The 71,789-nt window shown below is 49.1% G+C and overlaps 5 long non-coding RNA genes across 8 annotated transcripts; 2 read left to right on the top strand and 3 right to left on the bottom strand.

The window, feature by feature from the left end:
* Nucleotides 1–14,499: 14,499 nt before the first annotated feature.
* LOC148219518 (uncharacterized) lies at nt 14,500–17,184 on the top strand. Of its 4 annotated transcripts, none has more exons than XR_015799752.1 (3): nt 14,500–14,619; nt 15,721–15,888; nt 16,215–17,184. It is a non-coding gene; the product is annotated as an uncharacterized LOC148219518 (long non-coding RNA). The 4 variants fall into 4 exon arrangements; XR_015799754.1 differs by having other exon boundaries at nt 14,514–14,771; XR_015799751.1 differs by having other exon boundaries at nt 14,533–15,094.
* Nucleotides 15,880–18,721, bottom strand: LOC148219517 (uncharacterized). The gene is made up of 3 exons (XR_015799750.1): nt 18,288–18,721; nt 17,527–17,625; nt 15,880–16,008 (listed from the first exon to the last, which is right to left on the bottom strand). It is a non-coding gene; the product is annotated as an uncharacterized LOC148219517 (long non-coding RNA).
* Nucleotides 18,722–35,583: 16,862 nt separating this feature from the next.
* Nucleotides 35,584–38,106, bottom strand: LOC148219516 (uncharacterized). The gene is made up of 3 exons (XR_015799755.1): nt 37,975–38,106; nt 37,214–37,312; nt 35,584–35,694 (listed from the first exon to the last, which is right to left on the bottom strand). It is a non-coding gene; the product is annotated as an uncharacterized LOC148219516 (long non-coding RNA).
* A 16,323-nt stretch (nt 38,107–54,429) lies between these two features.
* LOC148219515 (uncharacterized) lies at nt 54,430–56,654 on the top strand. The gene is made up of 2 exons (XR_015799749.1): nt 54,430–54,566; nt 55,189–56,654. It is a non-coding gene; the product is annotated as an uncharacterized LOC148219515 (long non-coding RNA).
* Nucleotides 55,259–58,045, bottom strand: LOC148219514 (uncharacterized). The gene is made up of 3 exons (XR_015799748.1): nt 57,757–58,045; nt 56,996–57,094; nt 55,259–55,477 (listed from the first exon to the last, which is right to left on the bottom strand). It is a non-coding gene; the product is annotated as an uncharacterized LOC148219514 (long non-coding RNA).
* Nucleotides 58,046–71,789: the final 13,744 nt, after the last annotated feature.

Raw genomic sequence — 71,789 nt, 5'->3', positions numbered from 1 at the left:
CCGATCTAATCGATCGGCAGGCTGCGATCAATCGATCGCCGATCTAATCGATCGGCAGGCATTAGCAATCGAACGCCGATATAATCGATCGGCAGGCGCCATCAATCGATCGCCGATATAATCGATCGGCAGGCATTAGCAATCGATCGCCGATCTAATCGATCGGCAGGCGCGATCAATCGATCGCCGATCTAATCGATCGGCAGGCATTAGCAATCGAACGGCGATATAATCGATCGGTAGTCGTGATCAATCGATCGCCGATTCTAAATCCATAGGCACGCATTAGCTATCGATCGCCGATCTGATTTTTCCCGCCATTTTTCATGGATTTTTCCCCCCATTTCTTACTGATTTTTCCCCAATTTTTCATGCATTTTTTCCCGCAATTTTCGTGGATTTTTTCCCATATTTTCCCCATTTCTCACTGATTTTTTTCCCCCATTTCTCAATGATTTGTTTCCCCAATTTATCAAAGATTTTTTTTTCCCATTTCACCATGATGTTTCCCCCATTTCTCACTGATTTTTTTTCCCCCATTTTTCCATGGATATTTCCCGATTTTCCCCCCCATTGCTCACTGATTTTTGCCCCCATTTCTCTCTGAATTTCCCCCCATTTTTCCATGCATTTTTCCCACCCATTAATCACTGATTTTTTTCCCCATTTATCACTGATATTTGCCCCCATTTCTCTCTGAATTTTCCCCCCATTTTTCATGCATTTTTCCGCCCATTAATCACTGATTTTCTCCCCATTTATCACTGATTATTGCCCCCATTTTTCACTTATTTTTTCCCCACAGCGTCGGCCACCACAGCACGAGCGACAACAGCTCGCTCTGTTCCCGCCATTGCCCATGGATTGTTTCCCTGTTTTCCACGGATTTTTTCCCCATTTCTCACTGATTCCCCCCCCCCCCATTTCTCACTGAATATTCCCCCATTTTTCATCGACTTTTCCCCCATTTCTCACTGATTTTTTCCCCATTTCTCAATTATTTTTTCCCCCACTTTTCCCCGTTTCTCACTGATTTATTCCCCCATTTTTCCCCCATTTCTCACGGATTTTTTTCCCCATTTTTCAAAGATTCCCCCCCGTTTTTCACTGATTTTTCTCCATTTCTCACTGATTTTCCCACCATTTTTCATGTGGTTTTTTTCCATTTCTCACTGATGTTTTACCCCATTCTTATTACCATTCTCATAGCTCTATTTTATATTTATACATATTCTTATATTTGCATTATTTCTGTTATACACTAGATTTTTCATAGATATTTGCTACTTAGATTTCATTCTATTTACATGTATACCAATCTATTTCTATTCTTTATATTTTATTTTTATATTAGCTATAAAAACCGTGCCTCTACCCAAATAAAAAGCATTTAAACATTCCTTTTAGACCTAGATTTAGGTATTTTTTATGGTTCTGTTTTTCATGCATTCTACACCCACCCCTCCCTCTCAATGTTCTGGCACCCACCATGACCCCCCCCCCCCCCCCCCCCCCCCCCATGCGCGACTCACCTGCTCCTCCAGCGCAGCCCGGCTCCCTTTCCCAGGGACCTTGGGGTGCCCCAAACCACGTCGGAGCCCCCAGTCTCCACACCCTCCCCCTCCGTAGGGAACGGGAATGGGATGGGGAGCACACAGGACAAGAAAGGAACACAAAAGACACACTGGACAGAGAGAAGAAAAGGGCTGGAAGCTGGATATGAGGATGAAAGTGGAGCAGCAACAAACCTCAGGACTCTTGACTAGAGAGTGTGGCTGCTGAACGTCTCAAAAAAAAACCCCAGCTCCAACACAACATGCTGTGCTCACGGCTCGGCCTGGGACTCATCAGTGAACATCTCTCTCTTGCCAGGGCCATAAAGCCCCCGAGAAAACACGAGGTGAGGTTGATGTGCTCCGGCTTTGCTCCTGCTCAGCCCTAACCCCAGCCCCTGCTGCCAGTGAGCACCCCTGATCTCTGAACCTCTTCTCAGCTTGTTTGTACGCTTCCAAATTCCTTCCTCTTTCTTCAAGCTTCATCTGTTTCCTGGCATTGGGAGAATGACAAGTGTTTAGCACAGCGCAATGAATACAACAGTCTCATTTTCAGAAGACACAACTGAACGAGAACCGACAGCAGCACTGCTTCGAGACAATCTGGCACACGTTTCCCTTCCAGCAATCTGAGTGTTCTTTTGTGTCACGCCTGAAATCCTGAAAATGGTTTTTTGAGAAAAATTATCCATAACTAGAAAACAATCAAACCAAATAAATAGAACCCCTAGGATATAATAACAGCCCATATACTACAACACTCCAATTCTAATATTAATAAGAAAACAGAAATTAGCTACACAGCATTACCTCAAACAAACACTACATACTGGCAAGAATCAAAGCCACCACAAAATAATTCAAAAACTACCCTATGCCTTATGCTACAGGCTAGAACGCCATCGGCAAACCTTATCAAGGTATCCTTTAAAAACAACGCCCCACCAAAAACAAAAACAACACAAAACGCCATTCAAGAACTCCCTTATCAACACCTGAATGAAAAAACATGGCATTAGATAAATAGACCATAGCCCTTATCATACGCCATCTACAAACAAAATAAAGCTATACCATACATCCTCGAAAACCACCTTCAAAGCACGACATTAGAAAAAAAAACTTTCCAGAATTAAAAGCTGTATCTAACAAAAGCCGTCTGATAAAATTAACAACCAAGCCCCCACCATCAGAGCTGCCCCTACTAAACTCCCCATCGTACATATGAAAAATCAGTTTTAAAAACCTACTTCAATTCATTCTGCCTCAAATACAAAGCCATCCAGAAAGTTACCTTCACTCAAAAACAAAAGCGCACGTAGTAAATAACATTAAAAAATAAATCAGCACACTACACAGCACAAGCATAAAATATTGAATTAAAACCAAAAATACCCCTATTCATTAAAGAGCCCAGCCGCAAGCTATATTTAACTATAACTTCGTGCAAACGTACACATATCATTAAAATAGATTTCTTTCAGAATACAACTGATGATCTAAAATAGTAAAATGTCCGAGAACGATATTATAATAGGATATCCTCGATCATCCTCCCGCAAATTCTCTCCACTGTATTGTCCGACACACACCGAAAAAAAAATCCAGTTTTTACTTTTTCAGCTAACTTCTCATTTATTAGCTGAGAGGAATGTTGAATTTGTCTTTACAAATGAGCTGTGGATCAGCCTGTAGATAAGGCTAGCACTGAGAGATAAAAGAAACAATGGGATGGATTCCACTGATTGATGAATGGAAAGAGATATTTGCCTTTACAAACAAACTGCAGGGCTGCTGATAAATGAAATTGGATATCGAAAGATGAAAGAAGCAACGGGGGGAAACTATGAATTCTAGAAGAATTAAAAATTAAAAGGGAGGGGTTATACATTAGAGGGGAATTTCAGGTATCAGGCGTTCCGGGAAGTCTGTGCCTCTCAAGTACCTCAGCCAATGGGAAGAAGAGAGAGGGAAATGCGGCCGGGAAAATAGGATAAAAAGGAGGCTGCGTCCTCCAAAAATTTGAGAGATCCCAGGGGAATGTCCCATGGCCTCTCCCTTTATTCGAATAAAGCAAAAAGGACTCCTCTGTTTCCTTTTTGGACATAAACCGCTGGTGTTTGTGGATTAATTTTCCTGACATTTAGCAACATATTGTTTAAAAAAAAAAAAAAAAAAAAAAGTGATCCAGAAGAGGGCACATTGACAGCCATTCCAAGACAGGATGAACAAATGCTTTCACATTGACAGAGGATGCTGCGATGTTCTGAGAACAGAAGATAGAATAAAATAAAGGAAGGTGATGTTACAAGACAGAAAAGGGGTAAAATAAAAGGAGTACCTGAGACTGGGGGCGGGGGGGAAGAAAATGGGGAAATATTAATTGCTACACACTAGGTACAAATGCTTTTGACAAGTAATTGATGAGAAGCAAGCTAAAAGCGTCTTACTGCTGCTAGTGATATCATGCTCCAAGCTCTGCTAATAATTCCCGTATTTCTAGCAATAGTTCAATTGAACTCACTACATTCCAACTATTTTTCTGCTTGTTTAGATGGCAGATCCGTTTGGAACACACCTTCGTATAGCAAATTCTATGCCCAGCTAGGGACCTCTCAGTTCTTCCATAAAACATTTTCTTCTGCATTATGGCAAGCCTTTGTTTTAGCTTGACAGCTTTCTTGAAACTTCAATTTACGCATGTATCCAAAGACATTTGCAATTCCAGAAATTGGTAGGCACATCATATGGAAAGTAAATAACATTCTCGAGAGGGAGTTGCTTTGTTACCGAGGGGATGTAAAAGCAAGGCTAGAGCTAGTAGAACTACCCAAGAAATTGGACTTAACGCAGCTTTTACAAGGCTCAAAGTAGCCATACCGAGATGTTTGAGCTAAAAGCCCCAGTTACCAGACTTACAGGCCTAATAGTTATCACCACACCACATTCCCTGGTTGCAGTCTTTTTAACAGCAGTGCAGAACGCTACTGAAAATTATTTTTAGGTTGAATTGTTCTCTCCCCTCACTGCCTGTGTAGCTGTTAGAGGCTTCCAGGAGGCTGGGGAAGCAGACTGCTGGTTTCACTTCCAGACACGTCACTTCCATGGTCTGCTGGAGGGCACTTTGAAGCCCGTGCCTTTTCTTGCTCTATTGTATCTGACAACTTTCCTCCCCCACGTCTGTTTTTTTAGCGGGCAGCATTTTTGGAGGGCCAGTCAAAGACCTCAGGCTCCGAGAGAATTCGTCTGCTTTGCTCTGTTTATGTGTGCAACAGATGGGAGCAGCAACTAAGTCAGTAGTAACTTCTGAGCTGCCCAGTTATCAGTAAACCAAAATATTCTTTTGTGACTCTCGCCAGACGAACATATCATCTATCCGAGTCACACACTGCCCCTCTGGCATTTTCCAGTCAGACAAAGAATTCCTGGCCCCTTCCTTGCATGAACCTCAGCTCTCCACCTTGTTCCAGAAAGAGTTCTAGATCCAAGGCCCAGTGAGCCAGCTACCCTTTGCTGCCCTGAGCAGTATGGAAACAGCCAAGCCCCAGCCCTGCAGCCCTGCCTAACTCGCCTTTGCCTCCCAAACCTGAACCTTTTCCTTGGCTGTGGCATCCTCACTCATGCAATCCTGAAGACAAAAATCTGATTTGGCAGGTGAGGCCGTTTCTAACGCAAAAGCTTCACCAAGGTTTCTCTTCCAACTTCAGCCTTAAACAGTCCTGTCCTCCTCAGACAGCCCCCACCTCCAGCCTTTAGCTGTAAATACTTACTGGTTTATAGCTAATGCTTGCCACCCCTCAAAATTAAGCCTTTTGATATGCATTTACATCCCTCCCTAACCATGTCCTCATCACCCTTCCCAAACTCAGCCTCATCTCCAGGCCTAGAACCTCTCCCTAGGTGAGGGACTGTCCTCGGGTAGGAGTGCTGACAGACCTGGTGCATGAGCCCAGCTGCATAGCCCGTGCTAATCCCAGCCCAGCTCTAGCCTTTAAACCCACTGGGGCTTTGGTACTGGAGGCCAGTTACAGTAACCCCTGTGGCCGTTCCCGCTTCCAGGCCATCTGGGAGTTGTGATCCCCCACCCTACACCACTTTGGTGAGAAATGCATTCCTTTCTTACAAGAAAGTTTTCATTTTATGTCTAAATTCAAGCATTCCGAGAAAACGTGTAGCAATTCTATCAAGACAGACATGACAGGCACCAACATTAGTCTTTCATTACACACTTTTCATGCCTTCTCTCCACAGATTTCTTTGAGGCAACTCTGACTCCTTTTCTCACAGGCAGCTCCACACAGCACCGACTCCTCCTCTCCTCTGTACGACTGGCTAACCCCAGCCTGTCCCTTCCCCAGCCACCTGAGCCTGTCTGTCCCACACACAGCATCTCCTCACCTTGTCCATCCCTTGCACGGGCCACGTGTCCCTTCCTCCTCGCAGCACAGCCAGCAGGCTCCAGCCCACACTGCAGCAGGCTCTTGCACCTCCAGCTGGAGCTGTGCTTAGTGAAACTGCAGCCAGCTGACCCACGCTTTTATAACAACCAGCCTCACTGGGCAGGCAAGGCTGTTTCCACTCCTTGCTAATCAGTACAGCTGTAACTCGTTGGCAACTAGTGCCTTCTGCACTATCCTTACAAACTATTCTCCTACAGAAATGGACCGGAATTCCGCGGGGATTTTCCGGGGATTCCGGGGGGATTTTCTCGGGAATTCGGGGGGATTTTGTCGGGGATTCCGGGGGGATTTTCTGGGGGATTCCGGGGGGATTTTCCAGGGGATTCCTGGGGGATATTCCCGGGGATTCCGGGGGGATTTTATCGGGGATTCTGGGCAGATTTTCTCGCGGATTCCGGGGGAATTTTCTCAGGATTCCGGGGAGATTTTATCGGGGATTCCGGGGGCTTTTTCCCGGGAAATCCGGGGGGATTTTCCCCGCGATTCCAGGGGGATTTTCCAGGGGATTCCGGGCATATTTTCTCGGGGATTCCTGGGGGATTTTCCAAGGGATTCCAGGGGGATTTTCCAGGGATTCCTGGGGGATTTTATCGGGGATACCTGGGGGATTTTCCCGGGGATTCCTGGGGGATTTTCCCGGGGATTCCGGGGGGATTTACACGGGGATTCCGGGGCGATTTTCTCAGGGAATTCCGGGGGATTTTCTCGGGAATTCCGGGAGATTTTCCCGAGTATTCCGGGGGGATTTTTCCCGGGTATTCCGGGGGATTTTTTTCGGGGAGTCCGGGGGGATTTTCCCGGGGATTCCGAGGGGATATTTCCCGGGGAATTCGGGGGGATTTTCTCCGGGATTCCGGGGGGATTTTCCAGGGGTTTCAGCGAGGAATTTCCCGGGGAATTCCCGGTGGATTTTCCAGGGGATTCCGGGTGGATTTTCTCGGGGATTCCGGGGGGATTTTCCCGAGTATTCCGGGGGGGAATTTTTCGGGGAGTCCGGAGGGATTTTCCCGGGTATCCGGGGTGATTTTACGAGGAATTCCGGGGGGATTTTCCGAGTGTTCCGGGGGGGATTTCCTCGGGGATTACGGGATGATTTTCTCGGGCAATTCCGGGGGATGTTCTCGGGTATTCCGGGGCCATTATCTCGGTGATTCCGGGGAGATTTTCTCGGGATTCCGAGATTATTTTCCCGGGGAATTCCTGGGGATTTTCCCGGGGATTCCGGGGGGATATTCGCGGGGATTCCGGGGGATTTTCCCGGGGAATCGGGGGGATTTTCACGTGGATTCCGGGGGGATTTTCTCGAGGATTTCGGGAGGATTTTCCCGGAGATACCGGGTGGATTTCCTCGGGGATTCCGGGAGGATTTTCCCGAGTATTCCGGGGGGATATTCTCGGGGATTCCGGGGGGATTTCCCCGGGGATTCCGGGGGGATTTCCTCGGGGATTCCGGGGGGATTTTCCCGAGTATTTCGGGGGGGTTTTCTCGGGGATTCCGTGGGGATTTCCCCGGGGATTCCGGGGGATTTTCCCGAGTATTCCGGGAGGATTTTGTCGGGGATTTCCGGGTGGATTTCTCGTGGATTCGGGACGATTTTCCCGAGGAATTCCGGGGAGATTTTCTCGGGGATTCGGGGGATTTTCTCGGGGATTCCCGGGGGATTTTCCCGCGTATTCCGGGAGGATTTTGTCGGGGATTTCCGGGGGATTTTCTTGTGGATTCCGGGACGATTTTCCCGAGGAATTCCGGGGAGATTTTCTCGGGGATTCCGGGGGGATTTTCTCGGGGGATTCCCGGGGGATTTTCCAGGGGGATTCCGGGGTGATTATCACGGGGATTTTCCTGGGGGATTTTCCCGGGGATTCCGGGGGATTTTCTCGGGGATTCCGGGTTGATTTTCCCGGGGAATTCCGAGGGATTTTCTCGGGGATTCCGGGGAGATTATCCCGGGGATTTCGGGAGGAGATTTTCTGGGGGATTCCTGGGGGATTTTCTCGGGGATAGCGGACGGATTATCACGGGGATTCCGGGATGATTTTCTCGGGGGAATTCAGGGGGATTTCCCCGGGGAATTCCGGGGGATTTTCTCGGGGGATTCCTGGGGGAATTTTCCCGGGGATTCCCGGGCATTTTCTCTCGGATTTTTTTCCCCAATTTTTCAAGCATTTTTTCCCGCAATTTTCGTGGATTTTTCCCAAATTTTCCCCATTTCTCACTGATTTTTTCCCCATTTCTCAATGATTTTTACCCCCAATTTATCAAAGATTTTTTCCCCCATTTCTCACTGATGTTTTTCCCCATTTCACCATTATGTTTTCCCATTTCTCACTGATTTTTCCGTTGATTTTTCATGGATTTTTCCACCCATTTTTCGTGGATTTTTTCCCCATTTTTCCCCCATTTCTCACTGATTTTTTCCCCCATTTATCACTCCTTTTTTCCCCATTTTTCCCCATTTCTCACTGATTTTTTCCGCCATTTTTCATGGATGTTTCCCAATTTTCATGGATATTTCCTGATTTTCCCCCCCCATTTCTCACTGATATTTGCCCCCATTTCTCTCTGAATTATTCCCCCCCATTTTTCATGCATTTTCCCGCCATTAATCACTGATTTTTTCCCCATTTCTCACCGACTTTTCCCCCCATTTCTCACTGATTTTTATCCCCCACTTCTGACTGATTTTTCCCAATTTTTCGTTGATCTTTTTCCCCATTCCTCACGATTTTTCCCCCATTTCTCTCTGATTTTTCCATCATTTTCATGGTTTTTCCCCCCCCATTTCTCACTGATTTTACCCCATTTCTCACTGATTTTATTAATGTTTGTATTTCTATTTCTAATTATGTTTATATTTATATTTATATTTATTATTATTGTTTTGTATGTTATGTTTATGTTTATGTTTATGTTATGTTTATGTTTATGTTTATGTTTATGTTTATGTTTATGTTCATATCTATGCAGGTTAACGTTTGTGCATGTTTATGTCTATGTTTATATTTATGCATATTTATTTTTATGCCGGCGAACGCGGGCAGGCGTTTTATGTAAACGCCTATCCGCCGGGGTCCTAGAGAGGCCGCCATCTTGAGCGGTGTCGGGACTCTCAAAATGGCGCCTCGGCGGCACCCCGGCTGACCTGCCAAAAATGGCGGCAGAAAGGGCGGGAAAAAATCAGGACCCCGGTGTGTAGGCATAAGATGCCTGATTACATCGCCGACGCCCATCCCGCTCGCCGACAATTTTCCCGGACGTTTCAGAGCGTGCCGACAACGGGCCGCGCGGTCCGCGGTGCCGCGGGCGTGAGGGCGCCGGCGGGCGCGGGCAGGCGTTTTATGTAAACGCCTATCCGCCGGGGTCCTAGAGAGGCCGCCATCTTGAGTGTGTCCGCACTCTCAAAATGCGGCTCGGGCGGCACCCCGCCTGACCTTCCCAAAATGGCGGCAGAAAGGGCGGGAAAAAATCAGGACCCCGGTGTGTAGGCATAAGATGCCTGATTACATCGCCGACGCCCATTCCGCTCGCCGCCAATTTTCCCCGGACGTTTCAGAGCGTGCCGACAACGGCCGCGCGGTCCGCGGTGCCGCGGGCGTGACGGCGCGGCGGTGCGCGGGCAGGCGTTTTATGTAAACGCCTATCCGCCGGGGTCCTAGAGAGGCCGCCATCTTGAGTGTGTCGGGACTCTCAAAATGGCGGCTCGGGAGGCACCCGGCCTGACCTTCCCAAAATGGCGGCAGAAAGGGCGGGAAAAAATCAGGACCCCGGGTGTGTAGGCATAAGATGCCTGATTACATCGCAGACGCCGATCCGCTCGCCGACAATTTTCCCGGACGTTTCAGAGCGTGCCGACAACGGCCGCGCGGTCCGCGGTGCCGCGGGCGGTGAGGGCGCCGGCGGGCGCGGGCAGGCGTTTTATGTAAACGCCTATCCGCCGGGGTCTTATGGCGGCCGCCATCTTGAGTGTGTCCGCACTCTCAAAATGGCGGCTCGGGCGGCACCCCGGCCGACCTTCCCAAAATGGCGGCAGAAAGGGCGGGAAAAAATCAGGACCCCGGTGTGTAGGCATAAGATGCCTGATTACATCGCCGACGCCCATCCGCTCGCCGACAATTTTCCCGGACGTTTCAGAGCGTGCCGACAACGGCCGCGTGGTCCGCGGTGCCGCGGGCGTGAGGGCGCCGGCGGGCGCGGGCAGGCGTTTTATGTAAACGCCTATCCGCCGGGGTCCTAGAGAGGCCGCCATCTTGAGTGTGTCCGCACTCTCAAAATGGCGGCTCGGGCGGCACCCCGCCTGACCTTCCCAAAATGGCGGCAGAAAGGGCGGGAAAAAATCAGGACCCCGGTGTGTAGGCATAAGATGCCTGATTACATCGCCGACGCCCATCCGCTCGCCGCCAATTTTCCCGGACGTTTCAGAGCGTGCCGACAACGGCCGCGCGGTCCGCGGTGCCGCGGGCGTGACGGCGCGGCGGGCGCGGGCAGGCGTTTTATGTAAACGCCTATCCGCCGGGGTCCTAGAGAGGCCGCCATCTTGAGTGTGTCGGGACTCTCAAAATGGCGGCTCGGGAGGCACCCGGCCTGACCTTCCCAAAATGGCGGCAGAAAGGGCGGGAAAAAATCAGGACCCCGGTGTGTAAGCATAAGATGCCTGATTACATCGCAGACGCCGATCCGCTCGCCGACAATTTTCCCGGACGTTTCAGAGCGTGCCGACAACGGCCGCGCGGTCCGCGGTGCCGCGGGCGTGAGGGCGCCGGCGGGCGCGGGCAGGCGTTTTATGTAAACGCCTATCCGCCGGGGTCTTATGGCGGCCGCCATCTTGAGTGTGTCCGCACTCTCAAAATGGCGGCTCGGGCGGCACCCCGGCCGACCTTCCCAAAATGGCGGCAGAAAGGGCGGGAAAAAATCAGGACCCCGGTGTGTAGGCATAAGATGCCTGATTACATCGCCGACGCCCATCCGCTCGCCGACAATTTTCCCGGACGTTTCAGAGCGTGCCGACAACGGCCGCGCGGTCCGCGGTGCCGCGGGCGTGACGGCGCGGCGGGCGCAGGCAGGCGTTTTATGTAGACGCCTATCCGCCGGGGTCCTAGAGAGGCCGCCATCTTGAGTGTGTCCGCACTCTCAAAATGGCGGCTCGGGAGGCACCCCGCCTGACCTGCCAAAAATGGCGGCAGAAAAGGGCGGGAAAAAATCAGGACCCCGGTGTGTAGGCATAAGATGCCTGATTACATCGCCGACGCCGATCCGCTCGCCGACAATTTTCCCGGACGTTTCAGAGCGTGCCGACAACGGCCGCGCGGTCCGCGGTGCCGCGGGCGTGAGGGCGCCGGCGGGCGCGGGCAGGCGTTTTATGTAAACGCCTATCCGCCGGGGTCCCAATGCGGCCGCCATCTTGAGTGTGTCCGCACTCTCAAAATGGCGGCTCGGGAGGCACCCCGCCTGACCTGCCAAAAATGGCGGCAGAAAAGGGCGGGAAAAAATCAGGACCCCGGTGTGTAGGCATAAGATGCCTGATTACATCGCCGACGCCGATCCGCTCGCCGACAATTTTCCCGGACGTGTCAGAGTGTGCCGACAACGGCCGCGTGGTCCGCGGTGCCGCGGGCGTGAGGGCGCCGGCGGGCGCGGACAGGCGTTTTATGTAAACGCCTATCCGCCGGGGTCCTAGAGAGGCCGCCATCTTGAGCGCTGCCGCAGGGCTGGGTCCCGGCCCGCGGGCCCTTCCGCCATCCTGAGAGGGGCACGGTGCAGTACCCTCCCTTGTCCACACGGCGGCAGCACTGCCGCCCAACTCAGCCCGGCACTGCCGCCCTGTCAGGGACAGCCAGAGAAGGGAGAGAGTTCCAAGCACCAGAGTCCCCATCCGTCATAAAATCCTCTCAATGAATGCCCCTAAAAAACCCTGACCCAAACTAAAAATGCCCTGCCTCTGACCAAATGAAAAAAAAAACCTTTTATATATAAAAATCATCTATTTTTTAATATTTAATTTATAGTCATAATCTATACCTATTTCATATATTCAATTTAATTGCTATTCTATTTATCATATATACAATATTATTTTATTATTCATTATATACATAGATTTATATTACTAATGTTATTTCTATTTTATCTATATCCATCTATATTTGTAGGTTCATAGTTTTTAATATTATTTCTTTAAAAGCTCTGCCTCTAACCAAATAGAAACAAAAAACTCGATTATTTTAAATTCTATTTGAATATATTTTTCTATTTAGTTTTCATATTTATATCTGTAGATTTATATGTCTATATTGTGTATTCTATATTTATATACTATTTAATGTAGTTTTTACTAGTATATTAATATACTAGATGCTATTTACATTCTATTATAACATACTATTTAATATAACATATTAAAATCGATAAATTATTTCTATTACATACTACATACATGTATTTTATATTTATATTTATTTCTATAGATTTATACTTACATATATATATGCATATATAGTTATAATAATTTTATGTCAGTATCTATTTTTGCATATTTGTATATTTTTGCCTATATTATTTTCAAAAAACCCTCCTCTAACCAAATAAAAACCAATAAAACATTCCTTTTAAAGTCTGAATATTTATATATTTCTATTTTCATAACATAATATAATGTAATGTAATATATTTATATATTGGTTTCTTATATTTGCTTCTATATTTTTATTCTTTATCTTTTCTATTTACAGTATCTATTAAAAAACCCTACCTCTAGCCAAACACAAACCAATAAAACATTCCTTTTAGACTATATTTAGCTATTTTTTAAGGTTCTGTTTTCCATGCATTCTACACCCACCCCTCCCTCTCAATGTTCTGGCACCCACCATGACCCCCCCCCATGCCCGACTCACCTGCTCCTCCAGCGCAGCCCGGCTCCCTCTCCCAGGGACCTTGGGGTGCCCCAAACCACGTCGGAGCCCCCCTCAGCCTTTTTTCCTCACCCCAAAGAAGGCACAGAACGACTCCTTTAATGAAGTTGTTTTAACAATTGTAAGGCTAGAGCTTTTGGTATCCACTGCTTGCCATCCCTTGTAAACCAATTTTTTTCTTCTTTCTTCTGCAGCTTAATAAACCTCTTTTTTTCCCCATAGTTTTCCAAATGCATGTATTACCGCATATGCATATTTAGAATCAGTAAATATATTTAATGTCTTGTCCTGCTATAATTCACAGGCTCTCACAAGCGTGTGCAGCTCTGCTGTCTGAGCTGACCAGGTGGCTGGTAACCTCCCCCCTTCCTTTAATTGCTTTCCATTCACGATAGAGTATCCTGTAAATCATGAAGAATGGGGGGGAAAAATCAGTGAGAAATGGGGAAAAAAATCCATGAAAAATGGGGGAACAAATCAGTGAGCAACGGGGAAAAGTGGGGAAAAGTTAATTGAGAAATGGGGAAAAAATCAGTGAGAAATGGGGAAAAAAATCCCTGAAGAATGGGGGAAAAAATCCGTGAGAAATGGGGGAAAGTGGGGAAAAAATCCGTGAGAAATGGGGGAAAAATCAGTGAGAAATGGGTGGGGAAATTCCATGGAAAATGGCGAAAGAAATCAGTGAGAAATGGGGAAAAATGGGTAAAAAATCAGTGCGAAATGGGGGGGGGGGGGGCGGAAATCAATGAGAAATCGGGGAAAAACATAAGTAAGAAACGGGGGGGGGGGAAAATCCATGAAAAATGGGGAAAAATCAGTGGGAAATGGGGATAAATCTGGAAAAAATCCATGAAAAATGGGGGAAAATATCAGTGAGAAATGGGGGAAAATGGGGAAAAAGTCAGTGAGAAATGGGGAAAAATCAGTGAAAAACGGGGGGAAAACTCCATGAAGAATGGGAAAAAAAAATCAGTGAGAAATGGGGGAAAAAATCCCTGAAAAATGGGGGGAAATATCAGTGAGAAATGGGAAAAAAATGGGGAAAAAAATCATTGATAAATCGGGGGAAAAATCAGTGTGAAAGGGGGGGGAAAATCGGGATCGGGGACGTGGACCGGGACTGGGATCGGGGACCGGGACGGGGAAATGGGACCGGGACCGGGATCGCGGACGGGGACCTGGGACAGGGACCGGAACCGGGATCGGGGACGGGGACTGGAGACAGGGACCGGGACCGGGATCGGGGACGGGGACTGGAGACAGGGACCAGGACCGGGATTGGGGACTGGGACCAGGACCGTGATCGGGTTCCGGGACGGGGAACTGGGACTGGGACCAGGATCGGGGACCGGAACCGGGGACTGGGACCGGGACCAGGACTGGGGACGGGGACTGGGGACAGTGACCGGGACTGCAATCGGCACCGCCCCCCGAACCGCTCCCGGAACCGCTCCCCGGGCTACCCCGGCACGGCGACCGGGAACGCCCCCGGCACCGCCCCGGCACCGCCCCGGGTAGCGCCCCCGGCACCGCCCCCGGGGCGGGCCGCCGAACGCACGCGATGACGCGCGGGGGGCGGGACGGCGCGGGGCGGTGACGCGCTTCATGCCAGGAGCAGGGCCGGGTGCGACGAAGACGGGAGCGGGACGACCCGATACCGCGCGGGGCCGCGGGCCCGGCGGAGCCCGGCCCGCTGGGTAGGGGCCGCCAATGGCACCGGGGCTTCTGCTTCGGCTTCTGTCCGTGTCGGCGGGGAGGCCCCAGCCAGCGGTGCCCCTCTCCCTCGGCGGCACGGGCGTGGAACTCGGCATCGGGCGCTGCATCGCCGCGGACAGCAGGGGGCGCACGGGTACCGATACTGCCATGGGGCCCGGCGCTGCTCTCCTGCTCCGCCGCCAGGCGGCGCTGCGCTGCCGTCCTGCCGCGCCTCCGGGCACGCTCGGTTTCCTCGGGGCCCCGGGCCCCGCCTGTCCCGCCGCTGCGGAGGCGGGGGATGCTTTATGGGACTGCCCGAGCTGGCGGTGCCGGGTCTGGGGCGTTGGGGCGCGCCTTGGGGGGCTGCGGGTGCGCTCGTTTCCTCTTCTGCATGGCCTTCTGTGTGAGCATCTCTCGTTGCGACTGCTCTTGGAGAGTCAAACCCCTCCTCCTAAGTGGTCTCAGGAGCCTGGCAGGGTGAGTTTTGTTTCACAGGGGAAAGGGCCACTGGTCGTGTCCAGAGACCTGTGCACCCAGCCAGGTTTCTGCCTGATAAAATTCCAAATGGATGAGGATTTCTCCCAGCCCCAAGCTGCCCCCACCTGTAACCCTGGCTGCCTTTGGGGTGCCCAAAGCCTCCTCTGTGCAGATCTCAGGAACCTGGGAGGGGTGAACAATGTTGCACAGGGAAAAACCCCACAGATTTTATCTCCGGGCCTGGGGCCAGGAGCAGGCATTTGCGTGCTAGAATTCCAGAAGGAGCACGGTGTCTCCCAGACCCAAGCCGCATCCAGCTGTGACCCAGCTGCTCTTGGAGTGCCAAAAGCCTCCTCGTAGCTGATCTCAGGAACCCTGGAAGGGTGAGTTTGGTTTCACAGGGAAAAGGCCTCAGTTTGTGTCCAGAGATCAAATAAGGGACTCTGCTTTTCCTCTAGTTCTCCTTCCTGTTTTCACCTGGGCTAGAAGGATGGGCATGGCCTGTATTTCTCATATCAAAGTGATGTTACTAAATTTGTCCAGAAGTTCTGATTGTTATTTTTATTAGTAGTAGTAATTTTCTGATAGAAAACACTCTCATTTTGCCTTTCCCACGTTGTTTCCAGGTGCTGCCCAGGATGGACATCTGTGGTCTCAGACAGTGATTCCCGAGGAGCAAGGAAAGCCTTTTCCTCACCTGCACAGTTCAGGTGGATGGGACAGAATTGGTGTGGCCTGACAAGGCAGGAAAAGCTGTCTGTGTTCTGGAGTGCCTTGAAAGCTTTCTCCGTCAGGTTTGGAAGGGGTTTCTCTTTGGGATTTCTTGTGATGCAGCACCACGGGTATCCCTTTGTGCCAAGTCCAGTGCTAAAGGATTGAAGAACTGACAAGTGGGGTCTGGGATGAAAATGCCGCTAATAAAATTAAGCAAAGAATACAATAAGAGAAATGAGCATCCTTTTAATATCTGAAATAGTTAGGAATAAAAATGCTGGAAAAGGGCACTCTGAATTGGTGTCACTTGTCATGGATAAAACCCCAGAGTGAGGAATCAGAGCAGAAGTTGAGAGCTGGAATCCTTCTGCAGTCGACTTAATTTTCTTTTCCTCCTCTCTTTCAGGACAGGAAGAATCACGACTCTCCTGGCATCTTTGCCAAGAGCTGTGGTGTTTGATCAGCCAAAGCCCAGAGGCTTCAGCACCAGAGGTCTGAGCCTGGAGGGCTCCTGGTGCTGCCCGTGCTGTGGGCTATGTCAGAGGATGCAGGGTTCCTCTTTGCCTCCCTGCTGGGATTAACTGCCATGGGAATGTGGGATCTGGGTGAAACTCCAGCTCTCCTGGTGTTCAGGGGAGCAAGGTCTGAGGGACTCCTCTCTGGGGATGTGCGGTGAAGGACTGAATAGTGTGGAAGGAGAGGATTTATAAACTGTATCACTGTTTCTCCCAAAATTGGGGTGGAGCACTGATGGGGGCGGTTGGGTTTGGTCTGGGCCGGCTATTCTTTGTGCAATTTTTAAATTCTCTTGTATGATTTACTGTCCGGTATCTTTCTAACAAAAGCTGACATAAATTTAGATTAAGGATTAGAACTTGGCTCCATTCATTGCAAACATTTGACAAGGCTGGAGGACTGGGGTGGTGACTGCTCTCAGGAAAGGTTACTTATTAATACTGTGTCAGATTTCCCGCAGTGACTGTCAGGCCTGCATGGCTGTGAGTTCGTGCTCTTCTCACTGGGGAAATAAGTTCAGCAAAATTAGAAATGTTAGAAAAATCCAGCCAAAAATTCCACCTCTGTACCCCCTAAGTTTTCCCAGTTTTTCCCAGCTAGGAGCTGCACAGAAGTCAGGCAGGGGAAGTGACAACAGGGAACAGCTGAAAAATTCAAAGGCACAAAGAGGAAAGGGGAAAGGTTTCAGAAAACAATTCTATGGTCTAAGAATAATTTCTGATTCCCTACTGAGAAGAACACGAACTCACAGCCATTCAGGCCTGACAGTCCCCTGCAGTGAGAGCTCAGCACACATCCACAGAGGCAAGTCCAGCATCTTAAATGAAAAAATAAAAATAAAAACCAGAAGAAAAAGGTGATTTCTTTTGCTTCAGAGTTATTTCAAGTTCTTAAAGCCCAAGCAACATTTGCTCTCGATTTTGGTTGGGTGAATCATGAGCAGTGGGCACGGGTCATGCCATTCATTGAGCAGAAAACCCGGGGTCATTTAGAGGGGACACAAGAACTGTTTGTGTAGCGACCTCGGGCTGCAGAGGGGCAGGAGAAAGGCCAAGGGAGCTCCCTGGGGCCACCAGGGCCTGTGGGGAACAGAATGGACGCTTGGATGACCAGTGGAGGTGAGGAGTGGATCTGAGTTCATCTACAGGGAAATAAGGAGGGGATACTCTGGAGTGAAAAGCTGAGGTGATGAGTTCACCCACCTGGGCACGAGTTGTGTTTGCACAAAGTGGGAACAGAGGTGAAGGTCAATCCAAAGTCGATCCTGCTTGACCTCTGAATTCCAGGATAAGTTTTACAAGCTGCCAAATGAGGGAGTAAAAATACACAAAAATGAAACCGAGAGCATTCATGAGGTTCCTGGGAGTCCATTACACTGTTGTCATAGAATTCTTAATGAGTTTTGAGCTTTTAATGACAACAATTCAGTACTTTCTTTGGATTATTCACTGTGTAGGATTTGGGGTTTATCTGGATTTTAAAGGCGTCGTGGTGGCCCTGACACTGCTCAGGAGCTGGTAGGAAAAGCAGGGTCAGAGCTCCTGGCAGGCACAGGGTGTTTTTCCCAGAGTGGACTGTGGAGGAATTGTTTGGGCCTTGGATTGTCCCTCTGGGTGATGCCAGTTGCTGTGATTTGTGTAATTCCATACATTTAACTCCCAATACTTCCCAGCCCAGGAGCTTGAGCTGACAGGGCAGCACACAGATTGTTCTCTGTGCTGTGCCCCGATTTGGGGTTGGCTGTCAGCTTTGCGAGCTCCCGTGAATTATGCCCATAGCCCCGAATTCCCTGCTCAATTCCCACTGCCATAACCTCACAGCGCCTCATGGAGTGGGGATATACTGTGGCAGGAAGCTCAGCAGCATCGGCACAGGGACAGGTGTATATTCCAAAGAATTTGCTGTTTCAAACCCTCATCCCCCAGCCCCGCCGATGTCCCTGGGGGGCACTTGACAGAGTTACCTGGATTTCAGCTGATTTCACCCCCCCGAGCTCGGGCTCCAGGTGATCTTTTCAAGCAGGAGAAGGCAGGGGCCGGAGGCGCTCCTGGCCCGTGCCGAGGCAGTCCCTGGGGCCACGAGAGGACATCTCTCCCTGCAGAATTTCAGTTCTTTCCAGAGCCTCAGCAGTAACAGAGGACAAAGAGGAAGATGAGGAGGAGGAAGAAGGGGGAGAGGGTTTGAGAGGAGGGGAAGCCCAAATCCGTGCTGTGTGCGGAGCTCCGACAGCACGCTGCAGCCCGCAGCTCAGTGTGAGCACGGGGCAGAGGAGGCGATTTCTGGGCATTCAATCACCCTGAGGCGGGCCCGGCACCGCCCCTGCAGCACCGTCCCCAGCACAGCTCGGTACCGCTCCGGGATCACCCGGCCCCGCCCCCGGTGCCGCCCGGGACCACTGGGGACCGCCCCTAAAGCACCGCCCCGGCCCCGCCCGGTCCCGTCCCCGGGACCTCCGTGCCCCGCCTCGCCAAGCCCCGGCTCCGCCCCGAGCCTGCCCGGGCTGCGCCGGGACCATCGCTGGCGGCCCCGCCCCTCTTCCCCGGGCCGAAGCGGGCTGAAGGAGATGTCCGCACGATTGGAAACGCCGCCGAAAATCGCACCCGTGGGACCGGTGTCGGCGTCGTGCGCAGGCATCCCACTAGAGCGAGCGGGCTCCTTGCTGTGCCACCCTCCTTTTGCAGCCAGAGTTAGAAGGTCGGGGAGCGACACCCGAGCCGCCATCTTGGGAGAGGCAGGCGCGCAGTACCGCGCTCTGCCCACAGGGTGGCGCTTGGGAGACAGGCAAGGGATGGAATCAAGGAGTGTCCCAATCCTTGAGGAAATCCCCCGGAATGAACGCCCCAAAAAACCCCGACCAGAACTGAGAAACCTCCTGCCTCTGTATGAGTGCAAAGGGTGTGCAAGGAGTGTGCAAATAGTGTGCATTAGCAATCGATCGGCAGGCATTGGCAATCGACCGCCGATCTAATCGATCGGCAGGCATTAGCAATCGCTCGCCGATATAATCGATCGGCAGGCATTGTCAGTCGATCGCCGATATAATCGATCGGCAGGCATTGGCAATCGATCGCCGATATAATCGATCGGCAGGCATTAGCACTCGATCGCCGATCTAATCGATCGGCAGGCACGATCAATCGATCGCCGATATAATCGATCGGCAGGCATTGGCAATCGATCGCCGATATAATCGATCGGCAGGCACGATCAATCGATCGCCGATATAATCGATCGGCAGGCGCGATCAATCGATCGCCGATCTAATCGATCGGCAAGCGCGATCAATCGATCGCCGATGTAATCGATTGGCAGGCACGATCAATCGATCGCCGATCTAATCGATCGGCAGGCATTGGCAATCGATCGCCGATCGAATCGATCGGCAGGCGCGATCAATCGAACGCCGATATAATCGATCGGCAGGCGCGATCAATCGATCGCCGAGCTAATCGCTCGGCAGGCATTGGCAATCGATCGCCGATCTAATCGATCGGCAGGCATTAGCAATCGATCGCCGAGATAATCGATCGGCAGGCATTAGCAATCGACCGCCGATATAATCGATCGGCAGGCATTGGAAATCGAACGCCGATCGAATCGATCGGCAGGCGCGATCAATCGATCGCCGAGCTAATCGATCGGCAGGCGCGATCAATCGATCGCCGATATAATCGATCGGCAGGCATTAGCAATCGAACGCCGATATAATCGATCGGCAGGCGCGATCAATCGATCGCCGATCTAATCGATCGGCAGGCATTAGCAATCGATCGCCGATATAATCGATCGGCAGGCGCGATCAATCGATCGCCGATCTAATCGATCGGCAGGCATTAGCAATCGAACGCCGATCTAATCGATCGGCAGGCGCGATCAATCGATCGCCGATATAATCGATCGGCAGGCGCGATCAATCGATCGCCGATCTAATCGATCGGCAGGCATTAGCAATCGAACGCCGATATAATCGATCGGCAGGCATTAGCAATCGATCGCCGATCTAATCGATCGGCAGGCATTAGCAATCGAACGCCGATATAATCGATCGGTAGCCGTGATCAATCGATCGCCGATCTAATCCATAGGCACGCATTAGCTATCGATCGCCGATCTGATTTTTCCCGCCATTTTTCATGGATTTTTTCCCCCATTTCTTACTGATTTTTCCCCAGTTTTTCATGCATTTTTTCCCGCAATTTTCGTGGATTTTTTTCCCATATTTTCCCCATTTCTCACTGATTTTTTCCCCCCATTTCTCAATGATTTGTTTCCCCAATTTATCAAAGATTTTTTTTCCCCATTTCACCATGATGTTTCCCCCATTTCTCACTGATTTTTTCCCCCATTTCTCACTGATGTTTTCCCCCCATTTTTCCATGGATATTTCCCGATTTTCCCCCCCATTGCTCACTGATTTTTGCCCCCATTTCCCTCTGAATTTTCCCCCCATTTTCCATGCATTTTTCCCCCCATTAATCACTGATTTTTTTCCCCATTTATCACTGATATTTGCCCCCATTTCTCTCTGAATTTTTCCTTCCATTTTTCATGCATTTTTCCGCCCATTAATCACTGATTTTCTCCCCATTTATCACTGAATATTCCCCCATTTTTCATCGACTTTTCCCCCATTTCTCACTGATTTATTCCCCCATTTTTCATGGATTTTTTTTCCCCCATTTCTCACTGATTTTTTTTTCCCGTTTTTCAAAGATTCCCCCCCCCGTTTTTCACTGATTTTTCCCCATTTTTCAAAGATTCCCCCCCCCGTTTTTCACTGATTTTTTTCCATTTCTCACTGATGTTTTACCCCATTCTTATTACCATTCTCATAGCTCTATTTTATATTTATACATATTCTTATATTTGCATTATTTCTGTTATACACTAGATTTTTCATAGATATTTGCTACTTAGATTTCATTATATTTTACATGTATACCAATCTATTTCTATTCTTTATATTTTATTTTTATATTAGCTATAAAAACCGTGCCTCTACCCAAATAAAAAGCATTTAAACATTCCTTTTAGACTAGATTTAGGTATTTTTTATGGTTCTGTTTTTCATGCATTCTACACCCACCCCTCCCTGTCAATGTTCCGGCACCCAGCATGACCCCCCCCATGCCCGACTCACCTGCTCCTCCAGCGCAGCCCGGCTCCCTTTCCCAGGGACCTTGGGGTGCCCCAAACCACGTCGGAGCCCCCAGTCTCCACACCCTCCCCCTCCGTAGGGAACGGGAATGGGATGGGGAGCACACAGGACAAGAAAGGAACACAAAAGACACACTGGACAGAGAGAAGAAAAGGGCTGGAAGCTGGATATGAGGATGAAAGTGGAGCAGCAACAAACCTCAGGACTCTTGACTAGAGAGTGTGGCTGCTGAACGTCTCAAAAAAAAACCCCAGCTCCAACACAACATGCTGTGCTCACGGCTCGGCCTGGGACTCATCAGTGAACATCTCTCTCTTGCCAGGGCCATAAAGCCCCCGAGAAAACACGAGGTGAGGTTGATGTGCTCCGGCTTTGCTCCTGCTCAGCCCTAACCCCAGCCCCTGCTGCCAGTGAGCACCCTGATCTCTGAACCTCTTCTCAGCTTGTTTGTACGCTTCCAAATTCCTTCCTCTTTCTTCAAGCTTCATCTGTTTCCTGGCATTGGGAGAATGACAAGTGTTTAGCACAGCGCAATGAATACAACAGTCTCATTTTCAGAAGACACAACTGAACGAGAACCGACAGCAGCACTGCTTCGAGACAATCTGGGCACACGTTTCCCTTCCAGCAATCTGAGTGTTCTTTTGTGTCACGCCTGAAATCCTGAAAATGGTTTTTTGAGAAAAATTATCCATAACTAGAAAACAATCAAACCAAATAAATAGAACCCCTAGGATATAATAACAGCCCATATACTACAACACTCCAATTCTAATATTAATAAGAAAACAGAAATTAGCTACACAGCATTACCTCAAACAAACACTACATACTGGCAAGAATCAAAGCCACCACAAAATAATTCAAAAACTACCCTATGCCTTATGCTACAGGCTAGAACGCCATCGGCAAACCTTATCAAGGTATCCTTTAAAAACAACGCCCCACCAAAAACAAAAACAACACAAAACGCCATTCAAGAACTCCCTTATCAACACCTGAATGAAAAAACATGGCATTAGATAAATAGACCATAGCCCTTATCATACGCCATCTACAAACAAAATAAAGCTATACCATACATCCTCGAAAACCACCTTCAAAGCACGACATTAGAAAAAAAAACTTTCCAGAATTAAAAGCTGTATCTAACAAAAGCCGTCTGATAAAATTAACAACCAAGCCCCCACCATCAGAGCTGCCCCTACTAAACTCCCCATCGTACATATGAAAAATCAGTTTTAAAAACCTACTTCAATTCATTCTGCCTCAAATACAAAGCCATCCAGAAAGTTACCTTCACTCAAAAACAAAAGCGCACGTAGTAAATAACATTAAAAAATAAATCAGCACACTACACAGCACAAGCATAAAATATTGAATTAAAACCAAAAATACCCCTAGTCATTAAAGAGCCCAGCCGCAAGCTATATTTAACTATAACTTCGTGCAAACGTACACATATCATTAAAATAGATTTCTTTCAGAATACAACTGATGATCTAAAATAGTAAAATGTCCGAGAACGATATTATAATAGGATATCCTCGATCATCCTCCCGCAAATTCTCTCCACTGTATTGTCCGACACACACCGAAAAAAAAATCCAGTTTTTACTTTGTTCAGCTAACTTCTCATTTATTAGCTGAGAGGAATGTTGAATTTGTCTTTACAAATGAGCTGTGGATCAGCCTGTAGATAAGGCTAGCACTGAGAGATAAAAGAAACAATGGGATGGATTCCACTGATTGATGAATGGAAAGAGATATTTGCCTTTACAAACAAACTGCAGGGCTGCTGATAAATGAAATTGGATATCGAAAGATGAAAGAAGCAACGGGGGGAAACTATGAATTCTAGAAGAATTAAAAATTAAAAGGGAGGGTTATACATTAGAGGGGAATTTCAGGTATCAGGCGTTCCGGGAAGTCTGTGCCTCTCAAGTACCTCAGCCAATGGGAAAAGAGAGAGGGAAATGCGGCCGGGAAAATAGGATAAAAAGGAGGCTGCGTCCTCCAAAAATTTGAGAGATGCCAGGGGAATGTCCCATGGCCTCTCCCTTTATTCGAATAAAGCAAAAAGGACTCCTCCGTTTCCTTTTTGGACATAAACCGCTGGTGTTTGTGGATTAATTTGCCTGACATTTAGCAACATATTGTTAAAAAAAAAAAAAAAAAAAAAAAAAAGTGATCCAGAAGAGGGCAACATTGACAGCCATTCCAAGACAGGATGAACAAATGCTTTCACATTGACAGAGGATGCTGCGATGTTCTGAGAACAGAAGATAGAATAAAATAAAGGAAGGTGATGTTACAAGACAGAAAAGGGTAAAATAAAAGGAGTACCTGAGACTGGGGGGCGGGGGGGAAGAAAATGGGGAAATATTAATTGCTACACACTAGGTACAAATGCTTTTTACAAGTAATTGATGAGAAGCAAGCTAAAAGCGTCTTACTGCTGCTAGTGATATCATGCTCCAAGCTCTGCTAATAATTCCTATTTCTAGCAATAGTTCAATTGAACTCACTACATTCCAACTATTTTTCTGCTTGTTTAGATGGCAGATCCGTTTGGAACACACCTTCGTATAGCAAATTCTATGCCCAGGTAGGGACCTCTCAGTTCTTCCATAAAACATTTTCTTCTGCATTATGGCAAGCCTTTGTTTTAGCTTGACAGCTTTCTTGAAACTTCAATTTACGCATGTATCCAAAGACATTTGCAATTCCAGAAATTGGTAGGCACATCATATGGAAAGTAAATAACATTCTCGAGAGGGAGTTGCTTTGTTACTGAGGGGATGAAAAGCAAGGCTAGAGCTAGTAGAACTACCCAAGAAATTGGACTTAACACAGCTTTTACAAGGCTCAAAGTAGCCATACCGAGATGTTTGAGCTAAAAGCCCCAGTTACCAGACTTACAGGCCTAATAGTTATCACCACACCACATTCCCTGGTTGCAGTATTTTTAACAGCAGTGCAGAACGCTACTGAGAATTATTTTTAGGTTGAATTGTTCTCTCCCCTCACTGCCTGTGTAGCTGTTAGAGGCTTCCAGGAGGCTGGGGAAGCAGACTGCTGGTTTCACTTCCAGACACGTCACTTCCATGGTCTGCTGGAGGGCACTTTGAAGCCCGTGGCCTTTTCTTGCTCTATTGTATCTGACAACTTTCCTCCCCCACGTCTGTTTTTTAGCGGGCAGCATTTTTGGAGGGCCAGTCAAAGACCTCAGGCTCCGAGAGAATTCATCTGCTTTGCTCTGTTTATGTGTGCAACAGATGGGAGCAGCAACTAAGTCAAGTAGTAACTTCTGAGCTGCCCAGTTATCAGTAAACCAAAATATTCTTTGGTGACTCTCGCCAGACGAACATATCATCCTATCCGAGTCACATACTGCCCCTCTGGCATTTTCCAGTCAGACAAAGAATTCCTGGCCCCTTCCTTGCATGAACCTCAGCTCTCCACCTTGTTCCAGAAAGAGTTCTAGATCCAAGGCCCAGTGAGCCAGCTACCCTTTGCTGCCCTGAGCAGTATGGAAACAGCCAAGCCCCAGCCCTGCAGCCCTGCCTAACTCGCCTTTGCCTCCCAAACCTGAACCTTTTCCTTGGCTGTGGCATCCTCACTCATGCAATCCTGAAGACAAAAATCTGATTTGGCAGGTGAGGCCGTTTCTAACGCAAAAGCTTCACCAAGGTTTCTCTTCCAACTTCAGCCTTAAACAGTCCTGTCCTCCTCAGACAGCCCCCACCTCCAGCCTTTAGCTGTAAATACTTCCTGGTTTATAGCTAATGCTTGCCACCCCTCAAAATTAAGTCTTTTGATATGCATTTACATCCCTCCCTAACCATGTCCTCATCACCCTTCCCAAACTCAGCCTCATCTCCAGGCCTAGAACCTCTCCCTAGGTGAGGGACTGTCCTCGGGTAGGAGTGCTGACAGACCTGTGCATGAGCCCAGCTGCATAGCCCGTGCTAATCCCAGCCCAGCTCTAGCCTTTAAACCCACTGGGGCTTTGGTACTGGAGGCCCAGTTACAGTAACCCCTGTGGCCGTTCCGCTTCCAGGCCATCTGGGAGTTGTGATCCCCCACCCTACACCACTTTGGTGAGAAATGCATTCCTTTCTTACAATAAAGTTTTCATTTTATGTCTAAATTCAAGCATTCCGAGAAAACGTGTAGCAATTATATCAAGACAGACATGACAGGCACCAACATTAGTCTTTCATTACACACTTTTCATGCCTTCTCTCCACAGATTTCTTTGAGGCAACTCTGACTCCTTTTCTCACAGGCAGCTCCACACAGCCCCGACTCCTCCTCTCCTCTGTACGACTGGCTAAACCCCAGCCTGTCCCTTCCCCAGCCACCTGAGCCTGTCTGTCCCACACACAGCATCCTCTCACCTTGTCCATCCCTTGCACGGCCACGTGTCCCTTCCTCCTCGCAGCACAGCCAGCAGGCTCCAGCCCACACTGCAGCAGGCTCTGCACCTCCAGCTGGAGCTGTGCTTAGTGAAACTGGCAGCCAGCTGACCCACGCTTTTATAACAACCAGCCTCACTGGGCAGGCAAGGCTGTTTCCACTCCTTGCTAATCACTACAGCTGTAACTCGTTGGCAACTAGTGCCTTCTGCACTATCCTTACAAACTATTCTCCTACAGAAATGGACCGGAATTCCGCGGGGATTTTCCGGGGATTCCGGGGGGATTTTCTCGGGAATTCCGGGGGGATTTTGTCGGGGATTCCGGGGGGATTTACTGGGGGATTCCGGGGGGATTTACTGGGGGATTCCGGGGGGATTTTATCGGGGATTCCTGGGGGATATTCCCGGGGATTCCGGGGGGATTTTATCGGGGATTCTGGGCATATTTTCTCGCGGATTCCGGGGGGATTTTCTCAGGGATTCCGGGGAGATTTTATCGGGGATTCCGGGGGGATTTTTCCCGGGAAATCCGGGGGGATTTTCCCCGCGATTCCAGGGGGATTTTCCAGGGGATTCCAGGGGGATTTTATCGGGGATACCTGGGGGATTTTCCAGGGCATTGCTGGGGGCTTTTCCCGGGGATTCCGGGGGGATTTTCACGGGGATTCCGGGGGGATTTTCACTGGGATTCCGGGGCGATTTTCTCAGGGAATTCCGGGGGATTTTCTCGGGAATTCCGGGAGGATTTTCCCGAGTATTCCGGGGGGATTTTCCCGAGTATTCCGGGGGGATTTTTTCGGGGAGTCCGGGGGGATTTTCCCGGGGATTCCGAGGGGATATTCCCGGGGAATTCCGGGGGGATTTTCTCCGGGATTCCGGGGGGATTTTCCAGGGGTTTCAGCGAGGAATTTCCCGGGGAATTCCCGGTGGATTTTCCAGGGGATTCCGGGTGGATTTTCTCGGGGATTCCGGGGGGATTTTCCCGAGTATTCCGGGGGGAATTTTTCGGGGAGTCCGGAGGGATTTTCCCGGGGTATCCGGGGTGATTTTACGAGGAATTCCGGGGGGATTTTCCCGAGTGTTCCGGGGGGATTTCCTCGGGGATTACGGGATGATTTTCTCGGGCAATTCCGGGGGATGTTCTCGGGTATTCCGGGGCCATTATCTCGGTGATTCCGGGGAGATTTTCTCGGGGATTCCGAGATTATTTTCCCGGGGAATTCATGGGGATTTTCCCGGGGATTCCGGGGGGATATTCGCGGGGATTCCGGGGGATTTTCTCGCAGATTCCGGGGGGATTTTCATGGGGATTCCGGGGTATTTTCTCCTGGATTCCGGAGAATTTTCCGTGGATTCCTGGGGGATTTTGCCGAGTATTTCGGGAGAATTTTCTCGGGGATTCCGGGGTGATTTTCCCGGGAAATTCCGGGGGATTTTCTCGGGGATTCCGGGGGATTTTTTCGGGGAGTCCGGAGGGATTTTCCCGGGGATTCCGGGGGGATTTTACGAGGAATTCCGGGGGGGTTTTCTCGGCGATACCGGGGGGATATTCTCGGGGATTCCGGGATGATTTTCCCGGGGAATTCCAGGGGATTATTCCGGCGATTCCGGGGGGATTTTCTCGGGGATTCCGGGGGGATTTTCCAGGAGATGCCGGGGGGATTATCCCGGGGAATTCTAGGGGATTTTCTCGGCGATACCGGGGGGATTTTCCCGGGAATTCCGGGGGGATTTTCCAGGGGATTTCGTGGGGATTATGCCGGGGAGTCTGGGGCTATTTTCGCGGGGATTCCGGGAGGTTTTTCTCGGGGATTCCGGGGGGATTTTCCCGCGGAATTCCGGGGGGATTTTCTCGGGGAGTCCGGGGAGATTTGCCCGGGGATTCCGGGGGGATTTTCCGGGGGATTTTCTCGGGGATTCCGGCTGGATTTTCCAGGGGATTCCGGGCATATTTTCTCGGGGATTCCGGGGGGATTATCCCGGGGATTCCGGGGGGATTTTCTCGGGGATTCCGGGCATATTTTCTCGGGGATTCCGGGGGGATTATCCCGGGGATTCCGGGGGGATTATCCCGGGGAGTCCGGGGGTATTTTCTCGGGGATTCCGCAGGGATTTTGTCGGGGATTCCGCAGGGATTTTGTCGGGGATTCCGGGATGATTTTCCATCGGATTACGGGTTGATTTTCCCGGGGAATTCCGGGGGGATTTTCTCGGCGATTCCAGCGGGATTTTATCGGGGATTCCGGGGGGATTTTCCAGGGGATTCCCGGGGGATTATCCAGGGGATTCCGGGGGGATTTTCCGGGGATTCCGTGGAGATTTTCCGGGGATTTGGGGCGGATTTTCTCGGGAATTCCGGGGAGATTTTCTCCGGGATTCCGGGGGGATTTTCCAGGGGTTTCAGCGAGGAATTTCCCGGGGAATTCCCGGTGGATTTTCCAGGGGATTCCGGGTGGATTTTCTCGGGGATTCCGGGGGGATTTTCCCGAGTATTTCGGGGGGATTTTCTCGGGGATTCCGTGGGGATTTCCCCGGGGATTCCGGGGGGATTTTCCCGAGTATTCCGGGAGGATTTTGTCGGGGATTTCCGGGGGATTTTCTCGTGGATTCCGGGACGATTTTCCCGAGGAATTCCGGGGGGATTTTCCCTGGGATTGCGGGGGGATTTTCTCGGGGATTCCCGGGGGATTTTCCCGGGGAATTCCGGGGGGATTTTCTCGGGGATTCCGGGGGGATTTTCCCGGGGATTCCGGGGGGATTTTGTCGGGGATTCGGGGGGATTTTGTCGGGGATTCCGGGGGGATTTTCCAGGGGATTCCGGGGGGATTTTCCAGGGCATTCCGGGCATATTTTCCCGAGTATTACGGGCGAATTTTCTCGGGGATTCTGGGGATATTTTCTTGGGGATTCTGGGGGGGCTTTCACAGGGATTTCTGGGGGATTTTCGCGTGGATTCCGGGGGGATTTCATCGGGGATTCCGGGGGGATTATCCAGGGGATTCCGGGGGGTTTTTCCAGGGGATTCCGGGCATATTTTCCCGAGTATTACGGGCGAATTTTGTCGGGGATTCCGGGGAGATTTTCTTGGGGATTCCGGGGGGGCTTTCACAGGGATTTCTGGGGGATTTTCGCGTGGATTCCGGGGGGATTTTCTCGGGGATTCCGGGGGCTATTTTCCCGGAGATTCCGGGGGAAATTTGTCGGGGAGTCCGGGGGGATTTTCTAGGGGAATTCCGGGGGATTTTCTCGGGGATTCTGGGGGGATTTTCCATCGGACTCCGGGTTGATTTTCCCGGGGACTCCGGGGGATTTTCTCGGGGATTTCCGGGGGATTTTCTCGTGGATTCCGGGACGATTTTCCCGAGGAATTCCGGGGGGATTTTCTCGGGGATACCGGGTGAATTTTCTCGGGGATTCCGAGGGATTTTCAGGGGATTCCGGGGGATTTTCTCGGGGATTCCGGGGGGATTTTCCGGGGAATCTGGGGGGATTTTCTCGGGGATTCCGGGGGGATTTTCCCGGCGAATTCCGGGGGGATTTTCTCGGGGATTCCTAGGGGATATTCCAGGGGATTCCGGGGTGATTATCCCGGGGATTTTCCTGGGGGATTTTCCCGGGGATTCCGGGTTGATTTTCCCGGGGAATTCCGAGGGATTTTCTCGGCGATTCCGGGGAGATTATCCCGGGGATTTCGGGGAGATTTTCTGGGGGATTCCTGGGGGATTTTCTCGGGGATAGCGGACGGATTATCACGGGGATTCCGGGATGAGTTTTTCGGGGAATTCAGGGGGATTTTCCCGGGGAATTCCGGGGGATTTTCTCGGGGATTCCGGGGGGATTTTCCCGGGGATTCCCGGGGATTTTCTCTCGGATTTTTTTCCCCAATTTTTCAAGCATTTTTTCCCGCAATTTTCGTTGATTTTTCCCAAATTTTCCCCATTTCTCACTGATTTTTTTCCCCATTTCTCAATGATTTTTGCCCCAATTTATCAAAGATTTTTTTCCCCATTTCTCACTGATGTTTTTCCCCATTTTCCCCCCATTTCTCACTGATTTTTATCCCCCATTTCTCACTGATTTTTCCGTTGATTTTTCATGGATTTTTCCACCCATTTTTCGTGGATTTTTTCCCCATTTTTCCCCATTTCTCACTGATTTTTTCCCCCATTTATCACTCCTTTTTCCCCATTTTTCCCCATTTCTCACTGATTTTTTCCGCCATTTTTCATGGATGTTTCCCCCAATTTTCATGGATATTTCCTGATTTTCCCCCCCATTTCTCACTGATATTTGCCCCCATTTCTCTCTGAATTATTCCCCCCATTTTTCATGCATTTTCCCGCCCATTAATCACTGATTTTTTCCCCATTTCTCACCGACTTTTCCCCCCATTTCTCACTGATTTTTATCCCCCACTTCTGACTGATTTTTCCCAATTTTTCGTTGATCTTTTTCCCCATTCCTCACCGATTTTTCCCCCATTTCTCTCTGATTTTTCCATCATTTTTCATGGTTTTTCCCCCCCATTTCTCACTGATTTTACCCCATTTCTCACTGATTTTATTAATGTTTGTATTTCTATTTCTAATTATATTTATATTTATATTTATATTTATATTTATATTTATATTTATATTTATATTTATATTTATATTTATATTTATATTTATATTTATATTTATTGTTTTGCATGTTTATGTTTATGTTTATGTTTATCTTTAGGTTTATGTTTATGTTTATATCTATGCAGGTTTACGTTTGTGCATGTTTATGTCAATGTTTATATTTATGCATATTTATTTTTATGCCGGCGAACGCGGGCAGGCGTTTTATGTAAACGCCTATCCGCCGGGGTCCCAATGCGGCCGCCATCTTGAGCGTGTCGGGACTCTAAAAATGGCTTCTCGGGCGGCACCCCGGCTGACCTGCCAAAAATGGCGGCAGAAAGGGCGGGAAAAAATCAGGACCCCGGTGTGTAGGCATAAGATGCCTGATTACATCGCCGACGCCGATCCGCTCGCCGACAATTTTCCCGGACGTGTCAGAGCGTGCCGACAAGGGCCGCGCGGTCCGCGGTGCCGCGAGCGTGAGGGCGCAGCGGGCGCGGGCAGGCGTTTTATGTAAACGCCTATCCGCCGGGGTCCTAGAGAGGCCGCCATCTTGAGTGTGTCGGGACTCTCAAAATGGCGGCTCGGGAGGCACCCCGCCTGACCTGCCAAAAATGGCGGCAGAAAAGGGCGGGAAAAAATCAGGACCCCGGTGTGTAGGCATAAGATGCCTGATTACATCGCCGACGCCGATCCGCTCGCCGACAATTTTCCCGGACGTGTCAGAGCGTGCCGACAAGGGCCGCGCGGTCCGCGGTTCCGCGAGCGTGAGGGCGCTGGCGGGCGCGGACAGGCGTTTTATGTAAACGCCTATCCGCCGGGGTCCTAGAGAGGCCGCCATCTTGAGCGCTGCCGCACGGCTGGGTCCCGGCCCGCGGGCCCTTCCGCCATCCTGAGAGGGGCACGGTGCAGTACCCGCCTGTGTCCACACGGCGGCAGCACTGCCGCCCAACTCAGCCCGGCACTGCCGCCCTGTCAGGGACAGACAGAGAAGGGAGAGAGTTCCAAGCACCAGAGTCCCCACCCGTCATAAAATCCTCTCAATGAACGCCCCAAAAAAACCCCGACCCAAACTAAAAATGCCCTGCCTCTGACCAAATGAAAAAAATACCTTTTATATATATAAATCATCTATTTTTTAATATTTAATTTCTAGTCATAATCTAGACATATTTCATATATTCAATTTAATTGCTATTCTATTTATCATATATACAATATTATTTTATTATTCATTATATACATAGATTTATATTACTAATATTATTTCTATTTTATCTATATCCATTTATATTTGTAGGTTCATAGTTTTTAATATTATTTCTTTAAAAGCTCTGCCTCTAACCAAATAGAAACAAAAAACTCGATTATTTTAAATTATATTTGAATATATTTTTCTATTTAGTTTTCATATTTATATCTGTAGATTTATATGTCTATATTGTGTATTCTATATTTATATACTATTTAATGTAGTTTTTACTAGTACATTAATATACTAGATGCTATTTACATTCTATTATAACATACTATTTAATATAACATATTAAAATCGATAAATTATTTCTATTACATACTACATACATGTATTTTATATTTATATTTATTTCTATAGATTTATACTTACATATATATATGCATATATAGTTATAATAATTTTATGTCAGTATCTATTTTTGCATATTTGTATATTTTTGCCTATATTATTTTCAAAAAACCCTCCTCTAACCAAATAAAAACCAATAAAACATTCCTTTTAAAGTCTAAATATTTATATATTTCTATTTTCATAACATAATATAATGTAATGTAATATATTTATATATTGGTTTCTTATATTTGCTTCTATATTTTTATTCTTTATCTTTTCTATTTACAGTATCTATAAAAAAACCCTACCTCTATCCAAACACAAGCCAATAAAACATTCCTTTTAGACTATATTTAGCTATTTTTTAAGGTTCTGTTTTTCATGCATTCTACACCCACCCTCCCTCTCAATGTTCTGGCACCCACCATGACCCCCCCCCATGCCCGACTCACCTGCTCCTCCAGCGCAGCCCGGCTCCCTTTCCCAGGGACCTTGGGGTGCCCCAAACCACGTCGGAGCCCCCCTCAGCCTTTTTTCCTCACCCCAAAGAAGGCACAGAACGACTCCTTTAATGAAGTTGTTTTAACAATTGTAAGGCTAGAGCTTTTGGTATCCACTGCTTGCCATCCCTTGTAAACCAATTTTTTTCTTCTTTCTTCTGCAGCTTAATAAACCTCTTTTTTTCCCCATAGTTTTCCAAATGCATGTATTACCGCATATGCATATTTAGAATCAGTAAATATATTTAATGTCTTGTCCTGCTATAATTCACAGGCTCTCACAAGCGTGTGCAGCTCTGCTGTCTGAGCTGACCAGGTGGCTGGTAACCTCCCCCCTTCCTTTAATTGCTTTCCATTCACGATAGAGTATCCTGTAAATCATGAAGAATGGGGGGGAAAAATCAGTGAGAAATGGGGAAAAAAATCCATGAAAAATGGGGGAACAAATCAGTGAGCAACGGGGAAAAGTGGGGAAAAGTTAATTGAGAAATGGGGAAAAAATCAGTGAGAAATGGGGAAAAAATCCCTGAAGAATGGGGGAAAAAATCAGTGAGAAATGGGGGAAAGTGGGGAAAAAATCCGTGAGAAATGGGGGAAAAATCAGTGAGAAATGGGTGGGGAAATTCCATGAAAAATGGCGAAAGAAATCAGTGAGAAATGGGGAAAAATGGGTAAAAAATCAGTGCGAAAAGGGGGGGGGGGGGGGGGGTGAATCAATGAGAAATCGGGGAAAAACATAAGTAAGAAACGGGGGGGGGGGAAAATCCATGAAAAATGGGGAAAAATCAGTGGGAAATGGGGATAAATCTGGAAAAAATCCATGAAAAATGGGGGAAAATATCAGTGAGAAATGGGGGAAAATGGGGAAAAAGTCAGTGAGAAATGGGGAAAAATCAGTGAAAAACGGGGGGAAAACTCCATGAAGAATGGGGAAAAAATCAGTGAGAAATGGGGAAAAAAATCCCTGAAAAATGGGGGAAAATATCAGTGAGAAATGGGAAAAAATGGGGAAAAAATCATTGATAAATCGGGGGAAAAATCAGTGTGAAAGGGGGGGAAAAATCGGGATCGGGGACGTGGACCGGACTGGGATCGGGGACCGGGATGGGAAATGGGACAGGGACCGGGATCGCGGACGGGGACCTGGGATAGGGACCGGAACCGGGATCGGAGACGGGGACTGGAGACAGGGACCGGGACCGGGATTGGGGACTGGGACCAGGACCGTGATCGGGTTCCGGGACGGGGAACTGGACTGGGACCAGGATCGGGGACCGGAACCGGGGACTGGGACCGGACCAGGACTGGGGACGGGGACTGGGGACAGTGACCGGGACTGCAATCGGCACCGCCCCCCGAACCGCTCCCGGAACCGCTCCCCGGGCTACCCCGGCACGGCGACCGGGAACGCCCCCGGCACCGCCCCGGCACCGCCCCCGGTGCCGCCCCCGGCACTGCCCCGGCACCGCCCCGGGTAGCGCCCCCGGCACCGCCCCCGGGGCGGGCCGCCGAACGCACGCGATGACGCGCGGGGGGCGGACGGCGCGGGGCGGTGACGCGCTTCATGCCAGGAGCAGGGCCCGGGTGCGACGGAGACGGAGCGGGCCGACCCGATACCGCGCGGGGCCGCGGGCCCGGCGGAGCCCGGCCCGCTGGGTAGGGGCCGCCAATGGCACCGGGGCTTCTGCTTCGGCTTCTGTCCGTGTCGGCGGGGAGGCCCCAGCCAGCGGTGCCCCCCTCCCTCGGCGGCACGGGCGTGGAACTCGGCATCGGGCGCTGCATCGCCGCGGACAGCAGGGGGCGCACGGGTACCGATACTGCCATGGGGCCCGGCGCTGCTCTCCTGCTCCGCCGCCAGGCGGCGCTGCGCTGCCGTCCTGCCGCGCCTCCGGGCACGCTCGGTTTCCTCGGGGCCCTCGGGACCGGCCGGGACGCGGGGACTGCCCGTGCGGACCCGGGGACCCCGGGCCCCGCCTGTCCCGCCGCTGCGGAGGCGGGGGATGCTTTATGGGACTGCCCGAGCTGGCGGTGCCGGGTCTGGGGCGTTGGGGCGCGCCTTGGGGGGCTGCGGGTGCGCTCGTTTCCTCTTCTGCATGGCCTTCTGTGTGAGCATCTCTCGTTGCGACTGCTCTTGGAGAGTCAAACCCCTCCTCCTAAGTGGTCTCAGGAGCCTGGCAGGGTGAGTTTTGTTTCACAGGGGAAAGGGCCACTGGTCGTGTCCAGAGACCTGTGCACCCAGCCAGGTTTCTGCCTGATAAAATTCCAAATGGATGAGGATTTCTCCCAGCCCCAAGCTGCCCCCACCTGTAACCCTGGCTGCCTTTGGGGTGCCCAAAGCCTCCTCTGTGCAGATCTCAGGAACCTGGGAGGGGTGAACAATGTTGCACAGGGAAAAACCCACAGATTTTATCTCCGGGCCTGGGGCCAGGAGCAGGCATTTGCGTGCTAGAATTCCAGAAGGAGCACGGTGTCTCCCAGACCCAAGCCGCATCCAGCTGTGACCCAGCTGCTCTTGGAGTGCCAAAAGCCTCCTCGTAGCTGATCTCAGGAACCCTGGAAGGGTGAGTTTGGTTTCACAGGGAAAAGGCCTCAGTTTGTGTCAAGAGATCAAATAAGGGACTCTGCTTTTCCTCTAGTTCTCCTTCCTGTTTTCACCTGGGCTACAAGGATGGGCATGGCCTGTATTTCTCATATCAAAGTGATGTTACTAAATTTGTCCAGAAGTTCTGATTATTATTTTTATTAGTAGTAGTAATTTTCTGATAGAAAACACTCTCATTTTGCCTTTCCCACGTTGTTTCCAGGTGCTGCCCAGGATGGACATCCGTGGTCTCAGACAGTGATTCCGAGGAGCAAGGAAAGCCTTTCCTCACCTGCACAGTTCAGGTGGATGGGACAGAATTGGTGTGGCCTGACAAGGCAGGAAAAGCTGTCTGTGTTCTGGAGTGCCTTGAAAGCTTCTTCTCCGTCAGGTTTGGAAGGGGTTTCTCTTTGGGATTTCTTGTGATGCAGCACCACGGGTATCCCTTGTGCCAAGTCCAGTGCTAAAGGATTGAAGAACTGACAAGTGGGGTCTGGGATGAAAATGCCGCTAATAAAATTAAGCAAAGAATACAATAAGAGAAAATGAGCATCCTTTTAATATCTGAAATAGTTAGGAATAAAAATGCTGGAAAAGGGCACTCTGAATTGGTGTCACTTGTCATGGATAAAACCCCAGAGTGAGGAATCAGAGCAGAAGTTGAGAGCTGGAATCCTTCTGCAGTCGACTTAATTTTCTTTTCCTCCTCTCTTTCAGGACAGGAAGAATCACGACTCTCCTGCCATCTTTGCCAAGAGCTGTGGTGTTTGATCAGCCAAAGCCCAGAGCTTCAGCACCAGAGGTCTGAGCCTGGAGGGCTCCTGGTGCTGCCCGTGCTGTGGGCTATGTCAGAGGATGCAGGCTTCCTCTTTGCCTCCCTGCTGGGATTAACTGCCATGGGAATGTGGGATCTGGGTGAAACTCCAGCTCTCCTGGTGTTCAGGGGGAGCAAGGTCTGAGGGACTCCTCTCTGGGGATGTGCGGTGAAGGACTGAATAGTGTGGAAGGAGAGTATTTATAAAACTGTATCACTGTTTCTCCAAAATTGGGGTGGAGCACTGATGGGGGCGGTTGGGTTTGGTCTGGGCCGGTTATTCTTTGTGCAATTTTTAAATTCTCTTGTATGATTTACTGTCCGGTATCTTTCTAACAAAAGCTGACATAAATTTAGATTAAGGATTAGAACTTGGCTCCATTCATTGCAAACATTTGACAAGGCTGGAGGACTGGGGTGGTGACTGCTCTCAGGAAAGGTTACTTATTAATACTGTGTCAGATTTCCCGCAGTGACTGTCAGGCCTGCATGGCTGTGAGTTCGTGCTCTTCTCACTGGGGAAATAAGTTCAGCAAAATTAGAAATGTTAGAAAAATCCAGCCAAAAATTCCACCTCTGTACCCCCTAAGTTTTCCCAGTTTTTCCCAGCTAGGAGCTGCACAGAAGTCAGGCAGGGGAAGTGACAACAGGGAACAGCTGAAAAATTCAAAGGCACAAAGAGGAAAGGGGAAAGGTTTCAGAAAACAATTCTATGGTCTAAGAATAATTTCTGATTCCCTACTGAGAAGAACACGAACTCACAGCCATTCAGGCCTGACAGTCCCCTGCAGTGAGAGCTCAGCACACATCCACAGAGGCAAGTCCAGCATCTTAAATGAAAAAATAAAAATAAAAACCAGAAGAAAAAGGTGATTTCTTTTGCTTCAGAGTTATTTCAAGTTCTTAAAGCCCAAGCAACATTTGCTCTCGATTTTGGTTGGGTGAATCATGAGCAGTGGGCACGGGTCATGCCATTCATTGAGCAGAAAACCCGGGGTCATTTAGAGGGGACACAAGAACTGTTTGTGTAGCGACCTCGGGCTGCAGAGGGGCAGGAGAAAGGCCAAGGGAGCTCCCTGGGGCCACCAGGGCCTGTGGGGAACAGAATGGACGCTTGGATGACCAGTGGAGGTGAGGAGTGGATCTGAGTTCATCTACAGGGAAATAAGGAGGGGATACTCTGGAGTGAAAAGCTGAGGTGATGAGTTCACCCACCTGGGCACGAGTTGTGTTTGCACAAAGTGGGAACAGAGGTGAAGGTCAATCCAAAGTCGATCCTGCTTGACCTCTGAATTCCAGGATAAGTTTTCCAAGCTGCCAAATGAGGGAGTAAAAATACACAAAAATGAAACCGAGAGCATTCATGAGGTTCCTGGGAGTCCATTACACTGTTGTCATAGAATTCTTAATGAGTTTTGAGCTTTTAATGACAACAATTCAGTACTTTCTTTGGATTATTCACTGTGTAGGATTTGGGGTTTATCTGGATTTTAAAGGCGTCGTGGTGGCCCTGACACTGCTCAGGAGCTGGTAGGAAAAGCAGGGTCAGAGCTCCTGGCAGGCACAGGGTGTTTTTCCCAGAGTGGACTGTGGAGGAATTGTTTGGGCCTTGGATTGTCCCTCTGGGTGATGCCAGTTGCTGTGATTTGTGTAATTCCATACATTTAACTCCCAATACTTCCCAGCCCAGGGGCTTGAGCTGACAGGGCAGCACACAGATTGTTCTCTGTGCTGTGCCCCGATTTGGGGTTGGCTGTCAGCTTTGCTAGCTCCCGTGAATTATGCCCATAGCCCCGAATTCCCTGCTCAATTCCCACTGCCATAACCTCACAGCGCCTCATGGAGTGGGGATATACTGTGGCAGGAAGCTCAGCAGCATCGGCACAGGGACAGGTGTATATTCCAAAGAATTTGCTGTTTCAAACCCTCATCCCCCAGCCCCGCCGATGTCCCTGGGGGGCACTTGACAGAGTTACCTGGATTTCAGCTGATTTCACCCCCCCGAGCTCGGGCTCCAGGTGATCTTTTCAAGCAGGAGAAGGCAGGGGCCGGAGGCGCTCCTGGCCCGTGCCGAGGCAGTCCCTGGGGCCACGAGAGGACATCTCTCCCTGCAGAATTTCAGTTCTTTCCAGAGCCTCAGCAGTAACAGAGGACAAAGAGGAAGATGAGGAGGAGGAAGAAGGGGGAGAGGGTTTGAGAGGAGGGGAAGCCCAAATCCGTGCTGTGTGCGGAGCTCCGACAGCACGCTGCAGCCCGCAGCTCAGTGTGAGCACGGGGCAGAGGAGGCGATTTCTGGGCATTCAATCACCCTGAGGCGGGCCCGGCACCGCCCCTGCAGCACCGTCCCCAACACAGCTCGGTACCGCTCCGGGATCACCCGGCCCCGCCCCCGGTGCCGCCCGGGACCACTGGGGACCGCCCCTAAAGCACCGCCCCGGCCCCGCCCGGTCCCGTCCCCGGGACCTCCGTGCCCCGCCTCGCCAAGCCCCGGCTCCGCCCCGAGCCTGCCCGGGCTGCGCCGGGACCATCGCTGGCGGCCCCGCCCCTCTTCCCCGGGCCGAAGCGGGCTGAAGGAGATGTCCGCACGATTGGAAACGCCGCCGAAAATCGCACCCGTGGCATCGGTGTCGGCGTCGTGCGCAGGCATCCCACTAGAGCGAGCGGGCTCCTTGCTGTGCCACCCTCCTTTTGCAGCCAGAGTTAGAAGGTCGGGGAGCGACACCCGAGCCGCCATCTTGGGAGAGGCAGGCGCGCAGTACCGCGCTCTGCCCACAGGGTGGCGCTTGGGAGACAGGCAAGGGATGGAATCAAGGAGTGTCCCAATCCTTGAGGAAATCCCCCTGAATGAACGCCCCAAAAAACCGCGACCAGAACGGAGAAACCTCCTGCCTCTGTATGAGTGCAAAGGGTGTGCAAGGAGTGTGCAAATAGTGTGCATTAGCAATCGATCGGCAGGCATTGGAAATCGATCGCCGATCTAATCGATCGGCAGGCGCGATCAATCGATCGCCGATCTAATCGATCGGCAGGCATTAGCAATCGATCGCCGATCTAATCGATCGGCAGGCGCGATCAATCGATCGCCGATATAATCGATCGGCAGGCGCGATCAATCGATCGCCGATCTAATCGATCGGCAGGCATTAGCAATCGATCGCCGATCTAATCGATCGGCAGGCGCGATCAATCGATCGCCGATCTAATCGATCGGCAGGCATTAGCAATCGATCGCCGATCTAATCGATCGGCAGGCGCGATCAATCGATCGCCGATCTAATCGATCGGCGGGCATTAGCAATCGATCGCCGATCTAATCGATCGGCAGGCATTAGCAATCGATCGCCGAGCTAATCGATCGGCAGGCGCGATCAATCGATCGCCGATCTAATCGATCGGCAGGCGTTAGCAATCGATCGCCGATCTAATCGATCGGCAGGCATTAGCAATCGATCGCCGATCTAATCGATCGGCAGGCGCGATCAATCGATCGCCGATCTAATCGATCGGCAGGCGCGATCAATCGATCGCCGATCTAATCGATCGGCAGGCATTAGCAATCGATCGCCGATCGAATCGATCGGCAGGCGCGATCAATCGATCGCCGATATAATCGATCGGCAGGCATTAGCAATCGATCGCCGATATAATCGATCGGCAGGCGCGATCAATCGATCGGCAGGCATTAGCAATCGATCGCCGATATAATCGATCGGTAGTCGTGATCAATCGATCGCCGATCTAATCCATAGGCACGCATTAGCTATCGATCGCCGATCTGATTTTTCCCGCCATTTTTCATGGATTTTTTTCCCCCCATTTCTTACTGATTTTTCCCCAATTTTTCATGCATTTTTCTCCGCAATTTTCGTGGATTTTTTCCCATATTTTCCCCATTTCTCAATGATTTGTTTCCCCAATTTATCAAAGATTTGTTTCCCCAATTTATCAAAGATTTTTTTTCCCCATTTCACCATGATGTTTCCCCCATTTCTCACTGATTTTTTCCCCCATTTCTCACTGATTTTTTCTCCCCATTTTTCCATGGATATTTCCCGATTTTCCCCCCCATTGCTCACTGATTTTTGCCCCCATTTCTCTCTGAATTTTCCCCCCATTTTCCATGCATTTTTCCCCCCATTAATCACTGATTTTTTTCCCCATTTATCACTGATATTTGCCCCCATTTCTCTCTGAATTTTCCCCCCATTTTTCATGCATTTTTCCGCCCATTAATCACTGATATTTGCCCCATTTCTCTCTGAATTTTCCCCCATTTTTCATGCATTTTTCCGCCCATTAATCACTGATTTTCTCCCCATTTATCACTGATTATTGCCCCCATTTTTCACTTATTTTTTCCCCACAGCATCCGCCACCACAGCACGAGCGACAACAGCTCGCTCTGTTCCCGCCATTGCCCATGGATTGTTTGCCTGTTTTCCATGGATTTTTTCCCCATTTCTCACTGATTTCCCCCCCCCCCCCCATTTCTCACTGAATATTCCCCCATTTTTCATCGACTTTTCCCCATTTACCACTGCTTTTTCCCCCATTTCTCGCTGATTTTGTCCCAAATTTTCCCCCATTTCTCATTGATTTTTTTCCCTGTTTCTCACTGATTTTTCCCCCATTTCTTAATGACTTTTCCCGCCATTCGTCACGGATTTTTTCCCCCATTTCTCACTGATTTTTTCCCCATTTCTCAATTATTTTTTCCCCCACTTTTCCCCGTTTCTCACTGATTTATTCCCCCATTTTTCATGGATTTTTTTTCCCCCATTTCTCACGGATTTTTTTCCCCATTTTTCAAAGATTCCCCCCCCCGTTTTTCACTGATTTTTCTCCATTTCTCACTGATTTTCCCACCATTTTTCATGTGGTTTTTTTCCATTTCTCACTGATGTTTTACCCCATTCTTATTCCCATTCTCATAGCTCTATTTTATATTTATACATATTCTTATATTTGCATTATTTCTGTTATACACTAGATTTTTCATAGATATTTGCTACTTAGATTTCATTCTATTTTACATGTATACCAATCTAGTTCTATTCTTTATATTTTATTTTTATATTAGCTATAAAAACCGTGCCTCTACCCAAATAAAAAGCATTTAAACATTCCTTTTAGACTATATTTAGGTATTTTTTATGGTTCTGTTTTTCATGCATTCTACACCCACCCCTCCCTCTCAATGTTCCGGCACCCAGCATGACCCCCCCCCCCCCCCCATGCCCGACTCACCTGCTCCTCCAGCGCAGCCCGGCTCCCTTTCCCAGGGACCTTGGGGTGCCCCAAACCACGTCGGAGCCCCCAGTCTCCACACCCTCCCCCTCCGTAGGGAACGGGAATGGGATGGGGAGCACACAGGACAAGAAAGGAACACAAAAGACACACTGGACAGAGAGAAGAAAAGGGCTGGAAGCTGGATATGAGGATGAAAGTGGAGCAGCAACAAACCTCAGGACTCTTGACTAGAGAGTGTGGCTGCTGAACGTCTCAAAAAAAACCCCAGCTCCAACACAACATGCTGTGCTCACGGCTCGGCCTGGGACTCGTCAGTGAACATCTCTCTCTTGCCAGGGCCATAAAGCCCCCGAGAAAACACGAGGTGAGGTTGATGTGCTCCGGCTTTGCTCCTGCTCAGCCCTAACCCCAGCCCCTGCTGCCAGTGAGCACCCTGATCTCTGAACCTCTTCTCAGCTTGTTTGTACGCTTCCAAATTCCTTCCTCTTTCTTCAAGCTTCATCTGTTTCCTGGCATTGGGAGAATGACAAGTGTTTAGCACAGCGCAATGAATACAACAGTCTCATTTTCAGAAGACACAACTGAACGAGAACCGACAGCAGCACTGCTTCGAGACAATCTGGGCACACGTTTCCCTTCCAGCAATCTGAGCGTTCTTTTGTGTCACGCCTGAAATCCTGAAAATGGTTTTTTGAGAAAAATTATCCATAACTAGAAAACAATCAAACCAAATAAATAGAACCCCTAGGATATAATAACAGCCCATATACTACAACACTCCAATTCTAATATTAATAAGAAAACAGAAATTAGCTACACAGCATTACCTCAAACAAACACTACATACTGGCAAGAATCAAAGCCACCACAAAATAATTCAAAAACTACCCTATGCCTTATGCTACAGGCTAGAACGCCCTCGGCAAACCTTATCAAGGTATCCTTTAAAAACAACGCCCCACCAAAAACAAAAACAACACAAAACGCCATTCAAGAACTCCCTTATCAACACCTGAATGAAAAAACATGGCATTAGATAAATAGACCATAGCCCTTATCATACACCATCTACAAACAAAATAAAGCTATACCATACATCCTCGAAAACCACCTTCAAAGCACGACATTAGAAAAAAAAACTTTCCAGAATTAAAAGCTGTATCTAACAAAAGCCGTCTGATAAAATTAACAACCAAGCCCCCACCATCAGAGCTGCCCCTACTAAACTCCCCATCGTACATATGAAAAATCAGTTTTAAAAACCTACTTCAATTCATTCTGCCTCAAATACAAAGCCATCCAGAAAGTTACCTTCACTCAAAAACAAAAGCGCACGTAGTAAATAACATTAAAAAATAAATCAGCACACTACACACCACAAGCATAAAATATTGAATTAAAACCAAAAATACCCCTAGTCATTAAAGAGCCCAGCCGCAAGCTATATTTAACTATAACTTCGTGCAAACGTACACATATCATTAAAATAGATTTCTTTCAGAATACAACTGATGATCTAAAATAGTAAAATGTCCGAGAACGATATTATAATAGGATATCCTCGATCATCCTCCCGCAAATTCTCTCCACTGTATTGTCCGACACACACCGAAAAAAAAATCCAGTTTTTACTTTGTTCAGCTAACTTCTCATTTATTAGCTGAGAGGAATGTTGAATTTGTCTTTACAAATGAGCTGTGGATCAGCCTGTAGATAAGGCTAGCACTGAGAGATAAAAGAAACAATGGGATGGATTCCACTGATTGATGAATGGAAAGAGATATTTGCCTTTACAAACAAACTGCAGGGCTGCTGATAAATGAAATTGGATATCGAAAGATGAAAGAAGCAACGGGGGGAAACTATGAATTCTAGAAGAATTAAAAATTAAAAGGGAGGGTTATACATTAGAGGGGAATTTCAGGTATCAGGCGTTCCGGGAAGTCTGTGCCTCTCAAGTACCTCAGCCAATGGGAAAAGAGAGAGGGAAATGCGGCCGGGAAAATAGGATAAAAAGGAGGCTGCGTCCTCCAAAAATTTGAGAGATCCCAGGGGAATGTCCCATGGCCTCTCCCTTTATTCGAATAAAGCAAAAAGGACTCCTCCGTTTCCTTTTTGGACATAAACCGCTGGTGTTTGTGGATTAATTTGCCTGACATTTAGCAACATATTGTTAAAAAAAAAAAAAAAAAAAAAAAAAGTGATCCAGAAGAGGGCAACATTGACAGCCATTCCAAGACAGGATGAACAAATGCTTTCACATTGACAGAGGATGCTGCGATGTTCTGAGAACAGAAGATAGAATAAAATAAAGGAAGGTGATGTTACAAGACAGAAAAGGGTAAAATAAAAGGAGTACCTGAGACTGGGGGGCGGGGGGGAAGAAAATGGGGAAATATTAATTGCTACACACTAGGTACAAATGCTTTTTACAAGTAATTGATGAGAAGCAAGCTAAAAGCGTCTTACTGCTGCTAGTGATATCATGCTCCAAGCTCTGCTAATAATTCCTATTTCTAGCAATAGTTAAATTGAACTCACTACATTCCAACTATTTTTCTGCTTGTTTAGATGGCAGATCCGTTTGGAACACACCTTAGTATAGCAAATTCTATGCCCAGGTAGGGACCTCTCAGTTCTTCCATAAAACATTTTCTTCTGCATTATGGCAAGCCTTTGTTTTAGCTTGACAGCTTTCTTGAAACTTCAATTTACGCATGTATCCAAAGACATTTGCAATTCCAGAAATTGGTAGGCACATCATATGGAAAGTAAATAACATTCTCGAGAGGGAGTTGCTTTGTTACTGAGGGGATGAAAAGCAAGGCTAGAGCTAGTAGAACTACCCAAGAAATTGGACTTAACACAGCTTTTACAAGGCTCAAAGTAGCCATACCGAGATGTTTGAGCTAAAAGCCCCAGTTACCAGACTTACAGGCCTAATAGTTATCACCACACCACATTCCCTGGTTGCAGTATTTTTAACAGCAGTGCAGAACGCTACTGAAAATTATTTTTAGGTTGAATTGTTCTCTCCCCTCACTGCCTGTGTAGCTGTTAGAGGCTTCCAGGAGGCTGGGGAAGCAGACTGCTGGTTTCACTTCCAGACACGTCACTTCCATGGTCTGCTGGAGGGCACTTTGAAGCCCGTGGCCTTTTCTTGCTCTATTGTATCTGACAACTTTCCTCCCCCACGTCTGTTTTTTAGCGGGCAGCATTTTTGGAGGGCCAGTCAAAGACCTCAGGCTCCGAGAGAATTCATCTGCTTTGCTCTGTTTATGTGTGCAACAGATGGGAGCAGCAACTAAGTCAAGTAGTAACTTCTGAGCTGCCCAGTTATCAGTAAACCAAAATATTCTTTGGTGACTCTCGCCAGACGAACATATCATCCTATCCGAGTCACATACTGCCCCTCTGGCATTTTCCAGTCAGACAAAGAATTCCTGGCCCCTTCCTTGCATGAACCTCAGCTCTCCACCTTGTTCCAGAAAGAGTTCTAGATCCAAGGCCCAGTGAGCCAGCTACCCTTTGCTGCCCTGAGCAGTATGGAAACAGCCAAGCCCCAGCCCTGCAGCCCTGCCTAACTCGCCTTTGCCTCCCAAACCTGAACCTTTTCCTTGGCTGTGGCATCCTCACTCATGCAATCCTGAAGACAAAAATCTCATTTGGCAGGTGAGGCCGTTTCTAACGCAAAAGCTTCAGCAAGGTTTCTCTTCCAACTTCAGCCTTAAACAGTCCTGTCCTCCTCAGACAGCCCCCACCTCCAGCCTTTAGCTGTAAATACTTCCTGGTTTATAGCTAATGCTTGCCACCCCTCAAAATTAAGTCTTTTGATATGCATTTACATCCCTCCCTAACCATGTCCTCATCACCCTTCCCAAACTCAGCCTCATCTCCAGGCCTAGAACCTCTCCCTAGGTGAGGGACTGTCCTCGGGTAGGAGTGCTGACAGACCTGTGCATGAGCCCAGCTGCATAGCCCGTGCTAATCCCAGCCCAGCTCTAGCCTTTAAACCCACTGGGGCTTTGGTACTGGAGGCCCAGTTACAGTAACCCCTGTGGCCGTTCCGCTTCCAGGCCATCTGGGAGTTGTGATCCCCCACCCTACACCACTTTGGTGAGAAATGCATTCCTTTCTTACAATAAAGTTTTCATTTTATGTCTAAATTCAAGCATTCCGAGAAAACGTGTAGCAATTCTATCAAGACAGACATGACAGGCACCAACATGAGTCTTTCATTACACACTTTTCATGCCTTCTCTCCACAGATTTCTTTGAGGCAACTCTGACTCCTTTTCTCACAGGCAGCTCCACACAGCACGGACTCCTCCTCTCCTCTGTACGACTGGCTAAACCCCAGCCTGTCCCTTCCCCAGCCACCTGAGCCTGTCTGTCCCACACACAGCATCCTCTCACCTTGTCCATCCCTTGCACGGCCACGTGTCCCTTCCTCCTCGCAGCACAGCCAGCAGGCTCCAGCCCACACTGCAGCAGGCTCTGCACCTCCAGCTGGAGCTGTGCTTAGTGAAACTGGCAGCCAGCTGACCCACGCTTTTATAACAACCAGCCTCACTGGGCAGGCAAGGCTGTTTCCACTCCTTGCTAATCAGTACAGCTGTAACTCGTTGGCAACTAGTGCCTTCTGCACTATCCTTACAAACTATTCTCCTACAGAAATGGACCGGAATTCCGCGGGGATTTTCCGGGGATTCCGGGGGGATTTTCTCGGGAATTCCGGGGGGATTTTGTCGGGGATTCCGGGGGGATTTACTGGGGGATTCCGGGGGGATTTACTGGGGGATTCCGGGGGGATTTTATCGGGGATTCCTGGGGGATATTCCCGGGGATTCCGGGGGGATTTTATCGGGGATTCTGGGCATATTTTCTCGCGGATTCCGGGGGGATTTTCTCAGGGATTCCGGGGAGATTTTATCGGGGATTCCGGGGGGATTTTTCCCGGGAAATGCGGGGGGCTTTTTCCCCGCGATTCCAGGGGGATTTTCCAGGGGATTCCAGGGGGATTTTATCGGGGATACCTGGGGGATTTTCCAGGGCATTGCTGGGGGATTTTCCCGGGGATTCCGGGGGGATTTTCACGGGGATTCCGGGGGGATTTTCACTGGGATTCCGGGGCGATTTTCTCAGGGAATTCCGGGGGATTTTCTCGGGAATTCCGGGAGGATTTTCCCGAGTATTCCGGGGGGATTTTCCCGAGTATTCCGGGGGGATTTTTTCGGGGAGTCCGGGGGGATTTTCCCGGGGATTCCGAGGGGATATTCCCGGGGAATTCCGGGGGGATTTTCTCCGGGATTCCGGGGGGATTTTCCAGGGGTTTCAGCGAGGAATTTCCCGGGGAATTCCCGGTGGATTTTCCAGGGGATTCCGGGTGGATTTTCTCGGGGATTCCGGGGGGATTTTCCCGAGTATTCCGGGGGGAATTTTCGGGGAGTCCGGAGGGATTTTCCCGGGGTATCCGGGGTGATTTTACGAGGAATTCCGGGGGGATTTTCCCGAGTGTTCCGGGGGGATTTCCTCGGGGATTACGGGATGATTTTCTCGGGCAATTCCGGGGGATGTTCTCGGGTATTCCGGGGCCATTATCTCGGTGATTCCGGGGAGATTTTCTCGGGGATTCCGAGATTATTTTCCCGGGGAATTCATGGGGATTTTCCCGGGGATTCCGGGGGGATATTCGCGGGGATTCCGGGGGATTTTCTCGCAGATTCCGGGGGGATTTTCATGGGGATTCCGGGGTATTTTCTCCTGGATTCCGGGGAATTTTCCGTGGATTCCTGGGGGATTTTGCCGAGTATTTCGGGAGAATTTTCTCGGGGATTCCGGGGTGATTTTCCCGGGAAATTCCGGGGGATTTTCTCGGGGATTCCGGGGGATTTTTTCGGGGAGTCCGGAGGGATTTTCCCGGGGATTCCGGGGGGATTTTACGAGGAATTCCGGGGGGGTTTTCTCGGCGATACCGGGGGGATATTCTCGGGGATTCCGGGATGATTTTCCCGGGGAATTCCAGGGGATTATTCCGGCGATTCCGGGGGGATTTTCTCGGGGATTCCGGGGGGATTTTCCAGGAGATGCCGGGGGGATTATCCCGGGGAATTCTAGGGGATTTTCTCGGCGATACCGGGGGGATTTTCCCGGGAATTCCGGGGGGATTTTCCAGGGGATTTCGTGGGGATTATGCCGGGGAGTCTGGGGCTATTTTCGCGGGGATTCCGGGAGGTTTTTCTCGGGGATTCCGGGGGGATTTTCCCGCGGAATTCCGGGGGGATTTTCTCGGGGAGTCCGGGGAGATTTGCCCGGGGATTCCGGGGGGATTTTCCGGGGGATTTTCTCGGGGATTCCGGCTGGATTTTCCAGGGGATTCCGGGCATATTTTCTCGGGGATTCCGGGGGGATTATCCCGGGGATTCCGGGGGGATTTTCTCGGGGATTCCGGGCATATTTTCTCGGGGATTCCGGGGGGATTATCCCGGGGATTCCGGGGGGATTATCCCGGGGAGTCCGGGGGTATTTTCTCGGGGATTCCGCAGGGATTTTGTCGGGGATTCCGCAGGGATTTTGTCGGGGATTCCGGGATGATTTTCCATCGGATTACGGGTTGATTTTCCCGGGGAATTCCGGGGGGATTTTCTCGGCGATTCCAGCGGGATTTTATCGGGGATTCCGGGGGGATTTTCCAGGGGATTCCCGGGGGATTATCCAGGGGATTCCGGGGGGATTTTCCGGGGATTCCGTGGAGATTTTCCGGGGATTTGGGGCGGATTTTCTCGGGAATTCCGGGGAGATTTTCTCCGGGATTCCGGGGGGATTTTCCAGGGGTTTCAGCGAGGAATTTCCCGGGGAATTCCCGGTGGATTTTCCAGGGGATTCCGGGTGGATTTTCTCGGGGATTCCGGGGGGATTTTCCCGAGTATTTCGGGGGGATTTTCTCGGGGATTCCGTGGGGATTTCCCCGGGGATTCCGGGGGGATTTTCCCGAGTATTCCGGGAGGATTTTGTCGGGGATTTCCGGGGGATTTTCTCGTGGATTCCGGGACGATTTTCCCGAGGAATTCCGGGGGGATTTTCCCTGGGATTGCGGGGGGATTTTCTCGGGGATTCCCGGGGGATTTTCCCGGGGAATTCCGGGGGGATTTTCTCGGGGATTCCGGGGGGATTTTCCCGGGGATTCCGGGGGGATTTTGTCGGGGATTCGGGGGGATTTTGTCGGGGATTCCGGGGGGATTTTCCAGGGGATTCCGGGGGGATTTTCCAGGGCATTCCGGGCATATTTTCCCGAGTATTACGGGCGAATTTTCTCGGGGATTCTGGGGATATTTTCTTGGGGATTCTGGGGGGGCTTTCACAGGGATTTCTGGGGGATTTTCGCGTGGATTCCGGGGGGATTTCATCGGGGATTCCGGGGGGATTATCCAGGGGATTCCGGGGGGTTTTTCCAGGGGATTCCGGGCATATTTTCCCGAGTATTACGGGCGAATTTTGTCGGGGATTCCGGGGAGATTTTCTTGGGGATTCCGGGGGGGCTTTCACAGGGATTTCTGGGGGATTTTCGCGTGGATTCCGGGGGGATTTTCTCGGGGATTCCGGGGGCTATTTTCCCGGAGATTCCGGGGGAAATTTGTCGGGGAGTCCGGGGGGATTTTCTAGGGGAATTCCGGGGGATTTTCTCGGGGATTCTGGGGGGATTTTCCATCGGACTCCGGGTTGATTTTCCCGGGGACTCCGGGGGATTTTCTCGGGGATTTCCGGGGGATTTTCTCGTGGATTCCGGGACGATTTTCCCGAGGAATTCCGGGGGGATTTTCTCGGGGATACCGGGTGAATTTTCTCGGGGATTCCGAGGGATTTTCAGGGGATTCCGGGGGATTTTCTCGGGGATTCCGGGGGGATTTTCCGGGGAATCTGGGGGGATTTTCTCGGGGATTCCGGGGGGATTTTCCCGGCGAATTCCGGGGGGATTTTCTCGGGGATTCCTAGGGGATATTCCAGGGGATTCCGGGGTGATTATCCCGGGGATTTTCCTGGGGGATTTTCCCGGGGATTCCGGGTTGATTTTCCCGGGGAATTCCGAGGGATTTTCTCGGCGATTCCGGGGAGATTATCCCGGGGATTTCGGGGAGATTTTCTGGGGGATTCCTGGGGGATTTTCTCGGGGATAGCGGACGGATTATCACGGGGATTCCGGGATGAGTTTTTCGGGGAATTCAGGGGGATTTTCCCGGGGAATTCCGGGGGATTTTCTCGGGGATTCCGGGGGGATTTTCCCGGGGATTCCCGGGGATTTTCTCTCGGATTTTTTTCCCCAATTTTTCAAGCATTTTTTCCCGCAATTTTCGTTGATTTTTCCCAAATTTTCCCCATTTCTCACTGATTTTTTTCCCCATTTCTCAATGATTTTTGCCCCAATTTATCAAAGATTTTTTTCCCCATTTCTCACTGATGTTTTTCCCCATTTTCCCCCCATTTCTCACTGATTTTTATCCCCCATTTCTCACTGATTTTTCCGTTGATTTTTCATGGATTTTTCCACCCATTTTTCGTGGATTTTTTCCCCATTTTTCCCCATTTCTCACTGATTTTTTCCCCCATTTATCACTCCTTTTTCCCCATTTTTCCCCATTTCTCACTGATTTTTTCCGCCATTTTTCATGGATGTTTCCCCCAATTTTCATGGATATTTCCTGATTTTCCCCCCCATTTCTCACTGATATTTGCCCCCATTTCTCTCTGAATTATTCCCCCCATTTTTCATGCATTTTCCCGCCCATTAATCACTGATTTTTTCCCCATTTCTCACCGACTTTTCCCCCCATTTCTCACTGATTTTTATCCCCCACTTCTGACTGATTTTTCCCAATTTTTCGTTGATCTTTTTCCCCATTCCTCACCGATTTTTCCCCCATTTCTCTCTGATTTTTCCATCATTTTTCATGGTTTTTCCCCCCCATTTCTCACTGATTTTACCCCATTTCTCACTGATTTTATTAATGTTTGTATTTCTATTTCTAATTATATTTATATTTATATTTATATTTATATTTATATTTATATTTATATTTATATTTATATTTATATTTATATTTATTGTTTTGCATGTTTATGTTTATGTTTATGTTTATCTTTATGTTTATGTTTATGTTTATGTTTATATCTATGCAGGTTTACGTTTGTGCATGTTTATGTCAATGTTTATATTTATGCATATTTATTTTTATGCCGGCGAACGCGGGCAGGCGTTTTATGTAGACGCCTATCCGCCGGGGTCCCAATGCGGCCGCCATCTTGAGCGTGTCGGGACTCTCAAAATGGCGCCTCGGGCGGCACCCCGGCTGACCTGCCAAAAATGGCGGCAGAAAGGGCGGGAAAAAATCAGGACCCCGGTGTGTAGGCATAAGATGCCTGATTACATCGCCGACGCCGATCCGCTCGCCGACAATTTTTCCGGACGTTTCAGAGCGTGCCGACAACGGCCGCGCGGTCCGCGGTGCCGCGAGCGTGAGGGCGCAGCGGGCGCGGGCAGGCGTTTTATGTAGACGCCTATCCGCCGGGGTCCTAGAGAGGCCGCCATCTTGAGTGTGTCGGGACTCTCAAAATGGCGGCTCGGGAGGCACCCCCGCCTGACCTGCCAAAAATGGCGGCAGAAAAGGGCGGGAAAAAATCAGGACCCCGGTGTGTAGGCATAAGATGCCTGATTACATCGCCGACGCCGATCCGCTCGCCGACAATTTTCCCGGACGTGTCAGAGCGTGCCGACAAGGGCCGCGCGGTCCGCGGTTCCGCGAGCGTGAGGGCGCTGGCGGGCGCGGACAGGCGTTTTATGTAAACGCCTATCCGCCGGGGTCCTAGAGAGGCCGCCATCTTGAGCGCTGCCGCACGGCTGGGTCCCGGCCCGCGGGCCCTTCCGCCATCCTGAGAGGGGCACGGTGCAGTACCCGCCTGTGTCCACACGGCGGCAGCACTGCCGCCCAACTCAGCCCGGCACTGCCGCCCTGTCAGGGACAGACAGAGAAGGGAGAGAGTTCCAAGCACCAGAGTCCCCACCCGTCATAAAATCCTCTCAATGAACGCCCCAAAAAAACCCCGACCCAAACTAAAAATGCCCTGCCTCTGACCAAATGAAAAAAATACCTTTTATATATATAAATCATCTATTTTTTAATATTTAATTTCTAGTCATAATCTAGACATATTTCATATATTCAATTTAATTGCTATTCTATTTATCATATATACAATATTATTTTATTATTCATTATATACATAGATTTATATTACTAATGGTATTTCTATTTTATCTATATCCATCTATATTTGTAGGTTCATAGTTTTTAATATTATTTCTTTAAAAGCTCTGCCTCTAACCAAATAGAAACAAAAACTCGATTATTTTAAATTATATTTGAATATATTTTTCTATTTAGTTTTCATATTTATATCTGTAGATTTATATGTCTATATTGTGTATTCTATATTTATATACTATTTAATGTAGTTTTTACTAGTACATTAATATACTAGATGCTATTTACATTCTATTATAACATACTATTTAATATAACATATTAAAATCGATAAATTATTTCTATTACATACTACATACATGTATTTTATATTTATATTTATTTCTATAGATTTATACTTACATATATATATGCATATATAGTTATAATAATTTTATGTCAGTATCTATTTTTGCATATTTGTATATTTTTGCCTATATTATTTTCAAAAAACCCTCCTCTAACCAAATAAAAACCAATAAAACATTCCTTTTAAAGTCTAAATATTTATATATTTCTATTTTCATAACATAATATAATGTAATGTAATATATTTATATATTGGTTTCTTATATTTGCTTCTATATTTTTATTCTTTATCTTTTCTATTTACAGTATCTATAAAAAAACCCTACCTCTATCCAAACACAAGCCAATAAAACATTCCTTTTAGACTATATTTAGCTATTTTTTAAGGTTCTGTTTTTCATGCATTCTACACCCACCCTCCCTCTCAATGTTCTGGCACCCACCATGACCCCCCCCCATGCCCGACTCACCTGCTCCTCCAGCGCAGCCCGGCTCCCTCTCCCAGGGACCTTGGGGTGCCCCAAACCACGTCGGAGCCCCCCTCAGCCTTTTTTCCTCACCCCAAAGAAGGCACAGAACGACTCCTTTAATGAAGTTGTTTTAACAATTGTAAGGCTAGAGCTTTTGGTATCCACTGCTTGCCATCCCTTGTAAACCAATTTTTTTTCTTCTTTCTTCTGCAGCTTAATAAACCTCTTTTTTTCCCCATAGTTTTCCAAATGCATGTATTACCGCATATGCATATTTAGAATCAGTAAATATATTTAATGTCTTGTCCTGCTATAATTCACAGGCTCTCACAAGCGTGTGCAGCTCTGCTGTCTGAGCTGACCAGGTGGCTGGTAACCTCCCCCCTTCCTTTAATTGCTTTCCATTCACGATAGAGTATCCTGTAAATCATGAAGAATGGGGGGGAAAAATCAGTGAGAAATGGGGAAAAAAATCCATGAAAAATGGGGGAACAAATCAGTGAGCAACGGGGAAAAGTGGGGAAAAGTTAATTGAGAAATGGGGAAAAAATCAGTGAGAAATGGGGAAAAAAATCCCTGAAGAATGGGGGAAAAAATCAGTGAGAAATGGGGGAAAGTGGGGAAAAAATCCGTGAGAAATGGGGGAAAAATCAGTGAGAAATGGGTGGGGAAATTCCATGAAAAATGGCGAAAGAAATCAGTGAGAAATGGGGAAAAATGGGTAAAAAATCAGTGCGAAAAGGGGGGGGGGGGGGGGTGGGGAAATCAATGAGAAATCGGGGAAAAACATAAGTAAGAAACGGGGGGGGGGGGAAAATCATGAAAAATGGGGAAAAATCAGTGGGAAATGGGGATAAATCTGGAAAAAATCCATGAAAAATGGGGGAAAATATCAGTGAGAAATGGGGGAAAATGGGGAAAAAGTCAGTGAGAAATGGGGGAAAAATCAGTGAAAAACGGGGGGAAAACTCCATGAAGAATGGGGAAAAAATCAGTGAGAAATGGGAAAAAAATCCCTGAAAAATGGGGGAAAATATCAGTGAGAAATGGGAAAAAATGGGGAAAAAAAATCATTGATAAATCGGGGGAAAAATCAGTGTGAAAGGTGGGGGAAAAATCGGGATCGGGGGACGTGGACCGGGACTGGGATCGGGGACCGGGATGGGGAAATGGGACAGGGACCGGGATCGCGGACGGGGACCTGGATAGGGACCGGAACCGGGATCGGAGACGGGGACTGGAGACAGGGACCGGGACCGGGATTGGGGACTGGGACCAGGACCGTGATCGGGTTCCGGGACGGGAAACTGGGACTGGGACCAGGATCGGGGACCGGAACCGGGGACTGGGACCGGGACCAGGACTGGGGACGGGGACTGGGGACAGTGACCGGGACTGCAATCGGCACCGCCCCCCCGAACCGCTCCCGGAACCGCTCCCCGGGCTACCCCGGCACGGCGACCGGGAACGCCCCCGGCACCGCCCCGGCACCGCCCCCGGTGCCGCCCCCGGCACTGCCCCGGCACCGCCCCGGGTAGCGCCCCCGGCACCGCCCCCGGGGCGGGCCGCCGAACGCACGCGATGACGCGCGGGGGGGCGGGACGGCGCGGGGCGGTGACGCGCTTCATGCCAGGAGCAGGGCCCGGGTGCGACGGAGACGGGAGCGGGCCGACCCGATACCGCGCGGGGCCGCGGGCCCGGCGGAGCCCGGCCCGCTGGGTAGGGGCCGCCAATGGCACCGGGGCTTCTGCTTCGGCTTCTGTCCGTGTCGGCGGGGAGGCCCCAGCCAGCGGTGCCCCTCTCCCTCGGCGGCACGGGCGTGGAACTCGGCATCGGGCGCTGCATCGCCGCGGACAGCAGGGGGCGCACGGGTACCGATACTGCCATGGGGCCCGGCGCTGCTCTCCTGCTCCGCCGCCAGGCGGCGCTGCGCTGCCGTCCTGCCCGCGCCTCCGGGCACGCTCGGTTTCCTCGGGGCCCTCGGGACCGGCCGGGACGCGGGGACTGCCCGTGCGGACCCGGGGACCCCGGGCCCCGCCTGTCCCGCCGCTGCGGAGGCGGGGGATGCTTTATGGGACTGCCCGAGCTGGCGGTTGCCGGGTCTGGGGCGTTGGGGCGCGCCTTGGGGGGCTGCGGGTGCGCTCGTTTCCTCTTCTGCATGGCCTTCTGTGTGAGCATCTCTCGTTGCGACTGCTCTTGGAGAGTCAAACCCCTCCTCCTAAGTGGTCTCAGGAGCCTGGCAGGGTGAGTTTTGTTTCACAGGGGAAAGGGCCACTGGTCGTGTCCAGAGACCTGTGCACCCAGCCAGGTTTCTGCCTGATAAAATTCCAAATGGATGAGGATTTCTCCAGCCCCAAGCTGCCCCCACCTGTAACCCTGCTGCCTTTGGGGTGCCAAAGCCTCCTCTGTGCAGATCTCAGGAACCTGGGAGGGGTGAACAATGTTGCACAGGGAAAAACCCCACAGATTTTATCTCGGGCCTGGGGCCAGGAGCAGGCATTTGCGTGCTAGAATTCCAGAAGGAGCACGGTGTCTCCCAGACCCAAGCCGCATCCAGCTGTGACCCAGCTGCTCTTGGAGTGCCAAAAGCCTCCTCGTAGCTGATCTCAGGAACCCTGGAAGGGTGAGTTTGGTTTCACAGGGAAAAGGCCTCAGTTTGTGTCCAGAGATCAAATAAGGGACTCTGCTTTTCCTCTAGTTCTCCTTCCTGTTTTCACCTGGGCTACAAGGATGGGCATGGCCTGTATTTCTCATATCAAAGTGATGTTACTAAATTTGTCCAGAAGTTCTGATTATTATTTTTATTAGTAGTAGTAATTTTCTGATAGAAAACACTCTCATTTTGCCTTTCCCACGTTGTTTCCAGGTGCTGCCCAGGATGGACATCTGTGGTCTCAGACAGTGATTCCGAGGAGCAAGGAAAGCCTTTTCCTCACCTGCACAGTTCAGGTGGATGGGACAGAATTGGTGTGGCCTGACAAGGCAGGAAAAGCTGTCTGTGTTCTGGAGTGCCTTGAAAGCTTTCCTCCGTCAGGTTTTGGAAGGGGTTTCTCTTTGGGATTTCTTGTGATGCAGCACCACGGGTATCCCTTTGTGCCAAGTCCAGTGCTAAAGGATTGAAGAACTGACAAGTGGGGTCTGGGATGAAAATGCCGCTAATAAAATTAAGCAAAGAATACAATAAGAGAAATGAGCATCCTTTTAATATCTGAAATAGTTAGGAATAAAAATGCTGGAAAAGGGCACTCTGAATTGGTGTCACTTGTCATGGATAAAACCCCAGAGTGAGGAATCAGAGCAGAAGTTGAGAGCTGGAATCCTTCTGCAGTCGACTTAATTTTCTTTTCCTCCTCTCTTTCAGGACAGGAAGAATCACGACTCTCCTGGCATCTTTGCCAAGAGCTGTGGTGTTTGATCAGCCAAAGCCCAGAGGCTTCAGCACCAGAGGTCTGAGCCTGGAGGGCTCCTGGTGCTGCCCGTGCTGTGGGCTATGTCAGAGGATGCAGGGTTCCTCTTTGCCTCCCTGCTGGGATTAACTGCCATGGGAATGTGGGATCTGGGTGAAACTCCAGCTCTCCTGGTGTTCAGGGGAGCAAGGTCTGAGGGACTCCTCTCTGGGGATGTGCGGTGAAGGGACTGAATAGTGTGGAAGGAGAGTATTTATAAACTGTATCACTGTTTCTCCCAAAATTGGGGTGGAGCACTGATGGGGGCGGTTGGGTTTGGTCTGGGCCGGTTATTCTTTGTGCAATTTTTAAATTCTCTTGTATGATTTACTGTCCGGTATCTTTCTAACAAAAGCTGACATAAATTTAGATTAAGGATTAGAACTTGGCTCCATTCATTGCAAACATTTGACAAGGCTGGAGGACTGGGGTGGTGACTGCTCTCAGGAAAGGTTACTTATTAATACTGTGTCAGATTTCCCGCAGTGACTGTCAGGCCTGCATGGGCTGTGAGCTCGTGCTCTTCTCACTGGGAAATAAGTTCAGCAAAATTAGAAATGTTAGAAAAATCCAGCCAAAAATTCCACCTCTGTACCCCCTAAGTTTTCCCAGTTTTTCCCAGCTAGGAGCTGCACAGAAGTCAGGCAGGGGAAGTGACAACAGGGAACAGCTGAAAAATTCAAAGGCACAAAGAGGAAAGGGGAAAGGTTTCAGAAAACAATTCTATGGTCTAAGAATAATTTCTGATTCCCTACTGAGAAGAACACGAACTCACAGCCATTCAGGCCTGACAGTCCCCTGCAGTGAGAGCTCAGCACACATCCACAGAGGCAAGTCCAGCATCTTAAATGAAAAAATAAAAATAAAAACCAGAAGAAAAAGGTGATTTCTTTTGCTTCAGAGTTATTTCAAGTTCTTAAAGCCCAAGCAACATTTGCTCTCGATTTTGGTTGGGTGAATCATGAGCAGTGGGCACGGGTCATGCCATTCATTGAGCAGAAAACCCGGGGTCATTTAGAGGGGACACAAGAACTGTTTGTGTAGCGACCTCGGGCTGCAGAGGGGCAGGAGAAAGGCCAAGGGAGCTCCCTGGGGCCACCAGGGCCTGTGGGGAACAGAATGGACGCTTGGATGACCAGTGGAGGTGAGGAGTGGATCTGAGTTCATCTACAGGAAATAAGGAGGGGATACTCTGGAGTGAAAAGCTGAGGTGATGAGTTCACCCACCTGGGCACGAGTTGTGTTTGCACAAAGTGGGAACAGAGGTGAAGGTCAATCCAAAGTCGATCCTGCTTGACCTCTGAATTCCAGGATAAGTTTTCCAAGCTGCCAAATGAGGGAGTAAAAATAACACAAAAATGAAACCGAGAGCATTCATGAGGTTCCTGGGAGTCCATTACACTGTTGTCATAGAATTCTTAATGAGTTTTGAGCTTTTAATGACAACAATTCAGTACTTTCTTTGGATTATTCACTGTGTAGGATTTGGGGTTTATCTGGATTTTAAAGGCGTCGTGGTGGCCCTGACACTGCTCAGGAGCTGGTAGGAAAAGCAGGGTCAGAGCTCCTGGCAGGCACAGGGTGTTTTTCCCAGAGTGGACTGTGGAGGAATTGTTTGGGCCTTGGATTGTCCCTCTGGGTGATGCCAGTTGCTGTGATTTGTGTAATTCCATACATTTAACTCCCAATACTTCCCAGCCCAGGAGCTTGAGCTGACAGGGCAGCACACAGATTGTTCTCTGTGCTGTGCCCCGATTTGGGGTTGGCTGTCAGCTTTGCTAGCTCCCGTGAATTATGCCCATAGCCCCGAATTCCCTGCTCAATTCCCACTGCCATAACCTCACAGCGCCTCATGGAGTGGGGATATACTGTGGCAGGAAGCTCAGCAGCATCGGCACAGGGACAGGTGTATATTCCAAAGAATTTGCTGTTTCAAACCCTCATCCCCCAGCCCCGCGATGTCCCTGGGGGGCACTTGACAGAGTTACCTGGATTTCAGCTGATTTCACCCCCCCGAGCTCGGGCTCCAGGTGATCTTTTCAAGCAGGAGAAGGCAGGGGCCGGAGGCGCTCCTGGCCCGTGCCGAGGCAGTCCCTGGGGCCACGAGAGGACATCTCTCCCTGCAGAATTTCAGTTCTTTCCAGAGCCTCAGCAGTAACAGAGGACAAAGAGGAAGATGAGGAGGAGGAAGAAGGGGGAGAGGGTTTGAGAGGAGGGGAAGCCCAAATCCGTGCTGTGTGCGGAGCTCCGACAGCACGCTGCAGCCCGCAGCTCAGTGTGAGCACGGGGCAGAGGGAAGGCGATTTCTGGGCATTCAATCACCCTGAGGCGGGCCCGGCACCGCCCCTGCAGCACCGTCCCCAACACAGCTCGGTACCCGCTCCGGGATCACCCGGCCCCCGCCCCCGGTGCCGCCCGGGACCACTGGGGACCGCCCCTAAAGCACCGCCCCGGCCCCGCCCCGGTCCCGTCCCCGGGACCTCCGTGCCCCGCCTCGCCAAGCCCCGGCTCCGCCCCGAGCCTGCCCGGGCTGCGCCGGGACCATCGCTGGCGGCCCCGCCCCTCTTCCCCGGGCCGAAGCGGGCTGAAGGAGATGTCCGCACGATTGGAAACGCCGCCGAAAATCGCACCCGTGGGATCGGTGTCGGCGTCGTGCGCAGGCATCCCACTAGAGCGAGCGGGCTCCTTGCTGTGCCACCCTCCTTTTGCAGCCAGAGTTAGAAGGTCGGGGGAGCGACACCTCCGAGCCGCCATCTTGGGGAGAGGCAGGCGCGCAGTACCGCGCTCTGCCCACAGGGTGGCGCTTGGGAGACAGGCAAGGGATGGAATCAAGGAGTGTCCAATCCTTGAGGAAATCCCCCCTGAATGAACGCCCCAAAAAACCCCGACCAGAACTGACAAACCTCCTGCCTCTGTATGAGTGCAAAGGGTGTGCAAGGAGTGTGCAAATAGTGAGCATTAGCAATCGATCGGGCAGGCATTGGAAATCGATCGCCGATCTAATCGATCGGCAGGCATTGGAAATCGATCGCCGATCTAATCGATTCGTCAGGCATTAGCAATCGATCGCCGATCTAATCGATCGGCAGGCGCGATCAATCGATCGCCGATCTAATCGATCGGCAGGCATTAGCAATCGATCGCCGATCTAATCGATCGGCAGGCATTAGCAATCGATCGCCGATATAATCGATCGGCAGGCGCAATCAATCGATCGCCGATCTAATCGATCGGCAGGCATTAGCAATCGATCGCCGATCTAATCGATCGGCAGGCGCGATCAATCGATCGCCGATCTAATCGATCGGCAGGCATTAGCAATCGATCGCCGATCTAATCGATCGGCAGGCTCGATCAATCGATCGCCGATCTAATCGATCGGGCAGGCGCGATCAATCGATCGCCGATCTAATCGCTCGGCAGGCGCGATCAATCGATCGCCGATCTAATCGATCGGCAGGCGCGATCAATCGATCGCCGATCTAATCGATCGGCAGGCGCGATCAATCGATCGCCGATATAATCGATCGGCAGGCGCGATCAATCGATCGCCGATCTAATCGATCGGCAGGCATTAGCAATCGATCGCCGATCTAATCGATCGGCAGGCGCGATCAATCGATCGCCGATCTAATCGATCGGTAGTCGTGATCAATCGATCGCCGATCTAATCCATAGGCACGCATTAGCTATCGATCGCCGATCTGATTTTTCCCGCCATTTTTCATGATTTTTTCCCCCATTTCTTACTGATTTTTCCCCAATTTTTCATGCATTTTTTCCCGCAATTTTCGTGGATTTTTTCCCATATTTTCCCCCATTTCTCAATGATTTGTTTCCCCAATTTATCAAAGATTTGTTTCCCCAATTTATCAAAGATTTTTTTTCCCCATTTCACCATGATGTTTCCCCCATTTCTCACTGATTTTTTCCCCCATTTCTCTCTGAATTTTCCCCCCCATTTTCCATGCATTTTTCCCCCCATTAATCACTGATTTTTTTCCCCATTTATCACTGATATTTGCCCCCATTTCTCTCTGAATTTTTCCTTCCATTTTTCATGCATTTTTCCGCCCATTAATCACTGATTTTCTCCCCATTTATCACTGATTATTGCCCCCATTTTTCACTTATTTTTTCCCCCACAGCATCGGCCACCACAGCACGAGCGACAACAGCTCGCTCTGTTCCCGCCATTGCCCATGATTGTTTGCCTGTTTTCCATGGATTTTTTCCCCATTTCTCACTGATTTCCCCCCCCCCCCCCCATTTCTCACTGAATATTCCCCCATTTTTCATCGACTTTTCCCCCATTTACACTGCTTTTTCCCCCATTTCTCGCTGATTTTGTCCCAAATTTTCCCCCATTTCTCATTGATTTTTTTTCCCCGTTTCTCACTGATTTTCCCCCCCATTTCTTAATGACTTTTCCCGCCATTTCGTCACGGATTTTTTCCCCCATTTCTCACTGATTTTTTCCCCATTTCTCAATTATTTTTTCCCCCACTTTTCCCCGTTTCTCACTGATTTATTCCCCCATTTTTCATGGATTTTTTTTTCCCCCATTTCTCACGGATTTTTTTCCCCATTTTTCAAAGATTCCCCCCCCGTTTTTCACTGATTTTTCTCCATTTCTCACTGATTTTCCCACCATTTTTCATGTGGTTTTTTTCCATTTCTCACTGATGTTTTACCCCATTCTTATTACCATTCTCATAGCTCTATTTTATATTTATACATATTCTTATATTTGCATTATTTCTGTTATACACTAGATTTTTCATAGATATTTGCTACTTATATTTCATTATATTTTACATGTATACCAATCTAGTTCTATTCTTTATATTTTATTTTTATATTAGCTATAAAAACCGTGCCTCTACCCAAATAAAAAGCATTTAAACATTCCTTTTAGACTATATTTAGGTATTTTTTATGGTTCTGTTTTTCATGCATTCTACACCCACCCCTCCCTCTCAATGTTCCGGCACCCAGCATGACCCCCCCCCCCCCCCCCCATGCCCGACTCACCTGCTCCTCCAGCGCAGCCCGGCTCCCTTTCCCAGGGACCTTGGGGTGCCCCAAACCACGTCGGAGCCCCCAGTCTCCACACCCTCCCCCTCCGTAGGGAACGGGAATGGGATGGGGAGCACACAGGACAAGAAAGGAACACAAAAGACACACTGGACAGAGAGAAGAAAAGGGCTGGAAGCTGGATATGAGGATGAAAGTGGAGCAGCAACAAACCTCAGGACTCTTGACTAGAGAGTGTGGCTGCTGAACGTCTCAAAAAACCCCCCAGCTCCAACACAACATGCTGTGCTCACGGCTCAGCCTGGGACTCGTCAGTGAACATCTCTCTCTTGCCAGGGCCATAAAGCCCCCGAGAAAACACGAGGTGAGGTTGATGTGCTCCGGCTTTGCTCCTGCTCAGCCCTAACCCCAGCCCCTGCTGCCAGCGAGCACCCTGATCTCTGAACCTCTTCTCAGCTTGTTTGTACGCTTCCAAATTCCTTCCTCTTTCTTCAAGCTTCATCTGTTTCCTGGCATTGGGAGAATGACAAGTGTTTAGCACAGCGCAATGAATACAACAGTCTCATTTTCAGAAGACACAACTGAACGAGAACCGACAGCAGCACTGCTTCGAGACAATCTGGGCACACGTTTCCCTTCCAGCAATCTGAGTGTTCTTTTGTGTCACGCCTGAAATCCTGAAAATGGTTTTTTGAGAAAAATTATCCATAACTAGAAAACAATCAAACCAAATAAATAGAACCCCTATGATATAATAACAGCCCATATACTACAACACTCCAATTCTAATATTAATAAGAAAACAGAAATTAGCTACACAGCATTACCTCAAACAAACACTACATACTGGCAAGAATCAAAGCCACCACAAAATAATTCAAAAACTACCCTATGCCTTATGCTACAGGCTAGAACGCCATCGGCAAACCTTATCAAGGTATCCTTTAAAAACAACGCCCCACCAAAAACAAAAACAACACAAAACGCCATTCAAGAACTCCCTTATCAACACCTGAATGAAAAAACATGGCATTAGATAAATAGACCATAGCCCTTATCATACACCATCTACAAACAAAATAAAGCTATACCATACATCCTCGAAAACCACCTTCAAAGCACGACATTAGAAAAAAAAACTTTCCAGAATTAAAAGCTGTATCTAACAAAAGCCGTCTGATAAAATTAACAACCAAGCCCCCACCATCAGAGCTGCCCCTACTAAACTCCCCATCGTACATATGAAAAATCAGTTTTAAAAACCTACTTCAATTCATTCTGCCTCAAATACAAAGCCATCCAGAAAGTTACCTTCACTCAAAAACAAAAGCGCACGTAGTAAATAACATTAAAAAATAAATCAGCACACTACACACCACAAGCATAAAATATTGAATTAAAACCAAAAATACCCCTATTCATTAAAGAGCCCAGCCGCAAGCTATATTTAACTATAACTTCGTGCAAACGTACACATATCATTAAAATAGATTTCTTTCAGAATACAACTGATGATCTAAAATAGTAAAATGTCCGAGAACGATATTATAATAGGATATCCTCGATCATCCTCCCGCAAATTCTCTCCACTGTATTGTCCGACACACACCAGAAAAAAAATCCAGTTTTTACTTTTTTCAGCTAACTTCTCATTTATTAGCTGAGAGGAATGTTGAATTTGTCTTTACACATGAGCTGTGGATCAGCCTGTAGATAAGGCTAGCACTGAGAGATAAAAGAAACAATGGGATGGATTCCACTGATTGATGAATGGAAAGAGATATTTGCCTTTACAAACAAACTGCAGGGCTGCTGATAAATGAAATTGGATATCGAAAGATGAAAGAAGCAACGGGGGGAAACTATGAATTCTAGAAGAATTAAAAATTAAAAGGGAGGGTTATACATTAGAGGGGAATTTCAGGTATCAGGCGTTCCGGGAAGTCTGTGCCTCTCAAGTACCTCAGCCAATGGGAAAAGAGAGAGGGAAATGCGGCCGGGAAAATAGGATAAAAAGGAGGCTGCGTCCTCCAAAAATTTGAGAGATCCCAGGGGAATGTCCCATGGCCTCTCCCTTTATTCGAATAAAGCAAAAAGGACTCCTCTGTTTCCTTTTCGGACATAAACCGCTGGTGTTTGTGGATTAATTTTCCTGACATTTAGCAACATATTGTTAAAAAAAAAAAAAAAAAAAAAAAAAAAAAAGTGATCCAGAAGAGGGCAACATTGACAGCCATTCCAAGACAGGATGAACAAATGCTTTCACATTGACAGAGGATGCTGCGATGTTCTGAGAACAGAAGATAGAATAAAATAAAGGAAGGTGATGTTACAAGACAGAAAAGGGTAAAATAAAAGGAGTACCTGAGACTGGGGGGCGGGGGGGAAGAAAATGGGGAAATATTAATTGCTACACACTAGGTACAAATGCTTTTTACAAGTAATTTATGAGAAGCAAGCTAAAAGCGTCTTACTGCTGCTAGTGATATCATGCTCCAAGCTCTGCTAATAATTCCTATTTCTAGCAATAGTTCAATTGAACTCACTACATTCCAACTATTTTTCTGCTTGTTTAGATGGCAGATCCGTTTGGAACACACCTTAGTATAGCAAATTCTATGCCCAGGTAGGGACCTCTCAGTTCTTCCATAAAACATTTTCTTCTGCATTATGGCAAGCCTTTGTTTTAGCTTGACAGCTTTCTTGAAACTTAAATTTACGCATGTATCCAAAGACATTTGCAATTCCAGAAATCGGTAGGCACATCATATGGAAAGTAAATAACATTCTCGAGAGGGAGTTGCTTTGTTACTGAGGGGATGAAAAGCAAGGCTAGAGCTAGTAGAACTACCCAAGAAATTGGACTTAACGCAGCTTTTACAAGGCTCAAAGTAGCCATACCGAGATGTTTGAGCTAAAAGCCCCAGTTACCAGACTTACAGGCCTAATCGTTATCACCACACCACATTCCCTGGTTGCAGTATTTTTAACAGCAGTGCAGAACGCTACTGAAAATTATTTTTAGGTTGAATTGTTCTCTCCCCTCACTGCCTGTGTAGCTGTTAGAGGCTTCCAGGAGGCTGGGGAAGCAGACTGCTGGTTTCACTTCCAGACACGTCACTTCCATGGTCTGCTGGAGGGCACTTTGAAGCCCGTGGCCTTTTCTTGCTCTATTGTATCTGACAACTTTCCTCCCCCACGTCTGTTTTTTAGCGGGCAGCATTTTTGGAGGGCCAGTCAAAGACCTCAGGCTCCGAGAGAATTCGTCTGCTTTGCTCTGTTTATGTGTGCAACAGATGGGAGCAGCAACTAAGTCAAGTAGTAACTTCTGAGCTGCCCAGTTATCAGTAAACCAAAATATTCTTTTGTGACTCTCGCCAGACGAACATATCATCCTATCCGAGTCACACACTGCCCCTCTGGCATTTTCCAGTCAGACAAAGAATTCCTGGCCCCTTCCTTGCATGAACCTCAGCTCTCCAGCTTGTTCCAGAAAGAGTTCTAGATCCAAGGCCCAGTGAGCCAGCTACCCTTTGCTGCCCTGAGCAGTATGGAAACAGCCAAGCCCCAGCCCTGCAGCCCTGCCTAACTCGCCTTTGCCTCCCAAACCTGCACCTTTTCCTTGGCTGTGGCATCCTCACTCATGCAATCCTGAAGACAAAAATCTGATTTGGCAGGTGAGGCCGTTTCTAACGCAAAAGCTTCACCAAGGTTTCTCTTCCAACTTCAGCCTTAAACAGTCCTGTCCTCCTCAGACAGCCCCCACCTCCAGCCTTTAGCTGTAAATACTTCCTGGTTTATAGCTAATGCTTGCCACCCCTCAAAATTAAGTCTTTTGAGATGCATTTACATCCCTCCCTAACCATGTCCTCATCACCCTTCCCAAACTCAGCCTCATCTCCAGGCCTAGAACCTCTCCCTAGGTGAGGGACTGTCCTCGGGTAGGAGTGCTGACAGACCTGTGCATGAGCCCAGCTGCATAGCCCGTGCTAATCCCAGCCCAGCTCTAGCCTTTAAACCCACTGGGGCTTTGGTACTGGAGGCCCAGTTACAGTAACCCCTGTGGCCGTTCCGCTTCCAGGCCATCTGGGAGTTGTGATCCCCCACCCTACACCACTTTGGTGAGAAATGCATTCCTTTCTTACAATAAAGTTTTCATTTTATGTCTAAATTCAAGCATTCCGAGAAAACGTGTAGCAATTCTATCAAGACAGACATGACAGGCACCAACATTAGTCTTTCATTACACACTTTTCATGCCTTCTCTCCACAGATTTCTTTGAGGCAACTCTGACTCCTTTTCTCGCAGGCAGCTCCACACAGCACCGACTCCTCCTCTCCTCTGTACGACTGGCTAAACCCCAGCCTGTCCCTTCCCCAGCCACCTGAGCCTGTCTGTCCCACACACAGCATCCTCTCACCTTGTCCATCCCTTGCACGGCCACGTGTCCCTCCCTTCCTCCTCGCAGCACAGCCAGCAGGCTCCAGCCCACACTGCAGCAGGCTCTGCACCTCCAGCTGGAGCTGTGCTTAGTGAAACTGGCAGCCAGCTGACCCACGCTTTTATAACAACCAGCCTCACTGGGCAGGCAAGGCTGTTTCCACTCCTTGCTAATCAGTACAGCTGTAACTCGTTGGCAACTAGTGCCTTCTGCACTATCCTTACAAACTATTCTCCTACAGAAATGGACCGGAATTCCGCGGGGATTTTCCGGGGATTCCGGGGGGATTTTCTCGGGAATTCCGGGGGGATTTTCCAGGGGATTCCGGGGGGATTTTCTGGGGGATTCCGGGGGATTTTATCGGCGATTCCTGGGGGATATTCCCGGGGATTCCGGGGGGATTTTATCGGGGATTCTGGGCATATTTTCTCGCGGATTCCGGGGGGATTTTCTCAGGGATTCAGGGGAGATTTTATCGGGGATTCCGGGGGGATTTTTCCCGGGAAATCCGGGGGGATTTTCCCCGCGATTCCAGGGGGATTTTCCAGGGGATTCCGGGCATATTTTCTCGGGGATTCCTGGGGGATTTTCCAGGGGATTCCATGGGGATTATCCAGGGGATTCCAGGGGGATTTTATCGGGGATACCTGGGGGATTTTCCAGGGGATTCCTGGGGGATTTTCCCGGGGATTCCGGGGGGATTTTCACTGGGATTCCGGGGCGATTTTCTCAGGGAATTCCGGGGGATTTTCTCGGGAATTCCGGGAGGATTTTCAGGAGTATTCCGGGGGGATTTTCCCGAGTATTCCGGGGGGATTTTTTCGGGGAGTCCGGGGGGATTTTCCCGGGGATTCCGAGGGGATATTCCCGGGGAATTCCGGGGGGATTTTCTCCGGGATTCCGGGGGGATTTTCCAGGGGTTTCAGCGAGGAATTTCCCGGGGAATTCCCGGTGGATTTTCCAGGGGATTCCGGGTGGATTTTCTCGGGGATTCCGGGGGGATTTTCCCGAGTATTCCGGGGGGAATTTTTCGGGGAGTCCGGAGGGATTTTCCCGGGGTATCCGGGGTGATTTTACGAGGAATTCCGGGGGGATTTTCCCGAGTGTTCCGGGGGGATTTCCTCGGGGATTACGGGATGATTTTCTCGGGCAATTCCGGGGGATGTTCTCGGGTATTCGGGGGCCATTATCTCGGTGATTCCGGGGAGATTTTCTCGGGGATTCCGAGATTATTTTCCCGGGGAATTCATGGGGATTTTCCCGGGGATTCCGGGGGGATTTTCCCGAGTATTCCGGGAGGATTTTGTCGGGGATTTCCGGGGGATTTTCTCGTGGATTCCGGGACGATTTTCCCGAGGAATTCCGGGGAGATTTTCTCGGGGATTCCCGGGGGATTTTCTCAGGGAATTCCGGGGGGATTTTCTCGGGGATTCCGGGGGGATTTTCCCGGGGATTCCGGGGGTATTTTCCGGGGTTTCCGGGGGAATTTTCCAGGGGATTCGGGGCCGATTTTCGCGGGGATTCTGGGGGGATTTTCCCTGGGATTGCGGGGGGATTTTCCCTGGTAATTCCAGGGGATTTTCCCGGGGATCTCGGGGTGAGTATCTCGGGGATTCGGGGGGCATTTTCCGGGGATTCCGGGGGGATTTTCCAGGGGATTCCGGGGCGATTTTCCAGGGGATTCCGGGCATATTTTCCCGAGTATTACGGGCGAATTTTCTCGGGGATTCCGGGGAGATTTTCTTCGGGATTCCGGGGGGGCTTTCACGGGGATTTCTGGGGGATTTTCGCCTGGATTCCGGGGGGATTTTCTCGCGGATTCCGGGGGGATTTTCCCGGGGATTCCGGGAGGAATTTCTCGCGGAGTCCGGGGGGATTTTCCAGGGGAATTCCGGGGGATTTTCCCGGGGATTCCGGGGGGATTTTCCATCGGACTCCGGGTTGATTTTCCCGGGGACTCCGGGGGATTTTCTCGGGGATTTCTGGAGGATTTTCCAGGGGATTCCGGGGGGATTTTCCCGGGGAATTCCGAGGGATTTTCAGGGGAATCCGGGGGGATTTTCTCGGGGATTCAGGGGGGATTTTCCAGGGGATTCCGGGGGGATATTCCCGGGGATTCCGGGGAGATTTTCTCGCGTATTCCCGGGGCATTTTCCTGGAGATTCCAGGGGGATTTTATCGGGGATTCCGGGGGGATTATCCAGGGGATTCCGGGGGGTTTTTCCAGGGGATTCCGGGGGGATTTTCCCGAGTATTCCGGGGGGAATTTTTCGGGGAGTCCGGAGGGATTTTCCCGGGGTATCCGGGGTGATTTTACGAGGAATTCCGGGGGGATTTTCCCGAGTGTTCCGGGGGGATTTCCTCGGGGATTACGGGATGATTTTCTCGGGCAATTCCGGGGGATGTTCTCGGGTATTCCGGGGCCATTATCTCGGTGATTCCGGGGAGATTTTCGCGGGGATTCCGAGATTATTTTCCCGGGGAGTTCATGGGGATTTTCCCGGGGATTCCGGGGGAATATTCGCGGGGATTCCGGGGGATTTTCTCGGGGATTCCGGGGGGATTTTGCCGAGTATTCCGGGGGGATTTTCACGTGGATTCCGGGGGGATTTTCTCGAGGATTTCGGGAGGATTTTCCCGGAGATACCGGGTGGATTTTCTCGGGGATTCCGGGAGGATTTTCCCGAGTATTCCGGGGGGATATTCTCGGGGATTCCGGGGGGATTTTCCCGAGTATTTCGGGGGAGTGTTCTCGGGGATTCCGTGGGGATTTCCCCGGGGATTCCGGGGCGATTTTCCCGAGTATTCCGGGAGGATTTTGTCGGGGATTTCCGGGGGATTTTCTCATGGATTCCGGGACGATTTTCCCGAGGAATTCCGGGGGGATTTTCTCGGGGATTCCGGGGGGATTTTCTCGGGGATTCCGGGGGGATTTTCACGTGGATTCCCGGGGAATTTTCCCGGGGAATTCCGGGGGGATATTGCAGAGTATTCCGGGGGAGATTTTCCGGGGAATCTGGGGGGATTTTCTCGGGGATTTCGGGGAGATTTTCTGGGGGATTCCTGGGGGATTTTCTCGGGGATAGCGGACGGATTATCACGGGGATTCCGGGATGAGTTTCTCGGGGAATTCAGGGGGATTTTCCCGGGGAATTCCGGGGGATTTTCTCGGGGATTCCGGGGGGATTTTCCCGGGGATTCCCGGGGATTTTCTCTCGGATTTTTTTCCCCAATTTTTCAAGCATTTTTTCCCGCAATTTTCGTGGATTTTTCCCAAATTTTCCCCATTTCTCACTGCTTTTTTCCCCATTTCTCAATGATTTTTACCCCAATTTATCAAAGATTTTTTTCCCCATTTCTCACTGATTTTTTTCCCCCATTTATCACTCCTTTTTCCCCATTTTTCCCCATTTCTCACTGATTTTTTCCGCCATTTTTCATGGATGTTTCCCCCAATTTTCATGGATATTTCCTGATTTCCCCCCCCATTTCTCACTGATATTTGCCCCCATTTCTCTCTGAATTATTCCCCCCATTTTTCATGCATTTTCCCGCCCATTAATCACTGATTTTTTCCCCATTTCTCACCGACTTTTCCCCCCATTTCCCACTGATTTTTATCCCCCACTTCTGACTGATTTTTCCCAATTTTTCGTTGATCTTTTTCCCCATTCCTCACCGATTTTTCCCCCATTTCTCTCTGATTTTTCCATCATTTTTCATGGTTTTTCCCCCCCATTTCTCACTGATTTTACCCCATTTCTCACTGATTTTATTAATGTTTGTATTTCTATTTCTAATTATGTTTATATTTATATTTATATTTATATTTATTATTATTGTTTTGTATGTTTATGTTTATGTTTATGTTTATGTTTATGTTTATGTTCATATCTATGCAGGTTAACGTTTGTGCATGTTTATGTCTATGTTTATATTTATGCATATTTATTTTTATGCCGGCGAACGCGGGCAGGCGTTTTATGTAGACGCCTATCCGCCGGGGTCCTAGAGAGGCCGCCATCTTGAGTGTGTCCGCACTCTCAAAATGGCGCCTCGGGCGGCACCCCGCCTGACCTTCCCAAAATGGCGGCAGAAAGGGCGGGAAAAAATCAGGACCCCGGTGTGTAGGCATAAGATGCCTGATTACATCGCCGACGCCGATCCGCTCGCCGCCAATTTTCCCGGAAGTTTCAGGGCGTGCCGACAACGGCCGCGCGGTCCGCGGTGCCGCGGGCGTGAGGGCGCCGGCGGGCGCGGGCAGGCGTTTTATGTAAACGCCTATCCGCCGGGGTCCTAGAGAGGCCGCCATCTTGAGTGTGTCTGCACTCTCAAAATGGCGGCTCGGGCGGCACCCCGCCTGACCTTCCCAAAATGGCGGCAGAAAGGGCGGGAAAAAATCAGGACCCCGGTGTGTAGGCATAAGATGCCTGATTACATCGCCGACGCCGATCCGCTCGCCGACAATTTTCCCGGATGTGTCAGAGCGTGCCGACAACGGCCGCGCGGTCCGCGGTGCCGCGGGCGTGAGGGCTCCGGCGGGCGCGGGCAGGCGTTTTATGTAAACGCCTATCCGCCGGGGTCCTAGAGAGGCCGCCATCTTGAGCGCTGCCGCAGGGCTGGGTCCCGGCCCGCGGGCCCTTCCGCCATCCTGAGAGGGGCACCGTGCAGTACCCGCCTGTGTCCACACGGCGGCAGCACTGCCGCCCAACTCAGCCCGGCACTGCCGCCCTGTCAGGGACAGCCAGAGAAGGGAGAGAGTTCCAAGCACCAGAGTCCCCACCCGTCATAAAATCCTCTCAATGAACGCCCCAAAAAAACCCCGACCCAAACTAAAAATGCCCTGCCTCTGACCAAATGAAAAAAAAACCCTTTTATATATAGAAATCATCTATTTTTTAATATTTAATTTATAGTCATAATCTAGACATATTTCATATATTCAATTTAATTGCTATTCTATTTATCATATATACAATATTATTTTATTATTCATTATATACATAGATTTATATTACTAATGTTATTTCTATTTTATCTATATCCATATATATTTGTAGGTTCATTGTTTTTAATATTATTTATTTAAAAGCTCTGCCTCTAACCAAATAGAAACAAAAAACTCGATTATTTTCAATTCTATTTGAATATATTTTTCTATTTAGTTTTCATATTTATATCTGTAGATTTATATGTCTATATTGTGTATTCTATATTTATATACTATTTAATTTAGTTTTTACTAGTATATTAATATAATAGATGCTATTTACATTCTATTATAACATACTATTTAATATAACATATTAAAATCGATAAATTATTTATATTACATACTACATACATGTATTTTATATTTATATTTATTTCTATAGATTTAAACTTACATATATATATGCATATATAGTTATAATAATTTTATGTCAGTATCTATTTTTGCATATTTGTATATTTTTGCCTATATTATTTTCAAAAAACCCTCCTCTAACCAAATAAAAAACAATAAAACATTCCTTTTAAAGTCTGAATATTTATATATTTCTATTTTCATAACATAATATAATGTAATGTAATATATTTATATATTGGTTTCTTATATTTGCTTCTATATTTTTATTCTTTATCTTTTCTATTTACAGTATCTATAAAAAAACCCTACCTCTATCCAAACACAAACCAATAAAACATTCCTTTTAGACTATATTTAGCTATTTTTTAAGGTTCTGTTTTTCATGCATTCTACACCCACCCCTCCCTCTCAATGTTCTGGCACCCACCATGACCCCCCCCATGCCCGACTCACCTGCTCCTCCAGCGCAGCCCGTCTCCCTCTCCCAGGGACCTTGGGGTGCCCCAAACCACGTCGGAGCCCCCCTCAGCCTTTTTTCCTCACCCCAAAGAAGGCACAGAACGACTCCTTTAATGAAGTTGTTTTAACAATTGTAAGGCTAGAGCTTTTGGTATCCACTGCTTGCCATCCCTTGTAAACCAATTATTTTCTTCTTTCTTCTGCAGCTTAATAAACCTCTTTTTTTCCCCATAGTTTTCCAAATGCATGTATTACCGCATATGCATATTTAGAATCAGTAAATATATTTAATGCCTTGTCCTGCTATAATTCACAGGCTCTCACAAGCGTGTGCAGCTCTGCTGTCTGAGCTGACCAGGTGGCTGGTAACCTCCCCCCTTCCTTTAATTGCTTTCCATTAACGATAGAGTATCCTGTAAATCATGAAGAATGGGGGGAAAAATCAGTGAGAAATGGGGAAAAAAATCCATGAAAAATGGGGGAACAAATCAGTGAGCAAGGGGGAAAAGTGGGGAAAAGTTAATTGAGAAATGGGGAAAAAATCAGTGAGAAATGGGGAAAAAAATCCCTGAAGAATGGGGGAAAAAATCAGTGAGAAATGGGGAAAAGTGGGGAAAAAATCCGTGAGAAATGGGGGAAAAATCAGTGAGAAATGGGTGGGGAAATTCCATGGAAAATGGCGAAAGAAATCAGTGAGAAATGGGGAAAAATGGGTAAAAAATCAGTGCGAAAT

This window comes from Sturnus vulgaris (assembly GCF_052056855.1).
Source record: "Sturnus vulgaris isolate bStuVul1 chromosome 38 unlocalized genomic scaffold, bStuVul1.hap1 SUPER_38_unloc_2, whole genome shotgun sequence".
Lineage (NCBI taxonomy): Eukaryota > Metazoa > Chordata > Aves > Passeriformes > Sturnidae > Sturnus > Sturnus vulgaris.
The sequence above is the reverse complement of the archived record's forward strand: the minus strand, read 5'-3'. Positions and strand labels throughout refer to the sequence as shown.